Source organism: Giraffa tippelskirchi, chromosome 11 (assembly GCF_054371585.1).
Source record: "Giraffa tippelskirchi isolate mGirTip1 chromosome 11, T2T-mGirTip1v1.2.pri, whole genome shotgun sequence".
NCBI lineage: Eukaryota > Metazoa > Chordata > Mammalia > Artiodactyla > Giraffidae > Giraffa > Giraffa tippelskirchi.
In genome coordinates this window covers 120,590,840-120,642,621 of record NC_137285.1, presented here as the reverse complement: position 1 = coordinate 120,642,621, position 51,782 = coordinate 120,590,840, and the positions used below count along the sequence as shown (strand labels likewise).

At 37.0% G+C, this 51,782-nt stretch overlaps 4 protein-coding genes, 1 long non-coding RNA gene and 1 pseudogene across 5 annotated transcripts; 4 read left to right on the top strand and 2 right to left on the bottom strand.

The window, feature by feature from the left end:
* Window positions 1–7,975: 7,975 nt before the first annotated feature.
* On the top strand, window positions 7,976–8,938 carry LOC145527218 (olfactory receptor 52N2-like). The gene has a single exon (XM_081544826.1). It carries the CDS (start codon window positions 7,976–7,978, stop codon window positions 8,936–8,938), a length of 963 nt encoding a protein of 320 aa, XP_081400952.1.
* An 8,628-nt stretch (window positions 8,939–17,566) lies between these two features.
* LOC145527052 (olfactory receptor 52N2-like) lies at window positions 17,567–19,002 on the top strand (annotated as a pseudogene).
* An 8,043-nt stretch (window positions 19,003–27,045) lies between these two features.
* Window positions 27,046–28,011, top strand: LOC145527167 (olfactory receptor 52N2). The gene has a single exon (XM_081544702.1). The coding sequence runs from the start codon at window positions 27,046–27,048 to the stop codon at window positions 28,009–28,011; it is 966 nt and encodes a 321-aa protein (XP_081400828.1).
* Window positions 28,012–29,125: 1,114 nt separating this feature from the next.
* LOC145525829 (uncharacterized) lies at window positions 29,126–34,150 on the bottom strand. The gene is made up of 2 exons (XR_014068433.1): window positions 32,204–34,150; window positions 29,126–31,215 (listed from the first exon to the last, which is right to left on the bottom strand). It is a non-coding gene; the product is annotated as an uncharacterized LOC145525829 (long non-coding RNA).
* A 7,586-nt stretch (window positions 34,151–41,736) lies between these two features.
* Window positions 41,737–42,675, top strand: LOC145526340 (olfactory receptor 52E8-like). The gene has a single exon (XM_081541781.1). The coding sequence runs from the start codon at window positions 41,737–41,739 to the stop codon at window positions 42,673–42,675; it is 939 nt and encodes a 312-aa protein (XP_081397907.1).
* A 7,900-nt stretch (window positions 42,676–50,575) lies between these two features.
* On the bottom strand, window positions 50,576–51,514 carry LOC145526313 (olfactory receptor 52E8-like). The gene has a single exon (XM_081541675.1). It carries the CDS (start codon window positions 51,512–51,514, stop codon window positions 50,576–50,578), a length of 939 nt encoding a protein of 312 aa, XP_081397801.1.
* Window positions 51,515–51,782: the final 268 nt, after the last annotated feature.

The window sequence follows — 51,782 nt, the reverse complement described above, 5'->3', positions numbered from 1 at the left end:
TACTTGTAAGCTTATAATCAGTAAAGTTGTTCTCTCTTGAAATTGTGTTTTTGGATTTGGAAAATTTTACTCATAAAGTATTCTCTTTTTTTTTTAATAAATTTATTTATTTTAGTTGGGGGCTAATTACTTTACAATATTGTAGTAGTTTTTGCCATACATTGACATGAATCAGCCATGGGTTTACATGTGTTCCCCTTCCTGGACCGCTGTCCCACCTCCCTCCCCATCCCATCCCTCTGGGTCATCCCATTGCCCCAGCCCTGAGCATTTGTCTCATGCATCGAACATGGTATGGTGTTCTGTTTCACATATGATAATATACATGTTTCAATGCTATTGTCCCAGAACCTCCCACCCTCACCTTTTTTAAACCATACCAAAACATAGCGCTTTTCCCTACTGTCAGTTTTAAACATATATATTTTATCATGTATTATAATGATGTTTTATATAAAATATGAAAACATTTATTTCAAAACTATAGCATAATTTTCCAGACAAGAATACTGGAGTGAGGTGCCATTTTGTACTCACGAGGATCTTTCTGACCCAGGGGTCAAACCCACATCTCCTGTGTCTCCTGCATTGCCAGCTGGATTCTTTACCACTAGCACCATTTGGGAAGTCCTTCTCATTTGACAGATGAGGAATGTGAGAAATACAAACAGCCAGCTGGTGAATCTCAGAATACTTAAATTTAAATACCATAATGTGACTAGGCGTATGCTGTGGGAAAAGTGTGTGGGAGGCAACAGCCACAATACAGGCAGAGCAGAACACAAAAACCTGGAAAAATAAAACGTAATGCATAAAAACTTTGATTCACTCAAGTAACAATCTCCAATTAATTTTATATCATCTTCCCCATTACAAAATCAAAGATGAGTTTCACAGAAAGAAATGAACAACAACAACATAATTGGGAAAACTAAGACTCACCACTGAATTAGAGCCAGGAGGCCAGAATCATTGACAAATTCTTGGACAATTATGAAGCAGATAGTGACGGAAGAAAATTCTACTCAGTGTTCATGGGAGGGGGTAGTTAGAGATGGAGGGGGAAGAAGGAGAGATGAGGACAAGGTAAAAAGGTGGATGGAATTTCAAATTCCATCTCCTGTCTGGAGACCAAGTTGTGAGGCAGACCTCAGTGGCTTTGGTGCAAATGGTCCAATCTTTCCACATCAACCTCACACAATGTGATTAGATCTAGAACCAAGGTATTGGGTACAAGCAACTCCCAGTCATATTTCAATTTAGTTAAATCACATTTCCTGTTCATCTATGGAATATTATTACCAAAGGAAAGTTAGGGGAATGAAATTGCAAGATGATACCAAATGTAGTGAAAGTTATCTTGCTCCTACAGAATCTTGAGAACACTTTAACCAATCATGTGTAACTTGTCACACGTGTAGATGTACAGAGATAAAGAAAATAGAACACTTTCCAGTGGATTCTACATTATATTGAACAAAACAATTCAGAATGTGGTACAAAAATACGTATCAATGCAAAAAAGCAACTTCAACATATGTATATCATCATATGTCAAACAGATGACCAGTCCAAGTTCAATGCATGAAACAGGGCACTCAAAGCTGGTGCATGGGACAACCCAGAGGGATGGGATGGGGAGGGAGGTGGAAGGGGGGTTCGGGATGGGGGACACATGTATACCTGTGGCTGATTCATGTCAATGTATGGCAAAAACCACCACAATACTGTAATTAGCCTCCAATTAAATTAATTAATTTAAAAAAGGCAAAGGAAAAAAAGAAAGCAATTTCAAGGCTTGATTGCCTCACCTTGCATGAGGATCCAAGCTAGAGGAGAATGACCAGGAAAGGACTGGCAAATAGATTCTATAGTTCTGCCTAAAGACAAGGGAGATTTCCATTTCTGCTATTTACTGGTGATGGTGGATACTTTCACAACCTGGATAGAGGCATTTCCCTGTCGGAGTGAAATAGTAAAGGCTCTGCTCAAAGAAACAATACTGAGATTTGGGTTAACTTCCCTGGTTCAGTCCAGAATGATAACAGGAGTAAGCCTTTGTTGCTAATGTGATACCAGAGTTATCTAAATAACTGGAAATAAAGTGTACTTTACATGAATCATAGAAGCTTTAATCAGCTGGAAAGACAGAGATGATGAACCATACTTTAAAGAAGACCATAGCAAAAATCTGTCCAGAGACTAATTTAGCTTAGTATAAAGTGCTGTTAGTTGCACTGCTTAGAATTAGAGTGGCTCCTAGAAACAAGTTCCAACTGAGTTCTTATGAAATTTCCTATATGAAACCCTTTTCCTATTCTGAGCATTTAAGAGTTCAAGCATCTGGTCAGAGGGTAGGGAACTAGACACTGTGAGGTACACACAAACCTGGCAGTGGTTCTGAATGCACTTCATACATTTGCTAATAAGAAAAGCTCCCTGAATGTCCCTCTTCACTGTATTATACTAGGGACTGGATACCCCTAAAACTTGAAAAGAGGCACATGTGGAGAATCTTTTCCAGACCTGATGGGTGGAACCTTATCAGATTGTGCTAAAAACTCATTTTTCTGTCATATTAGCAGGAATTAAGCTGTGGGTCCACCACACTTAAGTAAAGTCAGCTTCTGAACTGACTGCAGCTCCACAGCCTTCAACAAGTCCTGGAGAAATGGCCATCACACCAGCTCAAAATTGATAGTCTTGTGAGCCTGGACTAGGACTCAGATTGAAAATTTTTAAAGTATCTTAAATAAACAGTGTATTGATTATGGCTTTTCAGATTAACATCTGTGATTGCCTGGAGCATTTTTCTGACCTATGGGTGTTCCCTTGCTTGACTATGGGCCTATCTAATTTCCTTAGAAATATTTGGTACCTGGCTATATCTGTTAGTAATAGATAACTTTAAAAGTTGCTTTTAAAATGACGATGGTTTTTTCTCTCCTTTTTCTGTCTTAACCCACTTGGTTTGCCACTTCCTAGAAGGAAAATATTGATATTTTAAATCTAACTGTCACAAAGTGTAGCCAGAGGGGAAAGTTGAAGTGATTGTTGGATTTACCGTAGAATTCCCCAGACCTTCCATAGGCAGTATCTACCTTCAGTGGTCCCAATAGTCAGTTTTGATGCAGTGTTAGAGCTCAAGACTTCTTATAACCTTCTTCCTTGAAAATTCTCTTTCCAGGTTTAATTAACCTGGAACTTCAGAATGTCTTGTCCCCTGTCTCAAATTATCCGAAATAATCTCCATTGAAGAAAAGGTGATTACTAGTCCCTTGCAATCCCTTTCATTTCACATGAAAAAATGTGCCACCTACCCCTAATGCACAATTGATCCATGTACAAAAAGTAGAAATGATGACAGGTTATGCCCGAAAGTCACACAGATTGGATATCATGTAAATGGAATATGGAAAATTTGGCTTCATAAGACAATCTCTGTACTTTCTAAAAATGAAGACATTAATAACACCATAACGGTAAGGATAACTTGAGGCCCTCGGCCACTTATATTTTTGTCTGTGATATAGGAAGTGACCCATTGACACAAAGGTAGTTATATGACTGCCTGGAGAGCTGGCAACATGAAGGGTCCTGCTTATACTGAATATTTTATAACTCTTTTTTGTGCACAGCTCAGAAAGCCTTACATCTCTTCCTAGAAATAGCATACACCTTAAGAAGATGTTGGTAGGATAGTAGGACAAAGTATTCTCGGTATCCTCATCACAACTGATAGAGTGCATGTCAATATATCAATAGATATGATAAGCAACCTGTCTACCACAATTGGATAGATTGCCCAAAAAGCATCATGCCCCAACATGTATTTCTAGATTCTTTGGCTCTGGTGGTCCTTGATAACAGAATTTCCTTGGATTTCATTTTGACCAAACACAGATGGGTATGTGTACTTGCCACAGGCTGTACATATACAAATACCTCAGGAGAAGTTGAAAGCCTAGTGAATAGATTATTTCAAAAGGCCACTTGGTTACAAGATGAATGAAAAGAGGACCCACTCCAAGATTTATTTTCCTGGTTGCTGTCTGGGATGGGAGGGTTTTCTCAGGAATTCTACAAAGATTCGTCTTGATCATCATCTTCATTGTAATACTTCTATTAATTTTCAGATGATTGTCTAGGTGCCTTGACAAAGCAGTCAAAAAGGAATAATGTCTTTCTAATGCAAAATGTTGACGCCAAGCCTAGGACTTGAGAATTCTTTGAAATGAAAGTCTATGATTATCACTTCTCTAATCCTGAAAAATTGACTTTGCCCCCATCCATCAGAAAGTAGCCAGAGCCATTGTCACCCCTGTTCCCCTCAGGATGGAGGAGCATCAAAGAAAAGAGGGAACTGAAACTGGGCAGGACCCCAAGGGACCTTCTTGGTGACAAGACCACTCTGTGTTCCCCTGCTTCTTCTTTATAGAAAAAGCTTTAGTCTCCTAGTCCTTCTCCAAATTCCAAAGAGAAAGCACAAGGAATTAACATTAGAGAAGTAAGGGGATGTAGAGGCAAAGTACAAAGTAAAGGCAGTCAGACAAGAAAAGTCAAGAAAAGTGATAAAACTTAAACAATGTTAGCCATAAAGTGTTAGAACTCCCAGTTCCCTTTGGAAGATACAGGTAAAGGTCTCATGTGCATTCCTCAGTTGTTTTGCAAAAACCAGAGCCCCACCAATGGAGACTGCTCACCACAATCACACAGACACCAGACTGGTTGTAGTCAGAAGACTGTTGCTGTTGATTGCTGAAACTTCACCTTGATATACCCTCACCGGCCAATCAGAGATTTGTGCAAAACTGATCACACATCTTATGATTCTATTCTTCTCACTGTCTTTGAAAACCCTTCCCTAAAAGACAATGAGGGGTTTGGATCCTTTGAGCATGCCTTCATGTGTGTGTGCTAAGAGTCAGTAGTATGTGACTCTTTGTGACCCTATGGACTACAACCCGCCAAGCTCTTATGTCCACGAGACTCTCCAGGCAAAAATACTAGAGTGGATTGCCGTGCCCTCCTCCAGGGGATCTTCCAGACCTAGGGATTGAATCCGTGTCTCTTACATCTTCAACATTGACAGGTGGGTTCTTTACTATCTTCCTCTTTTCCTTGCTTGGTTCTCTGCAACAAATGCTATACTTCCCCTCACCACAAGTTGGTGTCAGTAGATTGATTTGCTATGCATCTGGCAAGTGGATTCCAGTTCAGTTTAGTGACAATACTACCTTTGAAAATGGTTGCAAACTATGACAGAAAATGTGTTCATATTTTAGTACTGAAAGTGCCCAGCAAGCAATAAAATCAAAGCTAACACCTCTACTGAGATAAGGAGAAGCATGAATAATCCAAATATTAGAAAAACAACTGACCAAAAGACACTTGAAAAGAATGTTTATAGTCACTACTAATAAAGTTAATTTTAAGTCAAGCTAAAATATCAGAGTATTCTCACAGATTCAGTTGGGGAAAAGAGAGCAAACATGTAATAGTTAGTACTTTAGAGGGATAGCATACTAATTGTGTAAGGGAGTGAAAGTCCCATATGAAGATGATTTTTTAATGAAGATGATTTTTTTCCAACTTTTATCAACATAATTGAACTGTCTATGCCTTTTTATTCTACAAATTTCAAATCTATTTCTAATAAGTCTAAGAGGGAAAAATCAACAGTACAAACGGATTAGGATATCCATAAAATAATTCTCTTTGATAGCAAAAATTAGAAACAATTTAAATATTCAAGAGTAATAAAATGTTTAATTTTGCTTAAACTATTGGGTGGAAAGTTTAGCTCTAAAATTTCAATTGCAAGGGATATAGAATGACATGAGAAATGTACATTACATTAAATAGGGGAAAAAGTGCAAAACTTCATACAGTATGAAGTTTATGTAAAAGAGAATATGATACATAGTAATTCCAAAATTATTGGACAAATAGAGAAAGCAGTTTAAAATGGTTATTGTTTCATTAGAATTACAAGTGATTTTCCAAGTTTTTATTATACTTTTCTATAGTTTCTTTTCAGATTTTTCTACATTAAAAATGTATTTATTTTGCAATAAGAGAAGAAAATTTTAAATGATATTTGTCTCCATCAGTCTTGGTGGTCATATTTCTCACTTAGGAATAAAGCATTAAACTTTAACATGTTTTTGCTTTTGTTGTTTCTTTTTCTATTCAAGTTTCTAAATGCCTATCTAATACCATAAGCCCAAAGTTAATTCTCTTTCAAACAGATTGTTCTGAGACATCTAATTGTGGAGAGTCAGTCACCTGGGATACCTTGCTGAAGATTCTCCAGGGAAACTAAAATTCCTATGTAAGAAGATGCCAGCCCAGATTTTTAAAAACTTGTAAGAATTCTCAGCCATGAATAAGAATTTGTTTGTGCCTAACACTGAGGTAAGTTTGGGTAATTTTTAAAAATAGCCATTTGAAAAAGATAGAGATACTACTGGATAATAATACAATGATTAAGAATATGGGCACAATTACCAAAAGACAATATTAGCAAGAAGCAATGTATTTCTCTTCCCCTTTCACTTCTTAAGAGACAATGGTTTTTTGTGTTTATGGGTGGCTAGACTTAACCTCATTTCCACTTTATTCATTTCCTCATAGTGTATACATAAAAGATGGTGGACACTGGAGATTTTTATCTTTAAGTGTTTCTAATCCAGGTCCATGAAATGATAGTTTCTCCATGTGGTGACATTTCAGGAGAGGTTTGGGAGAGCCTTTTTTATAAGAAGAGATGGTTCACACAAGATGAAGTCAGCTTAGGAAGCAGAGACCATGAGCCTCTGAAACTTGTATTCCTTTGTATCTCTTCTTTCCATGGTGGTTTCTATGTAGTCTGGTCAGTAGAAGCAGACACAGTGGTAATTTATTGAATATTTAGGTGAAAAGGATCTGTACTTTGTGGCTTCACTGCCATGTAATACATGCCATCACACTACAAGTATCTACTTTAGTCTGCTGAATGATGGGTGTGTTTATCACTGACTTTGCTACATGAGAACTCAGGTTTATGCCACAGCTTAAGCATCATTTTATTTTTTCAAATAAAAGAACAATTTTAACCATTTGAAATCTTCAATTTTACTGAAATATCCCTGAATCTATAAATTTCTTCAAATATCTTTCAGTCATTTCTACTGCCATACAAGAAATAGCATTCCAAAGATATGGTATTGTCTGTTGTACTAATTACCTGCACAGTTATAATGAAATATTGTTTAAATTACAGCAGTATAGGCAATCAATAATCTTCAGAAATTCAAGGGTTTCTTGAGTGTTAGTTTGTATTAAAAATAAAGAATTTATTTTAGGTACAAAGAGAAGCCAAAAAGAATGAATTCTGTATCTGAATGAATTTTTAAAAAAATTTTTTTAATTTTACCAAAATGTCATAAAACTTATTAATGATTTAGAAATGTAAATACTGTTTTTTTTCCTTCTCAAGAACACCTGAGTTTTCACAACGTGGAAAAGCATGATATTGACATCAGTTTGAATGCCAATCATATTAAATCCTTACTAATTCAAAAATATTATTAAGTTTCTACAGTATGTTATCATTAGCAAGATATCTAGAACAATTTTGCATAGATAACTTGCTTTCCTCATAATCTTCAAGGCAAGAGCTGTAAGAGATAGAGACAAAAAAGATAGTAGAAAGTATCCTTTCTAACTTTCTAAGCAGAAAGTTTACTGCTGGACATTAAACAAAGTAAGACTCTATTGTTTATTTTTAGATAACATAGTTCAAAGATTCTTTTGCTAGAGCTGGGGAAATAAAAAACCATCCTGATTATCCTAACAAGATGAATGTTCGTGGCTTTCATTGGTATCATTGTACAAACCATTCTCATATTTGGTCTCTAACCCCACCTCTCTCTCCTGTACAGAAAGCAATTGCTGACAAAGAATATAAAATGCCCCCAACATGTCAGGCATTATGTCTGGAGCCAATATCTCCAGCCTGACACCAGGATTCTTTATCTTGAATGGTGTTCCTGGGCTGGAAACCGCACACATCTGGATCTCCCTGCCATTCTGCTTCATGTACATCATTGCTGTTGTGGGCAACTGTGGACTCATCTACCTCATTGGCCATGAGGAGGCCCTGCATCGCCCCATGTACTACTTTCTGGCCCTGCTCTCCTTCACAGATGTCACCCTGTGCACTACCACGGTACCCAACATGCTGTGCATATTCTGGTTCAGCCTTAAGGAGATTGACTTCAGTGGCTGCCTGGCTCAGATGTTTTTTGTCCACATGTTGACTGGGATGGAGTCTGGGGTCCTCATGCTCATGGCACTGGACCGCTATGTGGCCATCTGCCACCCCTTACGCTACGCCACCATCCTCACCAGTGCGGTCATCGCCAAGGCTGGTCTTGCCACTTTCCTGAGGGGTGTGATGCTCATCTTCCCATTCACTTTCCTTACCAAGCGCCTGCCCTATTGTCGAGGCAACTTCATCCCCCACACATACTGTGACCATATGTCTGTGGCCAAGGTGTGCTGTGGCAAAGTCAAGGTAAATGCCATCTATGGTCTCTTGGCAGCCCTCCTGATTGGGGGCTTTGATATTTTCTGTATTTCCATATCTTACACTATGATCTTGCGAGCAGTGGTGAGTCTGTCTTCTGCAGATGCTCGTCACAAAGCCTTCAGTACCTGTACATCTCACATATGTGCTATTGTCATTACGTATGTTCCAGCCTTATTCACCATTTTTACTCACCGCTTTGGGGAAAAAAGCATTCCTCCTCATGTCCATATCATAATTGCTAATCTCTATTTGATGTTACCTCCTACCCTGAACCCAATTGTATATGGAGTCAAGACCAAGCAGATTCGGGAAGGAGTCATCAAGTTACTTTTTAAGGAGAAAGATATCTTAGCTATGAAATAGATTAAAGCATTAATATTTAAAAGCAAGGAAAGACAAATGATATTTTAGGTGAGATTTTTGAGTGTAAATTTTAAGCCAGTTGTTCTCAGTGTTTCATTGAATATCTGCTATAATATTAACTGACCTTTGTGTAGAACTCATCAGTGGTTAAAATTCAATAAATAAGAAATATGCCTCTGAATTTGAGGATTTTTTCCTAAAAGGACTTCCATAGTAATTTTAAAACTATTTTAAATAATGTGCTGCATAGAGTCCTAATGATTTGTATGTTGAACAAACCTCTAATGGGTTGAACACCATAAAAGAATAAAATATTTACTTATCCTGTGTTGAAGATTCATCTGTTCTTGGGGGAAATCCATAGAAAAAGAAATCTGAGTCTGTTTCATAAGGCCCTTCACTTGTTCTAATTACTTCATTTACTTCACTATTCCTTTCATCACATCATTTTGTATTACTGGGTTTAGTTTTTTAAACTATCCCATGTCTATGTAAGCTGTAATGAGTTTCCCCTATTAAGGAGAATAATATTCATATATTTGAATCAATGTGATCTAGATGAAAACTATGAAGGTAAGCAAGGAAATAGAGTCATAGAAACTTAGAACAAATAATTTCTTAAGGATAACTCTGGAAGATTTTTGAAGCAGACATGGAATAAGTCTTTGAAATAATTGTGAAGTGACAGTAGGACATAGATGAAATTCACCAGCAAAATCTATAATCGTGTGGGTTTGGCTGACTTTATAGTTTTGTTTTCTTTAAGTTCAGCTACCACAAAGCTGAAAAATCTAGATTTTTGGCTCCAAGGTGAGGTTGATTACTCAAAGCAAGTTTGCATAATAACTAAGTATTCACAAACACTGATTGCCCTTGTTTCTTGTAACAGGTGTTATTACCAAGTGCAAAATACGGAAAGCTAGGAAACTGAACTTGGGTCATTGCTGGGCACTTAAGCCTGAAGATGCATTGTATGCTGATTTCCGTTACCTGTATCTGTCTGTACTCTGAGGAAATGCAGTTCTAGATGAAAGTTTTCTGAGTTTTATAAATTTTATTGTCAATCTAAACCATGTATCGTGACAAGTAATTGTGAAATGCACATTTTAAATGTACATTTATTAATATTGAAGTGTAACATTGAAAGTAATTAGAAAAGTATTCTATATGTCTGCTAAAAATTTTGAACACTATGATATGTAACAGAGATTTCTGAAGATATATTACACCAAAAATGCTAGTATACTTGCTACTAGATCATCCTGAGTTGATATTTTGATGATATCCAGCAAGCATGGTAGTGTAAATGTAAACAAGAACACAATTTCCCCTGACACTCTAAATATATATAAAAATACTAGATTGAATATATTTCTGAAATTATAGAGAGGAAAAACTAAAAGCAAAAAAAAATTTTAGAAATAAAAAGGGAAATCACAGAAGCAAAGGAGAGATGAAAATTCAGTACCCATACAAAACTTTTACTCCAATAACTTCAGTATCGATAATCTATTGCTCATGTGTAAAAGTTAGATAAGCATTAATCCTAGAATCTTAAATCGTCATACTGTTCTGGGGAACTAAAATAACTATGCCCATTAGCCCAAAGATAGAGAAAAAATGTTATAACTGTCATAATTTTTGGAAACACTAATGCAACACATATTATTATAGATGGATCAAAAAGACAAAGATTACTGCAGTAAAGATATTTTCTGGCAGTAATCTTTCTCTATACATTCAATTATTTTCTCTATACAGTGGATTAATCAGTATATATCCTGACATTTTATGCAGCTCTCTTAATTCCCCATACCACACAGATAATTCACCGCACCACACTACCTTCAACAGACTGGGGAAAGCTGCAAGTATAGAAAACAATTAAACAACAAGTAAGTATTAAAATGTAGCAAGAAATATACACTAATAATTTAGTCCATAAGTCTTTACTAATAATTACTATAGGTGGGGGTATAGGTAAGATAAATCTTGATTTAAGAAACTTCTCGAATTTATGCATTGTACACTAATAACCATGGTAGAAGAACAATTCCTCAAGAAGAGAGAAGCTGATCAAACTTTGCTAAAAACTGACAGTGGTATAAGAAACTATATATTGTTCTTCCATCCATGTCTAAGCACAACAAGGATAAGAGTGAAAGAAACACATATATGAATGTTCCATGTTTGCTGAAAAACATTCAAAATAGACAAATCTAACTCTGGTTAGAGATGAATAAAAAGGGAAAACAATACCATCACAGACAATAATTATATTGAGCCTACAATAATGTCCTGATAAAGGAGAGACAAGATATAGCATGTAGGACAATGACAAGATTATTGTAGGTATATAAAATGTTTACTGTTAGATAAAAAAGACTATAGTTTTAAAAAATGGGAATGATTTTATATAATCTATGAAAAGGGAAGGAAAAACATCATAGGACAGAGACACAATGGATGGCCAGATTAGGCAGAGAGATAATAAAGTAATGGGATAGTAACAAAAATGATAAATGAGAATAAGAAAGTTTAATTAGGAAAGTAAAAAAATTGCAAACATTAAATCTATGCTGTTAAATTAGTGATTATTAAAAATTAGTATTTAGAAAACACTATAAGCTGTAATAGAAGACAGTAGATAAATATGAGGTGATAATGCTGAGGAGAATAAAGGACAGGGAATGAAGGATAAGATAAATATTCCTGGGGATAGTGAAGCAGTGATCAGAATTACTGAACACAGACAATACTCAAAGCCACAAAGAAAATAATGGATCTGAAGTTAACATTGGATGCACACATGAAAGTTCAAAGACAAAGAAAAAGCACCTCAAGAGATTGCAATAGACAGTTTAAAAATATTAGCACTACAATAATGATTAAAAACAAAATTCAGTTCAGATTCAGGCAGGGAATAGGTTACATGTGAAGAAAACAAAAAAGAAACTAGGTATGGTAAAAGAGAAACAAGAGAAGAGGGAAGAAAGAGTGAGAGGAGGGAAGGGAAATAAATGGGAGGAGGCAGAATGAAAAAGAAATGGAGATGCATTTTTGCTGTTATTATGCAATTACTATTATTATTATTATGTAATTATGTACTATCTTGCAACTCCAAGTTTCAGAAGAGAGTGAGCTCAGTTCTGAGCTTTAAAAATTACGGTGATTGTATTTAAAATTATCCATGTTGTTTTGTGAAGCATTATTTGGATCACTTTCATTCCTAAGTAGTTTTGTGATTTGTGAATATACAACAATTATTTATTGTACTCTTGAAGACTTTTTTGGTAAACTCCTGCTAATAATACTCCTATGAACATTCTTGTGTATGTCTTTTGCAGCAAATATTTGTGCATTTCTTTGGTTTACAACCAAAGAGTGGGATTTCTGGATCATATGGTACTTTTAGCTTAGTTTTTGGTATATATCATCAACTATATTCCAAGGCGGTTGCACTAGTTTAAACTCTTATCCGCAGTATGAGAATTCTAGTCACTTTCTATTCTTCCCAGCACTTGATATTGTCAGAACTGTGGTATTTCATTAGCAGAGACATCATTTTACTGACAAAGTTTCATATAGTCAAAGCGATGGTTCTTCCAGAAGTCATGTAAAAAGGTGAGAGTTGGACCATAAAGAAAGCTGAGAGCTGAAGAACTGACCCTTTCTAACTGTGATGCTGGAGAAGACTCTTGAGAATCCCTTGGACAGCAAGGAGATCAAACCAGTCCATCCTAAAGGAAATCAAACCTGAATAGTCATTGGAAGGACTGATGTTGAAGCTGAAGCTCCAATACTTTGGTCATCTGATGCAAAGAGCTGACTCACTGGAAAAGACCCTGATGCTGGGAAAGATTGAGGGCAGGAGGAGAAGTGGGTGACAGCGGATGAGATGGCTGGATGGCATCCCCGACTGAATGGACATGAGTTTGAGCAAACTCCAGGAGATAGTGAAGGACAGGGAAGCCTGGCATGCTTCAGTCCATGGAGTCACAAAGAGACGGATACAACTGGCTGAGCAACAACAATAGGACCTTAATTTGCATTTTTCTGGTGATGATGAGTATGGAATACACCTTCATAAATTCTAGGTTATTGAATACTTTTTTTCAAGGAGGCGGGTGGAAGCTAAAACTTTTGTCCATTTCACTTTAGAATATTGTTTTCATATGATGTATAGGATTTCTTTATGTATTTTGGAAACCTTCTCTCAGTTACATTTGTTGCCATATATTTTCTTCTAACCAGTGACTTCCACTTTTAATGACTTGAAAATATTATTATTATTGTTTACTCAATATTTTTGAGAAAGCTTTGAGACCCATACATGCCATGTAGATAAAGTTATGACAAAAATTACAAGGCTGGAATTGAAGCACTCTGGGAACTCATATATAATTATAACTTATACTTCAGTGAATACTAGACACAGTTCATATGTCCTACTGAAGAAAAAGTGTTAAAACTAGATGGTAATTATTGAGCCCCCTGCCATTTTCAAATATATTCTAAATATAGACATAGTTTCAACAAAGCTAAAATTACCTCCTCCTCTCTCATCAGAGACCTAAAGAATATCTACCTGTGAAGCTCTAAAAAATGTTTTCCTTTGCTTGGAAAATCCCCAGAGAAGCCACTAACCAATGCAGTACAGTCATTCTGAGCAAAATAAGTCATGAATAGGGATTTTAAAACATGTGGCATCAGGCTGAGTTTGAGTGATTTAGAAGAAAAACCAAATGATACACAGATACTACTAGAGAGGAGGGATTTGAATCATAGGGTGGTTGAATAAGGAAGACTAAATTATCTTACTTTTGGTCTTCTGAAACCAATGGGATTTGCCAACTGCCATGAAGAGAAAGTAGAAATGGGGGAAAAATTAAATGTAGGTTAGGCATTTGAGAAAGAAGATTGTGTAATGTTGATATGACAAGGACCAAAGATAGTATTACAAACAAGCATATTTCCGTACAATAATAGAAAAATTTCTCTGCTCTCCAAAGGCAGAGGAATCTTCCTTAGAAAATGGTAAGACTTTCACCAAAGTATATCTTATATAGCACAGGGAATTCTGGTCATCATCTTGCAATAAAGTTTAATGCTGTACGACCTGTAAATATACTGAATCACTATGCTATACACCTGAAACCAATAAAGAGGTTTAAGAGATGGCTAGGTATGGATTTGCTTATATTTATTTTATAGAGCCAAATAACAGTAGCAATACTAAATGTAATTGTGACAGTCTTACATATTTTGTTGAAAATATCCTGGCCTGAGGTCAAAATCTCCATGGTTTTTCTTAATGATAAAAGAATTCACAGTTGAGAAGATTGCTTTAAAAGTTTACAGTTCTAATCTTTTTTTCTTTCTAGAAAATTTTGCTTTTATCCTGTTTTATATATTGATATTATTTATATAGCATTATTTTAAAATTTTTCCACCAGTTAAAGTAATATTTAAAACAAGCACTTATAGACAACTCGAGGCTAAGTCTCATGGAGAGAGAGAGTAACAGAGAGAGAGAGCACAATCAAGATTAGAATTTTGGAAAAGTATGTGATATGGGGAAGGTTAAAATATAACAGAAAAAATATAAAATATTTTTTGAAAATGATAAAAAATATACAGTATAAAATACAATATAATGAAGTTGGTTATCAAAAGACTAAAGAAGAAGGTTTAAAAATATAAATGAAGAATTTTCTCAAAAACAAGGATCCTGAAGTCTTTTGATATCAATCAAAAAACTTTATCTGTGTTCTAGAGTACAGAAGAAAATTGGAACTCTAACTTTCCCAAGTTATGCTGTTGATATGTGGTGTTAGAGAAGACTCTTGAGAGTCCCTTGGACTGCAAGGAGATCAAACCAGTCAATCCTAAAGGAAATCAGCCCTGAATATTCATTGGAAGGACTGATGCTGAAGATGAAACTCCACTACTTTGGCCACCTGATGTGAAGAACTGATTCATTGGAAAAGGCCTGTATGCTGGGAAAGATTGAAGCCAGGAGGAGAAGGGGATGACAGAGGATGAGATGGTTGGATGGCATCACTGACTCAATGGACATGAGTTTGAGCAAGCCCCAAGAGTTGATGAAGGACAGGGAAGCCTGGCGTGTTGCAGCCCATGGGGTTGCAAAGAGTGGGACATGACTGAGCGACTGAACTGAACTTTCCCAAAACACAATTTTATTAATAAATATTATGCCCTATCCAATATAATGTTTCATAGCTATATACATATATATATATATATATATGCAGGAGACATGGGTTCACCTGGTCAGGAAGACCCCCTGGAGTTGGCAATTTGATCTCTGGTTCCTCTGCCTTTTTTAAATCCAGCTTGAACATCTGGAAGTTCACGGTTCACGTACTGTTGAAGCCTGGCTTGGAGAATTTTGAGAATTACTTTACTAGCGTATGAGATGAGTGCAATTGTGCAGTAGTTTGAGCATTCTTTGGTATTGCCTTTCTCAGGGATTGAAATGAAAACTGACATTTTCCAGTCCTGGGGCCACTGCTGAGTTTTCCAAATTTGCTGACATACTGAGTGCAGCACTTTCACAGCATCATCTTTTAGGATTTGAAATAGCTCAACTGGAATTCCATCACCTCCACTATCTTTGATCGTAGTGATGCTTTCTAAGGCCCACTTGACTTCGCATTCCAGGATGTCTCGCCCTAGGTGAGTGATCACACCATTATGATTATCTGGGTCGTGAAGATCATTTTTGTATAGTTCTTCTATGTATTCTTGCCACCTCTTCTTAATATCTTCTGCTTCTGTTAGGTCCATACCATTTCTGTCCTTTATTGAGCCCATCTTTGCATGAAATATTCCCTTGGTATCTCTAATTTTCTTGAAGAGATCTCTAGCCTTTCCATTCTATTATTTTCCTCTATTTCTTTGCACTGATCACTGAGGAAGGCTTTCTTATCTCTCCTTGCTAGTCTTTAGAACTCTGCATTAGATGGGTATATCTTTCCCTTTCTCCTTTGGTTTTCATTTCTCTTCTTTTCACAGCTATTTTTAAGACCTTCTCAGACAGCCATTTTGCTTTTTTGCATTTCTTTTTCTTGGGAATGGTCTTGATTCCTGTCTTCTGTACAATATCACAAACCTCCATCCATAGTTCATCAGGCACTCTGCCTATCAGATCTAGTCCCTTAAATCTATTTCTCACTTCCACTATATAATCATAAGGGATTTGATTTAGGTCATACTTGAATGGTCTAGTGGGTTTCTCTACTTTCTTCAATTTAAGTCTGAACTTGGCAATAAGGAGTTCATGATCTGAGCTGCAGTCTGCTCCCAGTCTTGTTTTTGCTGACTGTATAGAGCTTCTTCATCTTTGGCTGCAAAGAATATTATCAATCTGATTTTGCTGTTGGCCATCTGGTGATGTCCATGTGTAGAGTCTTCTCTTGTGTTGTTGGAAGAGGGTGTTTGCTATGACCAGTGGCGTTCTCTTGGCAAAACTCTATTAGCCTTTGCCCTGCTTCATTCTGTACTCCAAGGCTAAATTTGCCTGTTACTCCAGGTGTTTCCTGATTTCCTGCTTTTTCATTCCAGTCCCCTATAATGAAAAGGACATCTTTTTTGGGTGTTAGTTCTAAAAGGTCTTGTAGGTCTTCAAAGAAACATTCAACTTCAGCTTCTTCAGCGTTACTGGTCGAGGCATAGACTTGGATTATCATGATATTGAATGCTTTTCTTTGGAAAAGAAGAGAGCTCATTCTGTCGTTTTTGAGATTGCATCCAAGTACTGCATTTTGGACTCTTTTGTTGACTATGATGGCTACTCTATTTCTTCTAAGGGATTCCTGCCCACAGTAGTAGATATAATGGTCATCCGAGTTAAATTCACCCATTTCAGTCCATTTTAGTTCACTGATTCCTAGAAAGTATACGTTCACTCTTGCCATCTCCTGTTTGACCACTTCCAATTTGCCTTGATTGATGGACTTAACGTTCCAGGTTCCTATGCAATATTGCTCTTTACAGCATCGGACCTTGCTTCTATCACCAGTCACATCCACAACTGGGTGTTGTTTTTGCTTTGGTTCCACCCCTTCATTCTTTCTGGAGTTATTTCTCCACTGATCTCCAGTAGCATATTGGGCACCTACCCACTGGGTAGTTCATCTTTCAGTGCAATAATTAGGTGCTCACAAAATTCGACTATAATTCAGTAGACACAACAGAAAGGACTTCTTGGATGAAGGGAAATTATAAGACTTAAGAGAATCAGTTTTATTAAAACTGAGTCCATCATTTGGAAATTTGTAGATGAGACAAAAGCAAGGGCTAGTGAATGGCCTAGGAGTAGGAACAGATACTTATAGAAAGAGTTAACAGTATAAAGCCAAGCAAGACCATGTCTTTGTTACTATATTTCCACTGTTTGAATTCTTTTGATTTGGTAGCAGACTCAAGACTGTTCAGTAGGATCAACTAGCACAGTTAGAGTACAAAAAGTTGATTTTTCCTCTAAACATACTTTATATTGTGCAAATACTTGTCCATCTTTTGACTCTGACTGAAAAACTACTACCTTCTTTTATAGGACATATTTATTGGTACCAAAAGTAAAATATTTTGCAATTGACCATCATGCATGGAGTCAAAAGCTCCAGCCTGACACCAAGATACTTCATCCTCAATGGGATTCCTGGACTGGAACCTCCACACATCTGGATCTCAATGCCATTCTGACTCATGTACATCATTGCTGTCATGGAGAACTGTGGGCTTATCTATCTTATCTGCCATAAGGAGGCCCTTATTGGCCCATGTGTTAATTCCTAGCCTTACTGCCCTTTACAAACGCTAGTGGGTGCATTTCATTTGTTCCCAATATGTGTGTATCTTTCGGCTCAGTCTCAGAGAGATTGACTTTAATGCCTGCTTTGTGCAGATGTTTTTCATCCACATGCTAACAGTCATGGAGTCTGGTATGCTCATGCTTATGACTCTGGATTGCTATATGACCATTTGCTACCCTCTATGCTGTTCTTGGAGAAGGAAATGGCAACTCACTCCAGTATTCTTGCCTGGAGAATCCTGTGGACAGAGGAGCCTGGTGGGCTGCTGTCCATAGGGTCGCATAGAGTTGGACACGACTGAAGCGACTTAGCATGCATGCATGCACTGGAGAAGGAAATGGCAACCCACTCCAGTTTTCTTGCCTGGAGAATCTCAGGGATGGAGGAGCCTGGTGGGCTGCCGTCTATGGGGTCGCACAGAGTCGGACACGACTGAGCGACTTAGCAGCAGCAGCAGCATGCTGTTCTTCCCTGGTAGCTCAGATGGTAGAGAATCTGCCTGCAATGCGGGAGACTAGGGTTTGATCTCTGGGTCAGGAAGATCCCCTGGAAGAGGAAATGGCAACCCACTCCAGTATTCTTCCCTGGAAAATCTCATGGACAGAAGAGCCTACAGTCCATGTGGTCACAAAGAGTTGGACACAACTGAGCAACTAACACACACCATGATATTCTTCCATCCTCACCAACACCATAATTATCAAAGTTGGCCTTGTCACCTTGACTCGAAGTGTGTTGCTTATGATACCATTCACTTTCCTGATCAAGTGTCTTCCCTACTGCAAAGGCAAACTCATTCAACACACTTATTGTGAACATATGTCTCTGGCCAAACTATCCTGTGGCAACATCAAGAATAATGCCATCTATGGTCTCATAGCTGCCACGTTGTTTGGAGGGTTTGATATTTTCTGCATTTTTGTGTCTTACACCATACTTATCCATGCTGTAGGAAATCTATCCTCTGCAGATGCTTGTGACAAAGACTTCGGCACCTGTATATCACATATATGTGCTATTGTCATCACCTATGTCCCAGCCTTCTTCATTCATCACTTTGGGGAACACAGCATACTTCACCATATCAATATTTTAATAGCCAACCTCTATCTACTGCTGCCCCCCACCTTGAATCCAATTGTCTATGGTGTGAAGACCAAGCAGATCTGTGAAGGAGTGATCAAACTGTTTTTTGGAGAGATAGACACTTTGAATGTCAGATAAATCTAATACATAGAATCTGAATTTAGCATAATTATAAAGAAATATATAGAAAGGAAGAGAACAAGCATAAAACTCAATAACCATAAGGTCAAAAGAAAATACCTGTCAATATTCTCCTATGAGATTTATGAAACAATCACAAAATTTGTAATCTGAAGACTCTAATTTGATAGAAAAAATAAAATTGACAAGAAACTGTTGTATTCCCTTGCAGTTTAACTTTAGTTAGACCTTGTGGAATGGATGCACAGAATGAAATAATAGAATATACAGCTTGAAGTAAATGCTTGATGATGAATGCACTTTGATCCAAACACCGTGCGGGAGTATATAGTAGAGAATAAAGGAGGTCTGGCAGCCTGGAGAAACTCTAGAGGTTTGAGGAAGGCACCTAAGTGAACTGTCATGTGTGTTACAGGGAAGCAAGAAACACTTTCCTGAATGTGCTGATGTCCAAGGGTCTTTGTCAACCTTTTTGTTCAATATTTATATGACACTTGCATAATTTTAGAGGAATAAAAAACCTTGACTGTTAATTTATTTCTGACATTTTTGTTCCTAGGAAATTATTTGGATGCCTTTGACTGTGTCAGTGTAAATACAAATGAAGTGGGAGTAGATATGATTACTAGAGTTGCTCATAATCTGGAATGTACTCCTTTGAGTTTATTTCAAACAGAATCTTGAAAGGTACACAGGATAATATTTGATGGCTATGTGAGGAAAAGGATTTATAAGTAGAGGAAAGCAGACTTGAAGAAAATCTATGTACTCAGCCAATTAAAGATGCCTGAGCTAACTACTTTCCTTAATTTTAACATTGAAAGAGCAACAATTAATCATCAGGGACAATGAAGAGAAGAGCACCTTACTTAAGACAACTGGAAATATGAATAATAAAAGAAATGAAAGAGGAATTATAAATGTGGTATTCAGAAACAGTGATAGTGAATGAAAAGTGAAGAAAATAAGGGCATAATTCAAGAGAAAACTGAAGAAATAGAATGGGATCAGGAAATGGTTACAAACAGAGGAATAGTTAGCAATATTAGATTAAGATTATGCTCATCATTTGCTAATATGGATAATATATTTTAATATAATGTTATAGGGACAGGCAAGTCTGGCATGCTACAGTCTATGAGGTCATGAAGAGTCTGACATAACTTGGTGGCTGTATAACAGCAAATATATGATAAAATAATTGTGAACTATAATGAAAATTCCATGTATTTTTGCAAGAATAATTTTGATGCTTGGAAGAAAAACCTGAATTTTTAAAAAATTTAAAATGAATTTTTTAAAAAATAATTTAAGTGTTTGCATGAAATAAAAATTGTAAGCTGATAATCAGAAAATTTTCTCTCTTCTGCACTTCTGTTTTTGGATTTGGTAAATTTTGTCCATAATATAGTCTCACTTAAATCATATCCACACACTAGGAAACAGATCAAGAAATTTACCTAAACTGACATTTTAAAACATATATATATATATATTATTGAATTTTTACTTCAAAATTATGACATAGCTATTATTATCCTCATTTTATATATAAGGAATACATATATTCCTAGACTATTTAAATCTCAAAATATTAAAATTAAAGTTTAAATACAATAATGTTAATAAGCTTGCATTGTGGGGAGAGTGTATGGGAGGCAACAACAACAACAAAAAGTAAAGCAAGAACATAAATTTCAAAATCTGAAAAAATAAAATGCAATAAATGAGGTATATCTGAGGCACTGAGTAAGAATTCCCAATTAATTTTATGTTATCTTCCCCATTATTAACACAAAATAGGTTTCACAGAAAATAAATACAACAACAACAACAATACAATTCTGAATTATGACTTCCAGCAGGCTGGAATCATTGAGGGATTTTTAAATAATTATAAAATAAATGGTGATGAAAGAATATTCTACTCAGTATTTATGAGGAGGAAGAGAGAGAGAAAAGCATAGAAAGAGGAAAATGAGAGAAAAGGAGAGAAGAAGTAAAGACATGGAAAAAAAGGTGGATGGAATTTCAAATTCCATCTCGTGCCCTAGTAACAAAGTTGTGAGGCTAGGCTCGGTGGGCTTCGTGAAAAAGACCAAGTCTTCCCACAGTCAACCTCACATAGTTTGATTAGACCTAGAACCAATGTATTAGGTACAAAGAACTCCCATGCATATTTCAGTTTAATTAAATCATAATTCCTTTAAAATATGATATATTAATATTTCCAAAGGAAAAGACTTATAAAGAAATTACAAGAGGATGCCAAGGTAGGTAGTGAAAGTTATCTTCCTTCTGCAGAATCTCCAGAATCATTTGGCCACTTCTATATGGACACATGTGTAGATGTACAGACATAAAGAAAATAGAACAACAGAACAGTACAACTAGGAGAATACAAAGTTCAGTGAGCATTCCACATGCCCTTTTCACAAGACTCTGCCAACAGTATGGTTTTATGTTTTAAAGAGCTGGAAAAGTTAAGCCAAAATTATAACTAGAATCTTATCTCACTCTTTCCCTGAGTTCTGTCTCTCAGAATCCACGAATAACAAATGTACTTCTCTTTGAAATGAAAAACACCATACACTTACCTTGTCTTTCAAAGTAACTTTAAGCTATTTCCAAAGCAGTTTTATAAAATGCTAAAAATTGAACAAGATTGCATAGAGATGGCTTGATTATTTTGCAGGATAATTAGAGATATTGACTTTCCATTTCTATATTTGAGCTCAGAAGTCAAAGGCATCTCAGTCAACAAAAAAGAAGTTTAATATTAGTCTGCTATCTTCCCCCAGTTCCTTTGGAACAATAACTATCTATAGAAATACTAGACAATTGTGCTTATCTATTTACCTCTGGATATTTTATGTTAAATGATCAAAGGCACAGATATTTTTATACAATCAATACTATCTTCATGCACCCAAACACACGCTAAGCCCCCAGACAGAAATAACACACAGAGTTTGTAGGCTACTGTGTATGGGGTTGTGTGCAAGTGGTGCTGAATGTTCTGTGGAGAAAGAGTTGTGTGTATCAAGTGGAGCATTTTGCTAAGCACAGTTCTCAAGAGTAAAATATTGCACCCTAGAGTAGTGATAAGCACTTTGGTTGCACTTGAATCTGGAATTTTGAGGCCATAAAAGAGGAAAATCAAGCAAAAAGGAAAGAAAGAGAAATAAAAGTATTACAGAAGAAAAGGAAATGGAGGACAGAGAAAAAGAAATTTTAAGGGAGGTTATTACAATCTGAATATTGTACAAGACATGGTACAATGGGAAAGAACAAATAGTAATGTTTGTAAGCAAAGGGGAAAAAAGGAGACTTCGGGTGGGGGACAATTATTTTTCTCAATCATTACTTAAAGTGTAGGGGCCTCATTTAGCCTAAAATTCTTAACTTTTTGTTCTAACTCATTCATCTGAATAAGAAGTTTCAGTTGGGCATCTGATATTAGTGAGTTATAAGTTAAGCCCTGTTCCCTCACACTAGTCAATCTCTCTCTGAATAGACCATACATTCTGATCTATCCACATTGGTGTGGTTAGTGGCCAGCCCCTCCCATTGAGACTTTCATGTGTCTATGCTGCCTGAGCAAGCAAACTCACCTAAATTGAGGACAAAATATAAACAAGCCCTTTTGACTGAAGATCTAAAGCTTTATTTTCCCCGATGTATGTCATAAAATTGTTATTTTGATGCTAACTTCCTTGCCTCCGACATAACTTGCTGAACTGGGGTGGAAAAGGCAGAGGTGTTATTGAGTTTACTGTTGTATAATAATGTTAGAGAATGTTCTAAGTTTTGTTCTCTTACATGTAGCTGTCCAGTTATTTTATTCTCTTACTTGTAAACTGTCCATTTAATACTGTCTTTTCTCCATTGTAAGTTTTTGCCTCCTCTGTTGTAGATTAATTGACCATAACTGCATGGGTTTATTTCCGGGCTCTCTATTCTGTTTTGATGACAATAGTTTTGCAATATACTCTGAAGTTTCAGTGTGTGCTCTCTCCAGCTCTGTTCTTTCTCAAGATTGCGGTGGCTATTCAAAGTCTTTTGTGTTCCCACACACATTTTAAAATGATTTGTTCTAGTTCTCTGAAAAAACACTATTGGTAATTTGAGAGGGATTGTATTTAATTTGTAGGTTGCCTTGGATAGTTTTGTCATTTAACAATATTGATTTTTCCAACTCAAGAGCAAGGCATATCTTTCTATTTCCCTGAATCATCTACAGTCTTCTGTATCAGTATTTTATAGTTCTCAGTATATAAGTATTTCAGCTTTTCTGCAAAATAGCCATACAATTTTAAACTTTCCCCAATATTGTGCTAGAGTTACAGTATCAGGGGAGTTTTGTGATACACGTTCAATGGTTAATTGAGAGAATTTCAACATTTGCTCTGTTTAACAGGAATCTTTACATATTCACCATTGAGAATGACAAAAATCATTTCAATTTGCTTTTCAATCATTCCAGAATTAGTCTTCTTCATAATAAAATAGTACAGGGGAAACTCAGGTAATAAAATGTAAGATAAATGCAAAACTATTTTGTCACAATATATACACATATATATAATATGCTCACATGTATGGGTTTGTGTATTTATTAGCTTATCTAATAAACTCAGGACAAATCATGAAGTAGGGACAAAATATTTCTATTATTCTTATATGATATATTTTATTATCTGCATCTGTCACTTTCAATTTTTGCCTCTCTCTCTAAACATAAAATATAAAATAAATATTATATATATATATATTTCCATGGAAATATATTATGAACATATATGCAACACAGATTATATGCATTGAATATGTTTCAGTATATTTTTTAAATTTTATGATTACATAGTTAGATCATTATTTTATAAAGCAAGATAAGTGAAAAGCAAATAATTCTTATGATTATCAGAACTCTTGGTTAGAAACCACACCTGGGGGAAGACATTTAACTTCAATACTCTTACCAACATCTCTCCTGCTGATAATTATGAATATAAAAGCTGATAAATATAGAAATAATTTTGAAAGTCCCAAAGGAATTTTATTCTAACCAGAGCCCTCTGACATATCAATGTGGAGCTCCAATCAGCTGTAAACACCCAAGTATGTGGAATCCTCAAAAGACACAGAAATTCTATGTAGAGGTGGAAACTGGTTGTTGAACTCTGACACTCAGAAGTCTCAGTCATGCCCATGAGTCTGGTTTTTGCCCACACTGAGGTGAGTTTCATAGATTCCCAAAGACTTGCACTTTCCCCAAATGTAAACTTTTGCATACAAGAAATGCAATTTCTTTGAGATGTTGTTGATTAGAAACTCAGTATTTCTTTTTAACTCTAACCAGATAAATGACTGTTTCTCTGGGGACTAAGGAAAGAAACAATATTCCCCTAATTGTGAAATATGTTTAAAACTACCTCATGGTTCACTGATGATGAAGACTACAGACACCAGTGGACTTGAAAGGGAGGAAAACAAAAGTTTTTTGCCTTCATTAATAGATATCTACACTCAAAACTGCTTCCAGGAGAATGAATTTTGTGGAAAGTAATTGATGAGTAGACTTGAATCTTAGAAGGTAGTGAGAGGAATTCCTGAGTGGCTTCCCTGTAGATATTTTCTCATTGTTGTTTTTCAGTCGCTGAGTGGTGCCTGACTCTTTTTGGAATCCCACAGAAGTAGCCTGCCAGGCTCCTCTGTCCATGGTATTCTCCAGGCAAGAATACTGGAGTGGGTTGCCATTTCCATCTCCAGAGGATCTTCCCAACCCAGGGATCGAACCCTTGTCTCCTGCAATGGCAGGTGGATTCTTTACCACTGAGCCACCAGGGAAGCAGAAATCTCATGCAACCCCCGTACCAGGTTTTATAACTGTTATGTGAGCAAGTCCAGAAATAGGAATCAGGCTATTTTACAGATAAGTTCTCTCTCTGTAGATAGGTCCTTTACATAAAGACTGATTTCCTATATAACTTCACACATTTATTCTATCTCTTCTCTAAGATAGTAATAAAAGCAAGCTTTTTCTTTCTTCCTCCGTCATCATAAATTAAGCTAGTTATGTCTAGTTAATTCAGTTCTTCAGTTTAGGCAACAGATTTAGAATGATTAAACATACAGCTTCAAGGTTAAACAAACCTGGATTTGAATCCTAGCTTTACCAGTTTCTAAATTTTTGCTGACACACTTCTCATCAAGTTACCTTGAACTTACATTTCCTCATATATAAAATGAGGATGGTAACATATACCCTAGACATAGATACAAATTTGAAGGTAGAAGTTAACCTCCATTGGAATATTAGCTTCATGAATGGAGAGGGTTTTTTCTATTTCAGTCATGAATATATCTCTAGAAATTAGAATGATATCAATAAGCCTCTGTTAAATATATACATTTTAGCATATAGCCAGAGAGTTATTTTTATTATTATAATATGTAGTGCACATTAATGACTTATTAGACACCACTTGAAGGATTAACTTCCATTTAACCATTCTAACACCTCTAATTATGAACTTTTATCACCTCCCTCCTTCTTTAAAAGTCATGAAAATTTTAAAAAGGAAGATGTGAGATTTGTTCAAGTCCATCGTGGAGTCTGAATGTCTATGTCTCTATAAATAAGCATACAATAAAACTTTGTTCTCATATTTTCAGAGATCCATCTACTTTTCCTTTTACAAATATATTTTAAGTTTAAAAATAGCTCATGTTGTAGCAGAATCATCTGGCAGGGAGGGTATAAAGAGAAACCTCACTGAAGGTAGGGGGAAAAGAACTGGCACTGAGTTGATCTGTTCATCCGTTTATGATTGAATAAGTGTGGATAGATTGTTTAGTTGATACTTGGAAGAGCCTGAGAATTTGCCGTAATCAGTTTTAGTTTACAAGCCAGATGAGCAGAGCCAAAAGTTTTTCCTCCTCTGATACCTTAATATCTTGGTCTTTTCTTTTCAGTCTTGTGGCTTAAGTGCCCTGGAGCTATCTTAGAAGGAGGCAGACATCAGAGGTGGAATCTCATGTTGCCAATTCTCCTTGCAGAAGTTCCAGTTGCTACATGCTTACCTGCTACCTGTAATTAGCAAGAACTTGCAGGGATTTAGCTGGATGAGATGTCCCTAGATTTCTTATCAGAGTTGAGACATTTATAATTATTTTTCTAAGATATGAGAATACATTTTAACCTTGGAGTTCCTAGTTACTAGCACTTGCTATCTAAAATTCACCTCTCAATCATCTCAATATAATTGAGGTTTTTCAAAATCTCATATTACCTCTCCTGTCCTAAAGTGCACAATGGCACTTGAATTACAGCAGAGCTGAGCAGCTCCATTTGAATTTACTATATTAATCAGGGCAAGTTCGATCACATGGGATGTTTATCCTGCGGTAAGGGGCACTCTTACCTCACCTTAACTCCCCTGAGGTGTAGGAGACATAAGAGACGCAGGTTTGATCCCTGGGTCAGAAAGATCCCCTGGAGGAAGGCGTGGCAACCCACTCTAGTACTCTTGTCTGGAGAATCCCAGGGACAGAGGAGCCTAGTGGGCTGCAGTCCACTCGGTCACACAGAGTCAGACATGACTCAAGCAACTTAGCACACATGCAAGAAATTATAACAAGAGTGATAACAACAGCAATACTACTGCTAATATTTTTTGAGTATTCACTATGTGTTATACACAGTTTTAACACAACATATAGATTATCTTATTGAGCAATATTGACAAATTTCTGAGCCAGGCACAGTTATTATTTTCATTTTATATTGAGAAAACAGACATAACATGGCTAAATAACTCATCAGTATCATATCCTAGGTAAGAACCAGAGACGGAATATAAATTTAGATAAGGTGACCCCAAGGAACTTAACCAATACTTCTCATTTGAAAAGCCATTTTGGTTATTGTTGTTTTGCATTTTGTTTTCAAGCCCTCTGCTCACCTCTGAGTTATTTTCTTGTCCAGGAAAGGACCACTTTTAAAGAATGTAATATGCCCTCCTCCTGTCAGCCATTATGTTTGGAGCCAACAGCTCCAGTCTAACCCCGAAATTCTTTATCTTGAATGGTGTTCCTGGGCTGGAAACTGCACACATCTGGATCTCTCTGCCATTCTGCTTCATGTACATCATTGCTGTTGTGGGCAACTGTGGACTCATCTACCTCATTGGCCATGAGGAGGCCCTGCATCGCCCCATGTACTACTTTCTGGCCCTGCTCTCCTTCACAGATGTCACCCTGTGCACTACCACGGTACCCAACATGCTGTGCATATTCTGGTTCAGCCTTAAGGAGATTTACTTCAGTGGCTGCCTGGCTCAGATGTTTTTTGTCCACATGTTGACTGGGATGGAGTCTGGGGTCCTCATGCTCATGGCGCTGGACCGCTATGTGGCCATCTGCCACCCCTTACGCTACGCCACCATCCTCACCAGTGCTGTCATCGCCAAGGCTGGTCTTGCCACTTTCCTGAGGGGTGTGATGCTCATCTTCCCATTCACTTTCCTTACCAAGCGCCTGCCCTATTGCCGAGGCAACTTCATCCCCCACACGTACTGTGACCACATGTCTGTGGCCAAGGTGTCCTGTGGCAATTTCAAGGTCAATGCTATTTATGGTCTGATGGTTGCTCTCCTCATCGGTGTGTTTGACATGTGCTGTATTGCAGTGTCTTACACTATGATCTTGCAAGCTGTGGTGAGCCTGTCATCCACAGACGCTCGTCACAAAGCCTTCAGCACCTGTACATCACACATCTGTGCTATTGTGATCACCTATGTCCCAGCTTTTTTCACTTTTTTCACCCACCGTTTTGGAGGACACAGTATCCCTCATCACATACACATCATTGTGGCCAACCTTTATCTGCTACTGCCTCCTACAATGAACCCAATTGTTTATGGTATCAAGACCAAACAGATTCGTGAGGGTGTGATCAAATTTTTACTTGGAGAGAAGGTTGTTTTTACCCAAGACACATAAATCTTAAAATAGATAAATTGTTTGGGGTGGGTGATGGGGGGGGTAAAATAGAATGAAGAAGAAATTTGTAAAACATGTGAGTAAATTTGTAAAAGAAGCAAGAAATTTGTAAAAGCTGTGAAACGTTTGTAAAAAAATAGTATTAAAAACTAAGTCCTCCAGTAGACAGATTCTTTGAAACATTTTCAACTATACATTATGAACTTTTTTTCTGTGAAGAGTTCTACCAAAAAAGAAAATGCAGAATAAAGAAGTAACTTACTCATTTCTTATAGATTTTATATTTTACATAAGGGTTAATAGACTCATGATGTGTGAACAGATAGGTAAGAAAATGAAAGACAGAGACCTAAAGTCAATGCAAGCATTGTGTGTAAGAACAAGAAGCTGTGGTGATGTGTAGCAAGCACATCCTCTCCATAAAGGACAGATTCTACTCAAATCAAGCACATTATTGCTATGGGGTTATGTGGGCCAACTATTAAATACTTTCCAGTATTTTTTTAAGCAAGCTAAATTCAGATGTTTTGTGAAATCTCCCAATTTTAACTATCAATTAAATATTTTTAAATATTTTTCATTTTATACATATCTAAGTATTCTATTTTTTTCATTTCATCAGTCTGGGACCTTCCGTCTAAAATACACCTAAAAATATAATTGAGATATCAGTCAAGCAAGCAAAGGCACTTGTTTAATTTCTAGTATATGTTATAATTCATTCACTCATTCAGTTTTTTTTCTAGATACTTATTAAGGTCGTAGTATGGGTCATACTTTGGGTTTAATGAAAGAAAGGCAGAATTGAATCTGATGTAATCCCTGGCCTCCAGGTGCTCGGAAGCTAGATTTTAGCCAGGGATCGTGAGAGGAAACAAATGTGAAAGAGAATATATGATAAAAAGTGAATTTGATATGGAGAGAGCAAAAAATCAGTGCAGAAGAATTGGGGAACACATTAATTTTGGATTTGAAGAGTTCCAAAGTATAAATTTTATTTCTTAATTTCTAATTACAAGACTTTGACAGACTTTAATCTCTCTAAATCTCAGCTTCCATACTTTTTATCAAATGATGGTAGTGGCTTAAACGGCAGAGAAAAATTTATGTAGAATTTTTCTTTTCTTGCCATAAAAATAATTTTATTTCATTAATTCAAGAATTAGGTGATCAATTATTTCATCCATTGATGAACATGCATGGTTGCTTTCCTGTCCTGAATCCATCATGTCCCTCAATGCCAGGTCTTAATAATCTAGTTATTTCTTACTCTTATATAGGCTGTATTGACAGGATGTCTAGAAGCACTGACGGTCAATTCCAAGTTGCCCAGTAGGACATACGGCAATTTTACCTTGCAAGTACATTATTCATGCTCATTAATTTATAAACAACTACAGATGTGACCAGTAGTTCATCTTTTTTAGATATTATCTTACACAAGTAATCCAAATTGCCAATAAGAGTAACAATGTCATTAGTAAAGATTTAAGCCAGATTCTCCTTAACCAAACTATTTTCCTAGTATTTTGCCTAAAGTGAGAAAAGGATCATTCAGAGTAGAAATTTGACTCTTCTTATGTATCATAAGATTGGTTATATTAGAAGACTCATCAGCTTTAGAGACACAACATTCAGTACATATTATAGCATAAGTCCCAACCTTGGGAAGATGAGGGACATGTGATTCTGTAGGACCACTTTTGTCACCATGGAGACTTCAAATTTACCAAGTTAATGGTTTGATTACTATCATTCAAAGCTTGCTGAGTAAATTTTGTTAAAGCCTCTATGTGATTAATGACATCCTTCATTCCAAGTGAAGAAGCAAACATTGCAGCCCATTGACCTTACCACTAGAAAACTGACTGGACCCAGTGTGCTACATTAAAAGTAGATTGGCAGGGTCACTTTCAAGGCTACCCATAGGCAAATGTGAGTGAGTGAGTGAAAATCGCTCAGTCATGTCCGACTCCTTGTGACCCCATGGACTAGTCCTTGCAATTCTCCAGGCCAGAATACTGGAGTGGGTAGCCTTTCCCTTCTCCAGGGAATCTTCCCAACCCAAGGATTGAGCCCAGGTCTCCTGCATTGCGGACAGGTTCTTTACCACCTGTGCCACAAGAGAAGCCCAAGAATATTGGAGTGGGTAGCCTATCCCTTCTCCAGTGGAGACGGGAATCAAACCAGGGTCTCCTGCATTGCAGGCAGATTCTTTACCAACTGAGCCATCAGGGAAGCCCTATCAGGCAAACCTGAGCCCAAGGGAAACCAATTGTGCATCTTCCTACCAACCTGGGGTGAGCCAAGACCATGAGTTTGGTCCATAAATCCACTGGGTCCTGTTAAAAGCTACCCAGCATTTTCCTGGTCATCTCAATCAGTTCCAAAACAATTACTGATTCTCAAAGGTAATGATGTATCCATTGTTCATAAGGCACACAGCTCAATTTCCTAGTGTTATTAGGCTGATTATCCTTAAAATGATATAACTATTCCCAACATGAGGACCTTTAAACTTAAATGACCATAGCTTGTTGTTAGCCGTGTAAATGCATTCCATAATTGAAGAAGTGGCCCTTCTAATAACAGGGAAGTTATATTCTTTGACTGTAATTTAGCTCTTTACTCTAATGGAATCTGTGTAACTTTAAAGAAAGCTCACATTTATGTCCATGGTCAGAGCAAGTATGATTGATCAACAACACAAAAGGGTCTTATCTAGTAATATCAATAGTGATTAGAACAGAACTATAACTTCCTTCTGTTAAAATAAACTTCCTAAAAGACCATCCAACTAGAACAATGATGAGGAAAAGTCAACCTAGGTAACCTAGGAGTACTAGAAATCAGCCACTAAACTAAAGTTGAACTGGTTTTTGATTCTTGAATATGATTGTTCCCAAGAGAGAAGTACATTTATTTATAAGCAAAAGTGTGAACAGTCATCAAGGTAATCATATACAGACCTGGTCCAGCATTTTGGATCAGCTGTCTACTTCAGATGTTCTCTTCTTCTCGTCCATGAATTGCAATCCACTCAGGAGAGGAGTCCTGATATGATTCCTTTCAATGTGGCTGTAAAAAGTCTTTTATCTGATATCTTTTCCAATGTGCATAATCTCTGGGTTTCAGATCACGGGGCATCTAATCTTCATCTAAAGGTAGATTACTGTGGTAAACTGGTAAGGCTGCTGGGAAACCCTGTAAGCAAGATACCAGGTGGTTTTTCCAAGAGTTTTCACAGGTCCATAAATTTGCTTTAGTTTTTTAAAGCAGTTTGATCATATCTGATTTTATGGGTATTCAGAAATATAATATTCCAATCAACATCATGGTAATATAACCAATGTTTCCAGTTATGTCTGTTATAAGGAGAGACCCTCAGTGAACTTATGCAAGTAACTATATTACTAAAAATAAAAATGCTCACTAAGAGTTTCCAAATTCTGGCTGAATTAGGTAGATAGAAAAAGTAAATATTTCAGTTCTACTTATAAAAGTACAATTTACTAAATTTCTGTAAGTCATAATTAGTTTAAGGAGAAAGATTTCCTAATATACAGAAAGCAAAAATTAAGTCAGTAATACTTTAGGCAAAAGACCTAAAACTTATGACCTTCTTCATTAGTTCACACAGTCCTATGTAATTAATCCTTGATCTTAATCTTTTGTCAAGTTTTTTTATGAAGTCATCAGAGTTTCCATTAGAATTCTTTAATTTCTTACCCAATTCAGTGTTATGATCTGAAATTTATCAGAAATGTGTCATTGTCTAAAAGTCCTTTGTATGACTCTTCCTGAAAATGAAGCATTTTTGCAAAAACATTGAAGACAATAATTGTCAATAAATGACAAAGATTTCGCAGGTCATGGTTAAAGATCTGATTATAATGCAAGTGAAAAAGAAATTTGGTTATTTTTGTGACATATAATACTTTATGATAATAACTAGAATTATGAAAGATAATATGCTAGGACATACCCAAATTTTAGAAATTTAATATTATATAATTTCTAGAACATTACTCTTTCCATACATCTCACCCTCTTCTCCCCTCTCTCCATGTCCATAAGTCTATTCTCTATGTCTGTTTCTCCATTGCTGCCCTATAAATTCTTCAGTACCATTTTTCTAGAGTCGGTCTATATGCATTAGAATATGATATTTATCTTTCTCTTTCTGACTTACTTCACTCTGTATAATAGGTTCTAGGTTCATTCACCTCATCAGAACTGACTCAAATGTGTTCTTTTTATGGCTGAGTAATATTCCATTGTGCATATGTACCACTACCTCTTTATCCATTCATCTGTTGATGGACACCAAGGTTGCTTCCATGTTCCAGCTATTGTAAATAGTGCTGCAACGAACAGTGGGAAACATGTGTCTTTTTCAATTTTGGTTTCCTCAGGGTATATGCCTAGGAGTGGAATTGCTGGGTCATATGGTGGTTTTATTCCTAGTTTTTTAAGAAATCTCCGTACTGTCTTCCATAGTGGCTGTATAAATTTACATTCCCACCAATAGTGCAAGAGTGTTCCCTTTTCTCCACACCCTCTCCAGCATTTATTGTTTGTAGACTTTTGGAGATGGCCATTCTGACAAGTGTGAGGTGATATCTCACTGTAGTTTTGCATTTCTCATGAGCGATGTTGAGCATCTTTTCATGTGCTTGTTAGCCATCTGTATATCTTCTTTGGAGAAATGTCTGTTTAGGTCTTTTCCCCAATTTTGATTGGGTTGTTTGTTTTTCTGGTATTGAGGTGTATGAGCTGCTTGTATATTTTGAAAATTAATCCTTTGTCAGTAGTTTCATTTGCTATTATTTTCTCCCATTCTGAGGGTTGACTTTTCACCTTGCTTATAGTTTCCTTTGCTGGGCAAAAGCTTTTAAGTTTATTCAGGTCTCATTTGTTTACCTTTTCAAAAAAAAATTCTGTTGCTATTGGAGGTGGGTCATAGAGGATCTTGCTTTGTTTATGTCATCGAGTGTCCTGCCTATGTTTCCCTTTAAGAGTTTTATAGTTTCTGGTCTTACGTTTAGGTCTTTAATCCATTTTGAGTTTATCTTTGTGTATGGCATTAAGAAGTGTTCTAATTTCATTCTTTTACATGTAGCTGTCCAGTGTTCCCACCACCATTTACTGAAGAGGCTGTCTGTGCCCCATTGTATATTCTTGCCTTCTTTGTCAAAAATAAGGTACCCATAGGTGCATGAGTTTATTTCTGGGCTTTATATCTTGTTCCATTGGTCGATATTTCTGTTTTTGTACCAGTACCATACTCTCTTGATGACTGTAGCTTTATAGTATAATCTGAATCAGGAAGGTTGATTTCTCCAGCTCCATTCTTCTTTCTCAAGACTGCTTTGGCTATTTGGGCTCTTTTGTGTTTTCAGATGAATTGTGAATTTTTTTGTTCTAGTTCTGTGAAAAATGCCATTGGTTATTTGATATGGATCTCATTGAATCTGTAGATAGCATTTGGTAGTACAGTCATTTTCACAGTATTGATTCTTCCTACCAGGAACATGGATTATCTCTCCATCTGTCTATGTCATCTTTGATTTCTTTCACTAATGTCTTATAATTTTCTGGTGCAGTTCTTTTGTCTCCTTAGGTAAGTTTATTCCTAGATATTTAATTCTTTTTGTTGCAATGGTGAATGGGATTGATTCCTTAATTTCTCTTTCTGATTTTTCATTATTAGCATATAGAAATGCAAGTGATTTCTGTGTACTGATTTTGTATCCTGCAACTTTGCTAAATTCACTGATTAGCTCTAGTAATTTTATGATACTACTTTTAGGGTTTTCTATGTACAGTATCATATCCTCTGCAAACAGTAAGAGCTTTACTTCTTCTTTTCCAATCTGGATTCTTTTTATTTCTTTTTCTTCTCTGATTGCTCTAGCTAGGACTTGCAGAACTATGATGAAAAATAGTGCTGAAAGCAGACATCCTTATCTTGTTCCTGATCTTAGGGGGAATGCTGTCAGTTTTTCATCACTGAGAATAATATTTGCTGTAGGCTTATGTGAAGAACTGACTCATTTGAAAAGACCCTGATGCTGGGAAAGATTGAAGGCGGGAGGAGAAGTGGATGACCAAAGATGAGATGGTTGGATAGCATCACTGACTCAATGGACATGAGTTTGAATAAGCTCCAGGAGTTGGTGATAGACAGGGAAGCCTGGTGTGCTGCAGTCTATGGGGTCACAGAGAGTCAGACACAGCTGAGTCACAGAACTGAACTGGAGGCTTATCATATATGGCCTTTACTATGTTGAGGTAGGTTCCTTCTATGCCCACTTTTTGAAGAGTTTTAATCATAAATGGGTGCTGAATTTTGTCAATGGCTTTTTCTGCATCTATTGAGACTATCATATGTTTTTTATCTTTCAATTTGTTAATATGGTGTATCTTGTTGATTGATTTGTATATATTGAAGAATCCTTGTATTCTTGAAATAAACCCAACTTGATTATGGTGTATGAGCTTTTTGATTCTTCTCTCTTTTTTTCTTGATGAATTTGGCTAAGGTTTGTCAATTTTATTTATCTTCTCAAAGAACCAGCTTTTAATTGTATTAATCTTTATTATTGTTTCTTTCACTCCTTTTCATTTATATCTGCTCAGATCTTTATGATTTCTTTCCTTCTACTAATTTGGGGGGGGGTGTTCTTTTTTCAGTTGTTTTAGGTGTAAAGTTATGTTGTCTATTCAATGTTTTTCTTGTTTCTTGAGGCAGGATTGTATTGGTATAAACTTTGTTTTTAGAACTGCTTTTGCTGCATTCCATTTTGAGTTGTCGTGTTTTCATTGTCATTTGTTTTCAGAAATTTTTGATTTCCCTTTTCATTTCTTCAGTAACCTGTTGGTTATTTAGAAATGTATTGTTAATCTCCATGTGTTTCTGTTTCTTACAGTGTTTTTCTTGTAATTGAAATCAGGTCTCATGGTGTGTGGTCAGAGAAGATGCTTGATAAAATTTCAATTTTCTTCAATTTACCGATGCTTGATTTGTAACCCAAGAAGTGGTCTATCCCGAAGAATGTTCCATGTGCACTTGAGAAGAAGATGTATTCTTCTGCATTTGGATGGAATGTCCTGAAGATATCAATGACAGCCATCTCATCTAATGTATCATTTAAGACTTGTGTTTCCTTATTAATTTTCTGTTTGATGATCTGCCCATTGGTGTGAGTGGGGTGTTAAGGTCTCCTACTATTATGGTGTTACTGTCAATTTCTCCTTTTATGTCTGTTAGTGTTTGTCTTATGTATTGAGGTGCTCCTATGTTGGATGCATAGATATTTACAATTGTTATGTCTTCCTCTTAGATTGATCCCTTTATCATTATGCAGTGTCCTTTCTCTTATAATCTTCTTTATTTTATGGTTTATTTTGTCTGATATGAGGATTGCTGCTACAGCTTTCTTTGCTTCCCATTTGCATGGAATATATATTTTTCCATCCTCTCAGTTTCAGTCTATATTTGTCTTGAAGTCTGAAGTGGGTTTCTTGTAGACAGCATATATATGGGTCTTGTTTTTGTATCCATTGAGCCCGTTTGTGTCTTTTGGTTGGAGCATTTAATCCTTTTTTTTTTTACCTTTTTATTTTGTATTGAGGTATAGCCTATTAGCAATATTGTGATAGTTTCAGGTGGACAGCAAAGGGACTTATACATACATATACAGGTATCCATTCTCCTCCAAACTTCCCTCCCATCCAAAGTAATTATTGATATATATGTTCTATTGCCATTTTCTTAATTGTTTGAAGTTGATTTTGTAGATCTTTTTCTTCTCTTATATTTCTTGACTATAGAAGTCCCTTTAACATTTGTTGTAAAGCTGGTTTGGTGGTACTGAATTCTCTTAACATTTGTTTGTCTGAAAAGCTTTTTATTTCTCCATCATTTTGAATGAGATCCTTGCCAGGTACAGTAATCTTGGTTGTAGATGTTTCCCTTTCAGTGCTTATATATATAAATATATCCTGCCATTCCTTTCTGGTCTGGGGAGTTTCTGCTGAAAGATCAGCTGTTAAACATATGGAGTTTCCCTTGTATGTTACTTGTTGCTTCTCCTTTGCTGTTTTTAATATTCTTTCTTTGTGTTTAGTCTTTGTTAGCTTGATTAGTATGTGTCTTGGCGTGTTTCTCCTTGGGTTTATCCTGTGTGGGACTCTTTGTGCCTCTTGGACTTGATTGACTATTTCCATTTCCATGTTGGGGAAATTTTCAACTATCATCTCTTCAAAAATTTTCTCATACACTTTCTTTTTCTCTTCTTCTTCTGGGACCCCTATAATTCGAATGTTGGTGCATTTGATGTTGTCCCAGAGATCTCTGAGACTATCCTTAGTTCTTTTCATTCTTTTTACTTTATTCTGATCTTCAAAAGTTATTTCCACCATTTTATCTTTCAGCTCACTGATTTGTTCTTCTGCTTCAGATATTCTGCTAGTGATTCCTTCTAGAGTATTTTTAATTTCAGTAATTGTTGTTTGTCTCTGTATGAATTTATTCTTTAATTCTTCTAGGTCTTTGTTAATTGATTCTTGCATTTTATCCCTTTTGCTTTCAAGATTTTTGATCATCTTTACTATCATGATTCTGAATTCTTTTTCAGGTAGTTTGCCTATTTCCTCTTCATTTATTTGGACTTCTGTGTTTCTAGTTTGTTTCTTCATTTGTGTAATATTTCTTTGCTTTTTCATTATTTTTTTTTAACTTATTGTGTTTGAGGTCTTCTTTTCCCAGGCTTCAGGGTTGAATTCTTTCTTCCTTTTGGTTTCTGTCCTCCTAGAAATAGTCCAGTGTTTTGTGTAAGCTTACTATCGGGTGAGATTTGTGCTGAGTTTTTGTTTTTGTTTGTTTTTCCTCTGATGGGCAAGGCTGAGTGAGGTAGTAATCCTGCCTGCTGATGATTGGGTTTGTATTTTTGCTTTGTTTGTTGCTTAGATGAGGCGTCCTGCACAGGGTGCTATTGGTGGTTGGGTGATGCCAGGTCTTATAATCAAGTGGTTTCCTTTGTGTGAGTTCTCACTATTTGATACTCCCCAGGGTTAGTTCTTTGGTAGTCTAGGGTCTTGGAGTCAGTGATCCCAGTCCAAAGGCTCAGGGCTTGATCTCTGGTCAGGAATGAAGGTTCCACAATTTATTTGTTATGGCATTAAGTGAGATTAAAACAAATAACTAAAAATGAGACACCAAAGATGAACCCCAGACAAATGGCAGTTACAAAATCAGGTAAATAATAATTAGAATAATGGAATATACACATATACATATACACCCATAAGCAAAATCAAAACAGTCCAACAAAAATAAAATACAGTAGATTGACCTGGCAAACAAAAAAAATCAAAAATTATATTTACCAGTTAAGAACAAAACTAACTAAAGTGCAAACTGAAAAACAAAACTAAAACAAGATGCCAAGTGGGGAATAAAGCTATGAAAACAAAACTAACAAATATCTTGAGAGGAAAGGAAACAAAGAAAAGAAAGAAAGATTGGATATGCAAAGTTAAATAGAGGTAGATAAAGCAGATTTATATACATTAAAGATTAACTGCAAGGGAAAAAGAACAGTAAGAAAAGCAAACAAAGAAATAAATGTAGAAAAAATAATAATAGATTTAAAAAACTAAAATTAAAAAAAAAAAAAAGAAGAGGAAAGAAAAAAGAAAACAAAACAGAAAGGAAAACTCCATGGAACTGCAAAAGCCCAAGGTAGAGGCAGAGGTTTGTAATGACAATAAAAAAATGTGACTGAGGGGGAAAAAAAGCTCTAAAGCTTAATTAGATTTCATAGTGCCAATAAAACTGACAACTAACACGGGGTTGGGGGAGGGTAAAAAAAGAGAAAAAATCCAAAAGAATCTACAGAACAAGTCAAAACATAAGAATAATACAAATTTTTCTTGAGTCACTGCTGTCAGAGTCTTTTCCCTCGCTGGGAGTCACAGTCCACCTCACCTCCCTAGGATGCCCTCCAACACTGTGCTGGCCTCTGGACCTGCTGTGGGGGCAGCTCAGATTCTATTCTGGTCCTACTCCTCTGTGTTCTTGCCTCCAATGTCCACAGCTATCAGAACTAGTGCGTTTTCTTTTGTGGGAGCTCTCAGTGTCCTTTAATATATTCCATAGACACAGAGTCTGCCTAGTTGATCTTGTGGATTTAATCTGCAGCTTGTACAGCTGGTCAGAGGTTTTGGGTCTTCTTCCTTAGCCACTCTGGCCCTGGCTTTCAACTGTGGTTTTATTTCCACCTCTGCATGTGAGTTGTCTACTGGGTTTGCTCCTGAGGCTTCCCTGGAGGACTTGGGTTTGCTCAAGTGAAGGCCAGGTGTGGAGGTGGTGCAGTTGCTTGGGTGGCAGGGGTTCTGGCAGCACCAGGTACTCAGGGGAATTGATGTCTAGGGCAGCAGGAAATACAGTGCTCTAGAAGGGTATGGCAACCAGTATTGGCCAATACACTCCAGCATTCTTGCCTGGAGAACCCCCTGGACAGAGAAGCCTGGCAGACCACAGTCCACAGGGTCATAAAGAGCCGGACACGACTGAAGTGACCCTGCATACATAGACGGAAGACTTTTTTTGCCGGTGGCAACTCTGCCCCAGTGAGGGGCAGAGCGTGAAGGTGGCTAGCTGCTTGGCTTGCAGGGACCCTGGTGGTGCCAAGCATGCAGGGGACACGGACTGTCTCCGCCGCAGGAGTTGTGGCCCTATCAGAGTCTTTTTTCGAGCCTCTTGTAGCTGGTGATTAGAAGGCCTCTTTGGCCAGTCTTTCTCCATAGCTCTGCTCATTCAAGCATTTAGAAGGCTCCCTTGCCTGGGGTCCTTCTCTGTTGTTCGGTAGGTCAGGCACATAGAGGGGGCCTCCTGGCTGGAGTCCTACTCTGTAGATCAGTGTGTTAGTCGCTGAAAGGGGCACCATGTGTGGGGTTGTACTCTGTAGTTCGTGCATCAGGTGTTTGATGGGCCAGCCTCTCTGTTGTTCAGCTGCCAATGCTGGGTGTGGGAAGAGAGAGGCTATGGTGATGACTCCACCCGCTACGAGTGACTCAGCAGTATTGCCTTGCTTCCATGGCTGCCTGGCTTTTCTCCACCGGCATTTCCTACCACAATCTCCTCCCTCACACCCCCTCAATCTGTCTCTCTGCAGTCAACAACAGCCCTCACCATGGAATTTCTCCACAATCCCTAAACTCCAGCTCCCAGCTGCTGCGCCTTCTAGGGAACCTGTATCCCTGTCTGGAGTATGTATGGCTGTGGCAAGGACTATCTGATTCTCATTCCATTTAGGCTGCCACAGATCAGCTGTTTCACTCTCAGCCTTAAATGTTTCTCTTCTGACTTAGAGAATTGTCCCAATGTGGGAATCGGACCTCTGCTTCAGTTCCCCCACCCGCTGAGGGCAGGTCCAGTCCTACTAACACTCCTGTTTTCCCCCCTAGTTCCTTCATCCTACTTTGGTTCTATATATTCTTTTCCATTGGTCAGGTACTCCTGTCTGCTCTCAGCTGGTGTTCTGCATGCACTTCTGTGTACGAAGGTGTATTCGTGATGTATCATGGAGAGAGATGTCCTCTGCTATCTTCAACAGTAAATTATTTTGTTCTCTGCTATTCCTTCCTCCTAAACTATTTTTCCATGTTCACTGACTTCTCAAATTTTCATTTTGCATTTATTTTCCTGTATCCACTCACATGTGGGAAGATTTCTAGCCTCTTTACACCAACCACTCTTTTGTCTTGGTTGGGTAAATCTCCTCATCTGTGGTGTAATCTAGACTCTGGAAATGTAATATATGTTGGTCATCTCAACAAAAGGGACAAGGAGCTTAGACATCACGAGAAGGCATGTCTGAAATCTGAATACCGACATGGTAGACTAAAGCTGCTACTTTCAGTCACAATAATGTTAGATCCCAGGGGAAGGGAATGCTGGATCTCTATGAGTCCAGAGTGTGTATAGTAAAAAACCTATTACTGCTCCAATCTCCAAGAAATTCCACAAATTAGCACAATTCTAGAAGATTTTGGCATGTGTACTCCAGAAGGCCTGGACTCCTGCTCACAGAAATTCAGTACCATGTTTACAAGCCATGGCATTAGCATTTTTATATTCAATTATTATTCCTGGCTATATCATACATTCTAATTATTCCTTCTATTTTTGTAAATCAAAGCCAACAGCTTTTAAGATTTTAATACTGCTAGACCAAATTTAGGGATAGAGTCTGTGGAACTGGGTAGAGTGGACACTAATAATGAAGGTGGTAACCATAGACCTCATGGTACAAAAATACAGTCACAGGATTAACTACTTTCTTTGAGAAGAGAGACCTTCTAGACCCTAGGGATTAATGGTTCTGTGTGAGATGGGCTGCGGGTTGGGAGCTAATAGCAGCACAAGTATAAATTTTCTCTATAGTTATGCAATTATATAAAGTCAGATGGGGAGATGTTGCTGTAATCTGATCCTGAAAGGATCATGCATATGAATCACGGACATGGCTAAGGCAGGTGGCGCTGCTCAAGGCTGGGCTCTAGGAGTAAGGAATTGGCAGACATGAGGGACATGAGTTCTGACAAATAGCGACAAACAATGATCCTTTGAACAGGACTGGAGCTGTAAGGAACAGAGAAGCATAAGGTAGGTGTTGCTGGAATGTTTTTGGTAGGGGTAGGGTAAAGTCTTCCACTTTGTTTTTTGTTAATCTCAGTTTTTCTTAAAAGCATAGACCAAAAAAGGGTATTTTAAAATAGACACATTCTTTTTCCTCCTATCCAGAATTTTTAGTCAGTTTCTACAGAGGTTTCAATAGAAAGCTTGATTTAAAAAAAAGAAAACGTTGAATGTAATGACTTTCTTGGTCTGTCCATCTTACATGAGTCTCACTTAGCTGAGGTGCTCAGAGAATCTCCCAAGCAGAGATACCCCTAGCTCCAATTTTCCACAGCAGCCACTTATAACAGAAGAAGAAAATAAAACAAGGAGGGAGAATTCAATTTCTTCTTTACTCGTCCTCACAAACCTGCTTCTTCAGCCCCCAGACTTTCCTAAAGCCATTATTTAATAGCCTTGTTAGAGAACAATCATTACTGCTTTCACCTTACACTCCGCAGCTCTAAAAATTTTTCTTTCTAGAATTCAAACTGAAGTGTCATCCCATGTCAAAGGTCTTTAATGTTCATTACTAACATTAAGCTGAATCATCCTCATACTGCATTCATGTAACCTCTTATATGTCACTTTGTTAGAGAGGACTTTCTTCATGATAAATTTAAAATGACACCAGCTTCATCTACTTGTCATGTTCTGTTTTACTTCAAAGCACTTATTTTTCTACCATCTACCTGCTGTACATGTATATATATAAATATATATGTGCATTATATATATACATATATATGTATACACATGTATACATGTACATATCTGTTTTTTATTTGGCTACTGCCACATTCCTGATCTAGTAATATTATGAAATCAAAGACTTTGCTTTCTACACTTGGCAAAATTATTGTTTTTGAAGATCTGAATGAATCCATACTTTAAAAGATAGCATATAATCTCCTTCGCAATTTCCTTCTGATTAGTGCTCACAATTTATTATATTCTTTTCTTTGAGATGGTTTGAGTTTTTAAACTACGTGATCATTTGTTTGTCTTCTCTGGGATTCCAAGAGAACAGGAGGAAGATGTTCCCTTCAAATGCCACTGACTTCCACCCCTCCTCTTTCCTCCTGCTGGGAGTACCAGGCCTTGAAGAGATGCACGTTTGGATTGGATTTCCTTTTTGTTTTATATATTTGATTGCCCTTGTGGGGAACAACACTATCCTGTTTGTGATCAAGAATGAGCAAAGTCTTCATCAGCCCATGTTTTACTTCTTGGCTATGTTAGCCTGCATTGACCTGGGTCTGTCTACATCCACCATCCCTAAGATGCTGGGCATATTCTGGTTTAATTTAAGGGAAATTAGCTTTAGGGGTTGTGTCACCCAGATGTTCTTCATTCATATATTCACTGCTATGGAGACTGTCGTGTTGGTTGCCATGGCCTTTGACCGCTATGTTGCCATCTGCTATCCTTTGAGGTATAGTCTGATTCTCACTAACAAAACTATTGGTTTCATCCTCATTGTGGTGTTTGGTGTTAATTTCATTTTGGTTATCCCTCTGGTGTTTCTCATCTTGAGGCTTCCCTTCTGTGGACACCATATAATCCCCCACACTTACTGCGAGCACATGGGAATCGCTCGACTGGCCTGTGCCAACATAAAGGTGAACATAACATTTGGATTGATTCTCATATCCATGGTGCTTGTTGATGTGGTTCTGATTGTCGTCTCCTATGTGAGAATACTCCAAGCTGTCTTCTGCCTTGCTTCTCGGGAGGCCAGACGAAAAGCGCTTAATACCTGTGGCTCCCATATCTGTGTTATTCTAGTCTTCTTCACTCCAGCATTTTTCTCCTTCATGACCCACCGGTTTGGCAGGAATGTCCCCATATGCATTCACATTCTCCTGGCTAATCTATATGTTGTTGTTCCACCCGCCCTTAATCCTGTTATCTATGGAGTGAGGACTAAGCAGATTCAGAATAGGGTTTCAAGCATCTTTTTGAGAAAAGGCTGATACAAGGTGTCTCAGAGATATGTGTTTTACTCTAGAGAAAGGAAATTGTGTTTCTCAATTACAGAATCTTGGAACAGCAAAACAGACTTTGACCTTAGTATTATTTCATTCATAATGAAATGTAATTAAGACCCATAGAGCTCCAGGAATATTGCCTATAGAGATGCCAAGGGTCTTTTAAGTGGCCCCAATTCTAGGGTAGTGGCCTAGAAAACAGACAGTTCCATTGGGTGGTGCAGTATTCATATCATGAGACTGCTAAAGGTTGGTCTATCAAAATAGTTCTGACATGCTGATTTGGAAGTGATTCAAACTGTTTACGTAGTCAGTGGCCCCAGAAAAAGCATTTGTTTGAGTACCTGTGCTTCTTAAGGACAGCACAGAACCTTTGTAACCTACTACTTATATCAAAATATGTGGCACTGCCAACAACTCATAAGAAGCCTTCATGCTACTGCTAGTTAGTAACCTTCAGGGTTCATCATTTATTCACATCTGGTACTATAAATTAGTTTCTAGTTTTAATACTAATTAAGTCATGTAATATGCATCCTTTGTGGTGGCTTGTTTTATTCAAAATTATATCTATGAGAAGGATTCATGTGATTGCATATAGTGAAACTTGTTACTTTCTATTGTTGTATAGTATTCCATTTTATGAATGTACCAAATTTAATTATCCATTCTGAATGGACATTTAGGCTTTATCCTGTTTTTGGTTATTTTCATTAAAGTTGTTATAAATATTCCTCTACAGGTTGTTTGGGAGACACTTGCAGGCAATTATAACTTCTAAGGGTATGATTGCTGAGTGATTATTTTTGTATTCATAGAAAGTTCCAGTTTTCCAGAACTATACATCATTTTACATTTTTAGCAGTTATGTATCATCCAATTGCTGTGCATCCTCACCAGCACTATTTCTTTTTTATGTGTGCCTGTGTATGGATGTGGATGTATATTTGTTTTTGTTACCATTATGTGGGATATGTGATGCATTAGTATACATTTTCTTGGCCATTAATGGTGTCATAAAAACTATGTCTATTTGCCATTTGGATGTTTTATTTAGAACACTTTCTAAAATCTGTGCTCATTTTTGTAGAATTTTTTCCAGTGAAGGTATGAAAGTTCTCTTTATGCCCTGTATTTGAGTTCTTTCTCAGATGTGCGTATCCTGCAGGTATCTTCTCCCACTATATGATCTAGCTTTTAACCCTTTATGTAGTGTTTTTTGAGAAATTCAACTTGTATTGTTCAATGTAGTTCAGTGTATAAGTATTTTTCAATAAAGCTATTGTTCTTTAGTCCTGTTGAAGAAATTTCTGCTGAACTCAATAACATGAAGATATTCTCTTATGTTACCTTCAATATGGGCTTCCCTGGTGGCTCAGTGGTAAAGAATCTGCCTGCCAATGCAGGAGACACAAGTTCAATCCCAGGGTTGGAAAGATTTCCTGGAGAAGGAAATGGCAACCCATTCCAGTATTTTTGCCTGTAAAATCCCATGGACAGAGGAGCCTGTTTGGCTACCGTCCACAGGGTCTCAGAAGAGTGGGCCATCACTTAGTGACTGAAAAACAACAGCAACACCTTCAATATGCTTTATTATTTTACTTTTACATTTAGCTCTATGACCCATCTAGAATTTATTTTTGTGTCTGATGTGAAATTAGGACCAAGTGTCCTATATGATATCCCAATTAATCCTGAACCATTTATTGAAAAGTCCATCTTTTCTGCACTGTGTTTCAGGACACTTTTGGAGAAAATCAGATACTAGTATAGACATAGGTCTATTTCTTGATTCACTCATCCACTTTTCGATCCATGTGCCAATACTATACTATATATATTAATTTTATAATAGTAAATATAGGTTTCTGGTAAAGCCTATATGGCTTTCCCAGGTGGCACTAGCAGTAAAGAAACTGCCTGCCAATGCAGGAGACATAAGAGAAGAGGGCTCGATCCCTGGTCGGGAAGATCCCCTGCAGGAGGGCATGGCAAACCACTTCAGTATTCTTGCCTGGAAAATCCCATGGACAGAGGAGCCTAGAATGCTACAGTTTATAGGGTTTCAAGGATTCAGAAACAACTGAAGTGACTTAACATATATGCATACACAGTACAAGGCCTATATCTCACATCTAGAAGTTCAGATCAAAACAGATTAATATTCCAGATATCAAGCCACATTACAGATAAGTAGGCCTATCAAAGCATCAAAAAAAAGTGATCAGTGAAAAAGCTTGAAATCTTTCCAGATTTTTATTGTCGAGGTTTATGAAAACTACTGAAGTTAACTGAAAGGGAAATAAGAAAGAGACTAGGAAAAGAAAAAGAGCATTGCTCAGTTCAATTCAGTTGCTCAGTCGTGTCCAACTCTTTGCAACCCCATGGACTGCAGCATGCCAGACTTCGCTGTCCATTACCAACTCTCAGAGCTTGCTCAAATTCATGCCCATCAAATTGGTGATGCCATCCAACCATCTCAAACTCTGTCATCCCCTTCTCCTCCCTCCTTCAATCTTGCCCAGCATCAGGGTCTTTTCTAATGAGTCGTTTCTTAGCATCATATGGCCAAAGTATTGGAGTCTCAGCTTCAACATCAGTCCTTCCAATGAATATTCAGGACTGATTTCCTTTAGGTTGGACTAGTTTGATCTCCTTGCTGTCCAAGGGACTCTCAAGAGTCTTCTCCAACACCACAGTTCAAAAGCATCAGTTCTTTGGCACTCAGCTTTCTTTATAGTCCAACTCTCACATCTATACATGACTACTGGAAAAACCACAGCTTTGACTAGATGGACCTTTGTTAGCAATGTCTCTGCTTGTTAATATGCTGTCTAGGTTGGCCATAGCTTTTCTTCCAAGGAGTAAGTGTCTTAATCTCATAGCTGCAGTCAACATCTGCAGTGATTTTGGAGCCCCCAAAATAAAGTCTCTCACTGTTTCCACTGTTTCCCTGTCTATTTGCCATGAAGTTATGAGACCAGATGCCATGATCTTAGTTTTCTGAATGTTGAGTTTTAAGCCAAATTTTTCACTCTCCTCTTTCACTTTCAACAAGAGACTCTTTAGTTCCTCTTCACTTTCTGCCATAAGGGTAGTGTCACCTGCGTATCTGAAGTTATTGATATTTCTCCCAGCAATCTTGATTCCAGCTTGTGCTTCATCCAGCCTGGCATTTTGCATGATGTACTCTGCATATAAGTTATATAAACAGGTGACAATATACAGCTTTGACATACTCCTTTCCCTATTTGGAACCAGTCTGTTGTTCCATGTTCAGTTCTAACTGTTGCTTCTTGACCTGCATACAGATGTCTCAGGAGGCAGGCCAGGCAGTCTGGTATTCCCATCAGTTTCAGAATTTTCCACAGTTTGTTGTGATCCACACAGTCAAAGGCTTTGGCGTAATCAATAGAGCAGAAATAGATGATTTTCAGGAATTCTCTTGCTTGCTCGGTGATCCAACGGATGTTGGCAATTTGATCTCTAGTTCCTTTGCCTTGTCTGCATTGCTGGTAGAAATGAAATGGTGCAGCCACTTTGGAAGATATTTGGTAGTCTTACAAAATTAAAAGCAATATTACCATATAATCCAGAAATCAGTCATGCTTGCTGATATTTACCCAAAGGAGTAGAAAACTATATCCATATAAAAACCTGCATTCAGACGTTTACAGCAAGTCTATTCATAATTGCCAAATTTTGGGAACAACCAAGGCATCCTTCAATGGATGAAAGATGATGTGGTACATCTAAATAACAGATTATTGGCTCGCATTGAAAGAAATGAGCTGATAGGCCATGAAAAGACATGGAGGAAATTTAAATGCATATTACCAAGAGAAAGAAGCCAATACAAAATGGCTTCATACTGAATGGTTCCAACTATATGACATCCTGGAAAAGGTATGGCAACAGTAAATAAATCAGTGGTTTCCACAAGTTGAGGGCTAGGAAATGGATGAATAGCACAGGAGAACAGAGGATTTTTAGGGCAGGGAAAGACCTGTATGATACTGCATTGGTGAATATATATCATTATACATTTGTCTAAACTCATGAAGAATACCAGTACCAAGAGTGAATCCTAATGTAAACTTCACTCACTCTGGGTAATAATGATGTGTCAATATAGGTTCATCAGTGGTAGCATACGTTACTAGTTTGGTGAGTGATGTTTAATGGAGGAGACTATCCATGTGGGGACAGAGGATATAAGAGAAATTTCTGTATCTTCCAGTCAATTTTTTCATGAATCTAAAACTTCTCCAAAAAATATACTCTACAAGGAACTAATGCATAACTCAGGGAACTATAATCTCAATATTTTTTAGTAACTTATAAGGGAAGAGAATCTGAAAAAATTAGATATATTGATACAAGTCTATATAACTGAATCACCTTACTGTATACCTGAAACTAACACAACATTGTAGATCAATTATACCTTAATTAAAATAAATAAATAATAGACTATTAAAAATACAGTTCTTGTGTTATTATTTTAACTTGTTAAAATATAGTAAGCAATTCTTTAGAATATTGATACAAGTTGTTTTTGTTTTCTAAAATTGGATAGGAAAAGTTTTATTTTTATTTCTTCTGGATTATTCATTAATTTTTGTTTTAGATAATACTATAAAAGACAACAACAAATTTGCATAGCAAAGTCTAGTCTCCAGGCTTTAAGGATTTAAAGATCAAATTAATGATCTAGAATAGGATGTTGTACCAAAACTTTCCAAATACCTACAAAGATATGTATTAACACATTAAATATTAACCCTCTAAATATGTTCAGTGGATAAATTTATTTATTTATAATTATTTACTTTCATTTAAATATTTTTGGATCATAATATTAAATATGTATATACATTTTAGGAAATATATACAATGTCTAGTAATATATATGATGACTGTATTTATGTAAATGGAATTATTCATTTTGCTTTAGTTAGTGCTCATTAATTTTGCACCATCTTGTGTTCTTATTTTTAGTTCATTTCTTGATTAACCAAAGTATGCTGAATAGGTGTTGTAAAACTCATGAAGTATTCTGTATTAAAAGGTTGTTTTCCCTTTTGCCATTATGTTAGCAAATTAAAATCTTGTAGGTTCAACAGCTTGTTTTCAGTTCAAAGCTATTACAGATAAAGCTTGTATGCATATCCGTGTGCAGCCATTTTTTCTTTTTTTTTTGGTAAAAAAAATTGGTTTTTTTTCTTTCTTTTGGATAAACACCTAGGAGTATATTGCTTAGGTCATATGACAAGCGTATGTTAAATAATATTTTTAAGACTACAAAACTGTTTTCTTAATCTTGCATTTTACATCAAGCTAGCAGTGGCTTCCCAAGTGGCACTAGCAGTAAAGAACCCACCTGCCAATGCGAGAGACATAAGAGACTTTGGTTTGATCCCTGAGTCTGGAAGATCCCCTGCAGGAGGGTGTGGCCATCCACTCCAGTACTCTTGCCTGGAGAATCACCATGGACAGAGGAGCTTGGGGGGCTACAGTTTATGGGGTCACAAAAAGTCAGAAACGACTAAGCGACTTAGCACACATGCACAGTAATATATAAGAGTTCTGGTTGCTTCGCATCCTTGCTAATATTTGGTATGGCTAGTCTTTTTAATTTTAAAAATTTTGATTGTAATTGTATCTTGTGTGGCTTCAATTTGCATTTCCCTAATGACCAGTGGTAGTGAGCATGTTTTCATTTGTTTATTGAGCATTGGTAATCTTTTTGTGTAATAGTTATTAAAACTTGATCTTCATTTTTAAAATTGAGCTGTCTTTTCATTATTGGCCTGAAAAAGTTCTTCATACTGCAAGTACTTCATACTGCAACCATTTGCCTGCATGCAAATCCATTGTCTGATACATATGTTGCAAGTATTTTCTCTCAGTCTGGGACTTGATTTTTTTATTTTCTTAGTAGTATATTGTAAATATATATATATTTTGTAAAGTCCATACAGTCAGAGAAGGGACTTTAGGAAGTCAGATGAGCAATGAAATTTTAACACAGGCCCATCTCACATTGGCTCACTTAGTCTCTGAAACGTTTTTGTGGTTTTTTCCAGAATGCATAATTGGAATAGATATACTTAGCAGCTGGCAGAACTTCTTCAAAGAAGTTCAGTCTTTTGTTCTATCTAGGCCTTCAATTGATTGGATGATGCCCATCTATACTTCGGAAATCCCAGATTTCTCTATACAAACAGTAAGGTTTAAAAGATTCTCAGTAGATATGTGCCTTGGCTTGGGTAAAACTATGGGCTTCCCAGGTGGCAAGGTGGTAAAGAATCTGCCTGCCAATGCAGGAGATGCAGGAGACACAGGCTCGGTCCCTGGGTTGGAAGGATCCTCTGGAGAAGAAAATGGCAACCCTCTTCAGTATTCTTGCCTGGAAAATTCTGTGGACAGAGGAGCCTCGTGGGCTACCGTCCATGGGGTTGCAGAGTCGGACACAACTGAGCACACATACACAAGTTGTCTGAACATTTGCTGGTGATTCACAACAAAGATGAAGTTCAGTATGTACAACTGATAAATCATCCCAGGAGTTGTGCCTAAACATTTTCAATCTTTTTCTATGTTTACCTGCTATATCTGTTTCTTTCTCCTGCTGTACTTTATTTACCTTGATCTTAATTAGAGCCTAAAATGAGTGTATCCTGTGAAGCCTTACAAGCCCTTTGAGTTGTTTCACTTCTGTGTAACTGCTTCAGTTGCTATTACGAGGCATGAAATTGAATACAAAATTATGCCTATGTTGCTTGTTGATTTTTTTTCTACTTTAGGATTATGTTTTTCATCGGAACCAACTCTACCATGGAAGCAAAAAGGTCTGTGTTCAGATTCTTTGATTAGTGTTTCTGGAACTCATATCTTACAGCATTGTCTAGTTAGACCTATTACAGCTAAGACAGCACAGCACTCCTCTATCATAATCAATGAATTCTGTATAGAGAGGCTATTTAATACTACTTGAGTTGCATTAAGACTTAATTCTCAAATGCTGATTGTAATATTTGTTACAGAAATAAATTACACCTAACTATTTAACAATAAAATTTAAATTTTGTCTAGGGACTAGTAAATGCTCTGTAAATTTATCTCCAATTTGATACTGCATATAAATAAGGAAATATTGATAGCTTACAGTGAACGATGTCGGATTCGTGATCTCCGAAGAAGATTTAGCTTCGGGACCAGGGACCAGGTTTGACCACTCAAGAGCTTTTGTGTATCAGAGTTTTATTAAAGTAAGAAAAGGGACAGAGAAAATTTCTGACACAGACATCAGAAGAGATCACAGAGAGTGCCCCCCTCGCTAGTGTTAGCAAGGGAATTATACACTTTTTAATTAGTTATTACAATAAACCAAAAGAATATCTGGAGGTTGTAAAGATCTTACAAGACCCACTCCCATAATTTACACTTTAAGACAACAGGATTAGCCAGAAGGTTTCCAGGAAGGAGAAACTGTCCTCAAGCAGGATACATTGTTGTTATATAATCCTTAGTACAGAGTTTAAACTGAGTTGTTTTTTGTGTAATCATCAGTTCTGGGCTTAAAGAAAAAACGCTTTATGTGGTTAAGACTAAGGAATGTAGAGGGGAAAAAAAATGTTTGTTCTTTTCTCCTCCTTGAGCATTCCAGAACCCTATTTTCTCCTGGAGAGCCCCAGACCCCTTTCTCCTCCTCGGGAACCCTGGACTTCTTATCAACCTGCCTAGGAATTGACTCTCTCAATATGATGTTTAATTTCATATTCTGTAAAGAATATTCTACACAAAATCTTAAGGACACTTTAATTTTAAAGGATGGAAAAGAAAATTATTTTAAGGCTCTTTTCAAATCAAGTGTTCAGAGTCAAGCTTTTTTAAAATGAAATATTGTCACCACCTTTCGGATCTGCTTGGTTCTCACCCCATAAATAATGGAGTTAAGAGCAGGGGGGATGACCACATATAAATTAGCCAGGAGGATGTGGATATAACGTGGAATATTGTGTCCAAATCGATGAGTCATAAAGGAGAAAAAGGCTGGAGTGAAGAAAGCTAAGATGACACACACATGGGAACCACAGGTATTAAGAGCTTTGAGTCTTGCCTCCCGGGATGGGAGTCTGAAGACAGCATGTAGAATCTTCACATAGGATATAACAATCAAAATAACATCCAAAAGTATCATAGAAATAAGGATTAATCCAAACAGTATATTGACCTTTATGCTGACACAGGCCAAACGGGCAATGCCCATGTGCTCACAGTAGGTGTGAGGTATAGTATTATGTCCACAGAATGAAAGCCTTAGAAGGAGGGATATAAGTGGAAAAACAAAAACCAAATTTTTCAACATTCCTATTTCCACAATAATACAGGTATTTCTGTTGGTGAGGATTGTGTTATATCGAAGAGGGTGGCAAATGGCAACATAGCGATCAAAAGCCATGGCTACAAGCATGAATGTTTCAAAGCCTGTAAACAAATGTATGAAGAACATTTGAGTTAAGCACCCCCCAAAGGAAATCACACCGAGGTTAAACCAGAAGATACCTAGCATTTTGGGAATAGTGGCCGTGGACAGGCCCAGGTCTGTGAGAGCCAAGATGGCCAAAAAGTAGAACATGGGCTGGTGAAGACTGTGTTCAGTCTGGATGACCAAGAGGATGGTAACATTCCCAAGGAGGGCAATCAGATACATTATACCAAATGGAAAGCCAAGCCAGACTTGCATATTTTCCAGTCCTGGAATTCCCAGCAACAGGAAAGATGAGGGGTGAATCCATGAGTTATTGGCTGGAGACATATTGGCAAAGGCTTTTGATGGTCACGCTCCACTCATTTGAAGGAATCTTTAGTTCTACATAAGGCTTCCCAATGCCTCATCAATATTGCTAATACTGCAGAAGAACGATAAGATATAAGTATGCACACTTTCTCTAGAAATACAGAAGAAAGAGGACATTATTCCACAGACTTCTCTTCCTCTCATTTACTTTCATTGCTATATATGGCACATGAAGGAGAATATTCCTTAAGAAATGAATGGATATTGAGACATTGGACAAGATAAT

Bases quoted from the DNA above. Each gene is read 5' to 3' on its own strand.
- LOC145527218 (XM_081544826.1), top strand. From the start codon at position 7,976: ATGTCTGGAGCCAATATCTCCAGCCTGACACCAGGATTCTTTATCTTG.
- LOC145527167 (XM_081544702.1), top strand. From the start codon at position 27,046: ATGTTTGGAGCCAACAGCTCCAGTCTAACCCCGAAATTCTTTATCTTG.
- LOC145526340 (XM_081541781.1), top strand. From the start codon at position 41,737: ATGTTCCCTTCAAATGCCACTGACTTCCACCCCTCCTCTTTCCTCCTG.
- LOC145526313 (XM_081541675.1), bottom strand. From the start codon at position 51,514: ATGTCTCCAGCCAATAACTCATGGATTCACCCCTCATCTTTCCTGTTG.